This window comes from Temnothorax nylanderi, unplaced genomic scaffold (assembly GCF_030848795.1).
Source record: "Temnothorax nylanderi isolate EJ_2023f unplaced genomic scaffold, tnyl_v1.0 TNYL_tig0184_pilon, whole genome shotgun sequence".
In the NCBI taxonomy this organism is placed as follows: Eukaryota; Metazoa; Arthropoda; class Insecta; order Hymenoptera; family Formicidae; genus Temnothorax; species Temnothorax nylanderi.
Window position 1 is genome coordinate 260,407 of NW_027249246.1, and position 72,089 is coordinate 332,495.

Genomic DNA, 72,089 nt, shown 5'->3' on the forward strand with positions numbered 1-72,089 from the left:
ATTTTTAAATACGTATTATGTATAGTCACTTACCCTTCTAGGGTTAATTATGTAATTGTGCCGTTCTATATTTGTTCAACGAGATGATATTTGGATTCGACAAAAACTTGTTCGTTTCGCGTAGGTCTTAAACCAAAAAACATTTATTTACATATACGATACCATAAGCCAACCTTAAACCAATATTCATAGTCGGATCTTATTTCAAGATTTTCGATAAAAAATTTTCATATATGATCGCATATAAATACCCGGGAAAAAAAACCCTTATAATGTTTTATATATTCATATAAGAAGCGGTCTTATATGCTCATATATGAATTTCTGCCGCATAAGCTCTTATATGGTCATATATGATTATTATAAGATTATATATAAAGACATATATATTTAAATAAGATTTAGAAAATTGTTATATATTTTTAAATGTTATTTTTTAAGCGTTCCACTTTATTATAAGAGTGGACTTCACAATATAACTAATACAAAAATTGTGTCACTCCGAGACAGCGTCGCGCGAGAATAGCGCGAGACAGTATCGTGTCTTTTTGATGCCGTTCTTATAACACTGTTCGTCAAATTTTAAATAGATCGCAAGAAACAGATTACATCGAATGCCATCTACCGGATATTTTGAGATGCAATATTCTGATCTGATCATATGACTACTATATCATTTCATATATGATTAGGGGAGACCGGGGCTAAGCCGACACTATTTTTTCAAAGGCAATTTTTAATATTTAATTAAAATTTTTAGGCAAATTCAATGGTATATATTTAAAGAGTGTTTCTTCAGGTACAAAATTGTTTCAGGAAGTTTTGCTGTACGTCGCTTTGTTTTGCCGCCAGGAAAGGAAAAGTGACGCAAAGACAAATTTTCGAATTGAAAAATGCCGGGGCAAACTCGACACCCCGCCGGGGCAAACTCAACACTTTGTCTGATCGACACAATTTGATCTGGAACTTATTTTTTACTGTCTGAAAATGAAAATACATTGTTTATTGTGTATTTAAAAAGTACAAAAATTCCGAATAAAGTAGCTAGAACAATCATTTGAAATAATGAGAACAAAAATTGTTGAACTTTCAATTATCTTCATCTAAACTCATGTCTGAAAAACAATTAATGCAGGTAAACTCGCGATCGGACGTGCGCATACATTTGTCATGAGCCATACGGCTGCATGACAAGCATCGTTTGTTACTGGGAGCCGACAAAACGGCGTGGTGTTGACTTTGCCCCGGACGTCGTTTTTCACTTTTGTCACTTCAAAAACATGAAAATTTTGAAAATATCCAAAAACGATTATCGGATTCATATAGAGCATCAAATTTCCCATCAAAATCACTTACCGGTAAATTCGCAAGAGTAAAGCTCGATGAAAGAGTAGACATTTTCGAGAGATCAGAAAAATTACTTTTTACTATCAAAAACGCTTATGTCGCGTTAAAAATTACACTATAACTCAGAATGTTACCAAATTCCGTTGATAATATACTATTATATAAAATTCTTACGGGTGGTGTATGTTTCGCTGTTTTTAGTTATTAGAATTTTCCGGGGAGTGCTATAGAGTGTGTAGTTTTTCGTTATCTATTTTCTGGAAACCAATTTTTTCAATTTTTTTTATTTATGTTATGTAACACAGCAAGCAATTACTGCATTAATTTTTTTTTAATTTAACAGTGCAAGACGAGAGATACGACGAATGCTTTACAAACAATGCATTTAGCGTTAAACAATTCAAGAAGCCTCATAAAGCTATACAATTCAAGAAGCCTTATAATTCCTTATAAGCTTTCCAGATCACTGAGGATTGCTAAATTGACAAAAGAATCTCGTGATAGAATCTTTAGCTGGATTTTTCGTAATATTTACGTGCACAGAGTTTTTACTCGTAAGAATTAGAAAAATTAAAAAAATCGGTTTCCAGAAAATCGGTAACGAAAAACTATACATTCTATAACACTCCCCAGAAAATTCTACCCCTATTTTATATGGTGTTGTAATATAATGTCTTATGTTATTATATATGACTTTATATTTAGTCATGTATGGTCATAATAAAATGTTGAAGAAGCAATGTGTAAATTTCTAATTCTGTTATATTCTTCAGTCTTTCTTAGTTTATCTTCAAAAAAAAAGATATTTCAGTAATAGGTTCTGATATATTGTTTGTCCTGCTCGATCCTGAACAGTATCATAAGAAAATGTATATATTAAATAAAATTTCTTTTCAACATTTGTAATTTTTCGTTTCTTTAAATATGCTAAATAAACTATAAAATATACATTGTGCTTTAACTATTTAAAAAAATGAGACAAAAAATTGTATATTTAAAGGTAATTTTTAGAGTTTGAATTTTTGTGACTCATGGTCACATTTCTCTCTTTCTCTCCTTCCCTCACTTATAACAATTCCTTTTTTTCTTTTATTTTTCTCTTTTTCTTTGCGATTCAGCAAGAAAAATATTGCAGTTATTTTGAGTATTAAAAGACACAAACTTAGACTTAAATATAAAGCCTTATATAATAATATACGACATTATATTATAACATATATGATATGATACATTATGAGATATAATTATATATAAGCTTTTCAATATTTAATTGGTGATATCTTGATAATTTGTCTTTGCAATAACACTCTATTTTAAATATTTGTAAACACTTCAAGAAGATGCTTACACAAATATCTGAGTAATCTTTAGATATCATACATACATGTATGAACGAAAGAAAGTCATTTAAAGCAATGAATGGTTAATATATTGAACAATCTTTATGTTAAAGCAGAGAAGAGTTGATATTGTATTTATATATACAATTTTATGTATTAGAAAACATACCTTATTTTCTTTCTCTCTCTCTCTCTCTCTCTCTCTCTCTCTCTCTCTCTCTCTCTCTCTCTCTCTCTCTCTCTCTCTCTCTCTCTCTCTCTCTCTCTCTCTCTCTCTCTCTCTCTCTCTCTCTCTCTCTCTCTCTCTCTCTCTCTCTCTTTCTTTCTTTTTCTCTTTCTCTGTCCCCTTCCTTTACTTATAACAATTCCTTTTTCTATGTTTCTTGGCGATTCAGTAAGTTTTTACGAGCGGACGCGGTTTCCTTTAATTGTTTGCGGTGTATATTATTAACCTTGTACTATTAAATAAAAGTCATGCACATGACACACAAGCGAGATAACCAATCACACTATAACGGCATTGACAAGTTTCGAATAAAGTTTAAAACTTTACGTTAAAATACTACGTTCAACGTGCTTGGCGGGAACTTGAAAAGAGTAGCAATTTCTTCATCGCGGTGAAGCAAGGAATACGTCTTTTAAAATGTCACGTAAGTATTATGTAGGTTATAAATAAATATTACAAATTTCTAACGACAAAACTTTCAATTGACAGTTTTTTTTTATTTTAGAAACAAATAATAACAACTTGCCAACGCTGCAAGAGCTAATGCAGCAATTACAACTGCAGCAGTTGCAAATTGCGGAGCTGCAAAGACTTGCAAGAGCGGGACCAGCCGCAGGAGCAGGCGCAACAGCAGCAGGAGGCCGAGCAGCCACCACTACTGGAGCAGCCGTTAGCGCAGCAGCAGCAGGCAGCAAACGTGCAGCCGCTTGCGCTTCAGCAACAAGAAGCCAATGACCAACCGATGGCGCAAATACAGCAGCAAGGACCAATTAGTATGTATTTAATAAAAATTTTAAAGAATTATATATAAAATAGAGGTAAAAAAAAAACTGAAGAATATAATAGAATTAATAAAAATTGTTAATAATAAAGGGGTTACCGATTTTTATCTAAAAGAATCTACAAGATTGCCCTAATTTCCACAAATTTTGAGATATCGAGCTTAATTTTTTTATTGTTGTATTTATTATTTAGAGTATTTTTATATTATTTCATATTTTCTTGTTACAGGATATCGACGAGGAAGAGGACGCGGTCGGACTCGGCAACGCTGGTATGCTCAGCGGGGCCGCGTTAGGGGTGGGCCACGACAATATCCTATAATAAATCATTATTACGCAAAATAATGATTTATTAGGGGATATTGGCCCATTGTCTCAGACCCAAGTTCAGGACGAGATAATATCCCGTGGGCCATCTAATTAGTGACGCGCATAAATGGATTAATGAGATTTCACTGTCTCTATCTACTAGCGAAATCACTGCCAAGGGAACGGGCTTGGAAAAATTAGCGGGGAAAGAAGATCCTGTTGAGCTTGACTCTAGTCTGACATAGTGTCAAATTTCATTATTCAAATTAATCAAACCGAACACTGTATATTTCATTCGAGTTCTGAATAGAGGCAAGACTATTTGCATTTGACAATGCGATAACGTGCATGCTGAAGACACTAATGTATACAAACTACAGCGAAGGCTGTTCTTGTCTGAGACAATGTAATTTCTATTTTCATCGCGTCACGAGATATAATGCACGTATGTAACTTCATTTTTGCGATTACCTTCATCTTAATCACCTTCATCACACTTAATTGTAATAATTTCCTGCTAAACCTGTTATATAAATACTTATGATATAAGGCGATGATGTATGACGTCCCAATTACACAAATGTTTATTCTTGTTTCTGTTTTTTAACAGAAGATATTTTACCGTCGCGCGATCGTTTTTACACTGTTTATTTAAGTTAATAAATTAATTCCGGATTTTCTTAATATACTCGCCGTTTTATTAAGATAAATATTACTATTAATAAATACGTTGCTAAATAAAAAAATATATTATTTCAGTCAGATGTAAAGCAATTTTTAATATATATTTAAATAAAAAATGCAAAATGTAATATCTATTTCAACAGAAATTGAATCCTCATTCCATAAAAAGATCTTTATTTCAAAAATATATAAATTGAATTTACTTATATAATATCTGATATAAAATGTATATATATAAAAATTGTTAATTAAATAAGAGTCTCTTAATAATATTCATTTTAAAAGGATTAATTAAATTTCACATTGGAAACCTAATCATTACACACGTAAACATTAGATACATATAACTGCCGAGATTATTTTGGAATATTTCAGAATTAATAGAGAAATTCATTCAAGTTTTTATTTAAAAAACATTTCCGTATTCATCCAGACAAAATACAGATTTGGCGGAACTTATCCATGTCAAATTCTTCAAGTCTCATATCCATTGCTATATGTAATCGGTCCTGCTCGATCAAAATTCCATTTCCATTAAAGTTCATCTTTTTGAGATAATTGACAGGATTTTCCAAAAAAAAGTTTATAAAAAAAAGTTTATAAACAATAAAATTTAACAACGACAAGCGTCTTGAACATTTAAAGAAGTGTGATTATATGCGATCAAAATTATGAACCTTTGATCGTGTATAAAGCTGGGTCCTTTGATCGCGTATAAAGCTGGGTCTAATCAACAAAATTTTAAAAAAATTATATATGAAATAGATATTACGTATATAATACTGATTTATTATGAGATATTGAATTCGCGGTACAATATGCAACATTGACAAAAGAAAAGTTGCTTATTAGAGATTTACGCGTGAAAGGAATAATTTGTCAAATGCGCTGTTATGCGATGTGACATTCTTTTTAAGAACTTTTGGTTATTTTACCTATGTTTCTGTTCCATTCAAAAGATACGGCAAATAGTTGCTTTGCAACCACTTTTCACGTCGATTCAATTTTCACGACATTCTTTCTCGCGAGCAAGGTATGAAACCCTTTGTTTCCTCTTTGCTTCTGATGATAGAATATATTTACAGAGTGGGTTTGCTTCTGTTGCTATACAAAACTGCGCATTTAAACTCTCGCGTAGCCAGCGTCATCGAACGTTACATTCTTCATGTTCAAAGCGTACATTTCGACGCGGAATTGGCCGGAGTCGTCACATCTCGTTGAATAAAGCATTCAAAGTTAAATGATTTTTTAAGCAATTAGTGAAAAATCTCGTGATAGAATCTTTAGCTGGATCTTTCGTAATATTTACGTGCACAGAGTTCAATTTATCTAATTAAAGGGTGAGGGGGGAAAAGGAATTACCACCCTCATCGACGTTTTTTTTCTTTCTGCGTCCAACGGCACCGGTCGCGATGCTCCAGCTGCCGTAGTTCCCGACATATTGCATTTTTCGAAAACCCACCCTCCACCCCCAAGTTACTTGGGATGGTGCGGACTCAGTCCTAGGGTTATTTCCCCGCGATTTCCAAGGGGTTACCGAGATCGAGCTGTCGAAATTTACAAATCACCCGGTAGCACTTGGAAATAATTGTGGGAATTTTTTAAAAACCACCCGGTATCGTTAAAAGCGGTAATTTAGAAGCCACCCGGTACAAGTTTGAATTAAGTCCAAGTATTTAGAAGCCACCCGGTATCATTAAAAGCGATTTTGGTAATTTAGAAGCCACCCGGTACGTGTTGGAATTAATTCCAAGTATTTAGAAGCCACCCGGTATCATTAAAAGCAATTTTGGTAATTTAGAAGCCACCCGGTACAAGTTTGAATCAATTCCAAGTATTTAGAAGCCACCCGGTATCATTAAAAGTGATTTTGGTAATTTAAAATCCACACGGGACAAGTTTGAATTAATTCCAAGCATTTAGAAGCCATTTTGATAATTTAGAAGCCACCCGGTATTATTTAAAGTGATTTTGGTAATTTAGAAACCACCCGGTACGTGTTTGAATTAATTTCAAGTATTTAGAAGCCACCCGGTATCGTTAAAAGCGATTTTGGTAATTTAGAAGCCACCCGGTACAAGTTAGAATTAATTTCATGTATTTTGAATTAATTCCAAGTATTTACAAACCACCCGGTATTATTAAAAGCAATTTTGGGAATTTAGAAGCCACCCGGTGGCTTTGGTAATAATTTTGGAATTTTTGGGGCACCCAAGAAACCCCTTGATATATTTTGCTGTACGCTCCTGGCTACCAAGTCGATTTACCAAGTTAACTTATCGCTCTACAATCTCTGTGATCTCTGTTCTTCTTCGTCCACGACGTCCGCTTCGAGAAAACCCGTGTTTGGGCAGTTTCAAGGGGCTTCCCCTTTTCTTATTCGAGTAATTGTGTTGAAACGCTAAACCCTTGCTAGTGTTAGGTCTCGTACGATTATGCAGGCGGCTTCTGCCCCTGTAGAAGAAAACTTGGCGGAAGGGGCGGACCGGCGGCGATGCTTGTCCGTACCTCGTAGCGAGTTTGATAGCTTTTTCGAAAGCTTTATCAAAAGCAAAAGATTCGTCATCGGTTTCGGACACGCGTTCTGTCTCGCGATCGCGCTCGCGTTCACGATCGAGTTTGAGTCGTGCGCTCAATCTTATTCGGATTCTCGATCTCGCTCCCACTCCTCCCTCGATGCGCATAAGGCATCTCGTGCTTCCGAATTTTCTAAATCCGAGCAAGTGATAAATTTGGGGAAGAAGAAGCAAAGGAACCGTAAAGAAAACAGCGGCGGCGAAAACTTGGGCTTCGTCCCTCCCCCCGAGCCGACGGAGATCAACGACGATAGGTCCCTTACAGCAGACGTTTATGTATGTAACGATTGACCCCCCGCGCGGTCAAAAGCGATCGGCGGATTCAAAAGGTATGACCGAGGATAGAGTTAAGATCCCTTGCAAGACTCGCAACGTACCCGCGAAGGAACCCAGCGAGAAGCAGCCCGGCGGGGCTCCCCCCGCGGCGTCGACCCCCCTTCCCTTGGCGCCAAACAAAACAATTAACCGCTATCGTGCCACCGACGAGAAACCCTATGTAGTTCACTTTCAGCATGTACAAACAAGTACTACTTTCCGGAGTCTTGGTCGCACTCGTTAGTTTATCTTATCCCCAAGCCTCATGGCGGTGGAGTTAGACCGATAGCTCTCACCTCCTGTATACTTAAGTTACTCGAAAAACTCATTCTCAATAGGCTACACTGGGTGATGGAATCGAGGGCCCTCTCGGAGTCCCTTGTACCTGATTTCCAGTTTGGATTCCGCAAGTTTAGATCCTGCTCTGACAACCTTACTATACTAACGTCTGAAATTCAGGAAGGGTTCCTCCAAAATAAAATGACTGCGGCTTTATTCATTGATGTGAAAGGCGCATTTGATAATGTCGTTCCCGACATTTTAATACGAGACCTGTTAGAGCTCGGCTTCCCCAAAAGAATCTGCCAGTTCGTCCAAAATCTTATTCACTCCCGTAACGTGCAGTTTGTTGTTGATGGAAAGCTTACCCCCCTTCGCACCTCGCAGAAGGGTACCCCCCAGGGATCGGTTTTAAGTCCGACATTATTCAATATATACTTAAGAAAAATAGCAAAATTACTTCATAGTCGCACCAAACTTCTGCAATTTGCAGATGATATAGTCATATATGCAACGGCAACTAACCTTCGAAAAGCAATTGACTCCTTGCAAAAATCCCTAGAACAAATCCAGAAATATTTTAGAGATAGAGGACTTGAGATCTCTCCCACTAAAACCCAGCTCATGATCTTCTCGCCTTTCAAGCGTAACTATAATCATTGTGTCATTAGAATCGACGACAGGGTCATTGGCCCCTCGGAAACTGTTCGTTTTCTAGGCGTTGTTCTTGACCCCAAGCTCTCGGGCACCGCTCACATGGACTATTTGATTTCCAAAGCCAGGATAACAGCAAATATTATTTCTTCCCTCAGGGGGGTCTGGTGGGGAGCTCATCCCCAGCTCCTCCTCAATGTGTACAGAGCCATTTTAAGAGGTTCTTTAGAGTATGCCTTCCATATATTCTGCCTTCAAAACTCAACCAAGTTTCATAGGCTTGAAATAATACCGAACAAAGCTATAAGAGTCAGTCTGGGATACCGCATTTCCACTCCTATAAACACTATGTTTGCTGAGGCCAAAGAGCCTCCATTAAAGCTAAGACTACAATATTTGGCTGCCAAGTATCTTATTAAGGTACAATCAGTCACGAATCATCCAGTTACGCAGTCGTTGTCGCAGATAGCATACTATGCAATGCAGGACCCGGAGAGGGCTGAATACGTAGCTCGAAATTTCCCTCTTGCGGAAGCATTCAGAGGTGTCGAACAGACAGTCCGCTACATTTACAAATCGACAATTTTGCCCACCTTTCAATACTCCTTCTATTCTTCCTTTTTCTCCCCCCCTCACTACTATCCAGGTCCAGACTTAATGTCTATCTTTAGCAGAATTCCTCGACAACAGGTGCAGACAGCTTTTGAGCAAGCATTTGGTGATGTCATGAGGGATACTTTGGTATTCTACACTGACGGGTCCAAGACTCAGTCGGGAAATTACGTCGGTTCTGCTTGTCACTCTCCTCAGATTCAATTGCAAATCATGCATAAACTACCGTCTCAAACTTCCGTATTTACTGCTGAAGCCTGGGCAATCTATAACGCTGTACTTTTATGTCTTGACCTTCGGCCAACGTGTGCCACTATTGTTACTGATTCGAAAAGCGTGTTGGAGGCTTTTGCGGCCCCATATCTTCGCAAGTGTAATTATCTCATCCCGCTAATTAAAGCTAAATTACTTATGGCCCGAGAAAGAGGCACTCGTATACAGTTTATTTGGATTCCCTCGCACATAGGAATAGCCGGCAACGAAATTGCTGACTCTCTGGCAAAAAGGGCAATTAGAGAAGGTACCCCTCCCCCACAGTTCAAAATCCCATATACCGACCTTTTTGCGGTTTCTAAGGAGAGACTCGACAATCGCTTTAAAGACTATCTTGCCACGCGCGCCCGTGATAAAGGGACTCATTATTATAATAACATATACCGGGAGTCGTCAAAACCTTGGTATTACAAGTCTGGTCTTAGCAGAGGAACAATTGTAACCGTGAACCGTATCAGAGCTAATCATTATAACTTAAACCACAGCTTGTATCGTAAGAATCTCATTGATGATAGCTCATGTCCATGCGGTAACCGGATTCAGGACATCAATCACTTAGTCTTTTATTGTCCAATTACCATTAGACATAGTATTGGGCTCCGTGAATTTATCTGTAAGAGTAAGGGACCTAGTTGTCGCGACATATACGATAATCTCAGAAAACCCACTAGCAAGGTGTGTCGTCTAATCATGGCCTTTTGTAAGGCCATAGAAGTTCAAATTTAAACCACGCGCCACGCTCCCCTCCACCGCCCCTTAAGCTTTCCTCTCTACATTTCGCACACAGTTCATGCCGTCTCACCACTCGAATGGAAACGAACCATATTGTAATAGTAACACAAGCCTCATTGACACTCATTTTTAACAAGATCTTGGCCGTATCACCACTGACAAGAGGCGGGTGCCATTAATCAAAAAAAAAAAGAAGACGTCCGCTTCGAGTAATGTGTGCTTAGCTCTTGACGTAGGGGAGACCGGGGCTAAACAGTCCGTTTTTTTTCGGTGCCGATTTTTAACAACAAAATAAATAATTGTAGTTAAATGTGGTATACCACTGTAAAGAGTGAACCTTTAGCTACAAAATTTATATAGGAAATTTTTGTCTACGTCGCTTTGTTTAACCGGTATAGAGCAAAAACGACAACGGTGGAAAAATTGAAATCTCCAAAATGCCGGGGTATAACAGTCTGCACTGCATTTTCAATACATATACGTACATCTAATCCTAAAAAATAATAGGATACATGCAATAATTGTTTTTTAAGAGAAAAATATAAAAATTTATTTAAAATTTTTATGCGAAACATTATTAAAAAATAGTTACGAGGGTTCCTCTTTCCGCAGAAGTCACTCGCCCGACTTGTTTCACTCCTCGACGTCCGATGACTCTATTCGGTGTCTGAACGGTTGTAATTCCCGTCTCATCCATATTCCATATGCAGTGAGCCCGAAAATGCCTTGGAAATGCACCCGGACTGCTTACTGACCGATTAGCTCCAAACACAAGTTTCAGGTTTGATCGCCCACGAAATATTAGACATCAACGATAATGAAAAAACTACACTGGATTCGTGTTCAGCATGCATTACTCTTTATAATCACGTATCTCGAGATTTGGAGAGCAAATATTATTGCAGATATTACAAAATTTCCACGCGCAGAAAATGTAACTTTCACCTTTCGAAAACACGTTTGCCCTCGTAAAAATCATAACACGGCAGGTAACCTGCCAAAACTCCGTTGGTCACATGGGTACTATAAGCAGCGTTTACAATGTTAATAGCGAGTTCGCACAATATACAGGTTCCGAGATATTTGATTAGACGTATTTACCCCGTAGACGTTTTAGCCCCGGTCTCCCCTACATCGTGCCGTGCATCAGAGTGACAGTGACGTCATCAGGGGGTCTATTACGGTTCTCGGATTGGGTGAAAATGACGGAAGTAAGCGCTCACCTAATCACGGTTGTTTTCACCTCGTGAGAGTGCGAAATGATTCACGTGAGCAGACTCGACACAAAATTTTGCATGAAAAAGTGAAAGTGAGTGAAACGTATTGACTGTTCAACGGCCTGGCTCGCTAAAAATGGATAATTTATTGGTTATACTGTTTATGCGCAATCGAAATAATACAATATTAAGAATACGACGTGGATTATGGTGCGTTCCCACTGTACGCGTCGCGCGTCGCGTCATGACGCCGCGTCATGAGTTATCCAATCAAAACGTTTCATTTTATTACGTCATTTTCGACGCGAGATCTTGCACGACGCGACGTCTGTTTGCTAGACTTTTGGTTAAGTACGTTGTGGCATTCACCAAAGTACGAAATTTCCCAATCTCACGATGTCTCAGCGGTACACGGATACTGAAGCGTCATTCGTAAGTTCAAAATTTATTTATTTATTTACATGATAATGATTATACAATTTTAATATTATTATCCAAATGATATTCGTAATAAATTATTACCGATATATGGTTGCCTAACCTAACAATTCACTTCATTATAGTTGTTATAATACTTTCCATTTGCAACGCCATGTACGGTGCATGACTCTTGGCAGATTATTTATTCACAATCTAGAGAGATTAATAATAAATGACATTGTACTGAAAGTATAATCAAATGCCTTATATAAATATAACCATACAATGATACGCTTTTAGGACACAAAGAATGTATTACACAAAAGAACTTTTGTTCGAGAAATTTATTTTTGGTCTATTTTCTTTATATACAAGTTTATGAATCAATCAATTTTTTTATGCATATGTTTATGTGTTATGCATAAGAAAACTGATTGCTCCATAAACTTGTGCATAAGGAAAATAGACCAATCCATTCTCTTATGCATATGCTTATGCACTTATGCAAGTTCATCTGGATTCCCAGTTACAATGTTAACATCATGCTATGTATATTCACGCGATAGATACAAATATATAGATGGACTTTGCGTTCACTATCCGTTCACCTGTTACAGATTTGCGACAACTGTGATACAGTCATAGAAGGCAGTGCAGCTGCCCAACAGCATTATAGTGTATGTACACTAAACGCGGACAGTGAAGGAGAAAATTCACATTACTCAAGCCAAGCTGCAGATAGTCGGGAACTTCTCATTGGAGAAGTTTTTTGCCGAGAGCCGTTATGGAACACATCAATTCCGTATGCCAGAAGGGGTTTTAAAGTAACTTCAGAATTGTGGCAAGAAGTCGATATAGCTTTAGGTAAGTAAAATTCAGCTCTTTACGCAGTAGATGTACATAAATATCACTTCTTAATCATGTCTTAAGAAATTGATTTCACACTTTCGGCAAATAGAATAGGGGTTGGTTATACATATATACTATCAGTGAATATCGTAATATCATTTTCAGGTGTGCAGACTGGGTGGAGTCAGAAAACATTCAAATCCTTAAGAGATCGTTTCGTAAAATTACTCACAGAGGAAACAAATTCAAAACGCAGTGGCAGTGCCACAATGAACAAAACCAATTGGAAATATTTTACGCAGTTGGAATTCCTCCGTCCCAGTGTAGAATATAGATCGTAAGTCCCTTAATTACCGTATACAATCATAGAAAAGGGTACAATTGTAATTTGTACATTGCTTTTTCGTAATTTTCTTTACTTTACAAAGACCTCAATGTAAAAAATAAATCTGGGAAAATTACAATGTTTGTGTCTGAAAATGCAGTTTTAATGAATTACATTGTCGGATTTGAAAAAATTATATTTTTTAAAATTATGCTATTTTTTTTAAAAGAAAGTATAGTGTCTGAGAGTTATCTATGTGTTATCTTATGTCAAAAACTTATCTTTCTAGATTATTAGTAACGTTTAAATATTTACACAACTTTGACTAACTTCTTAAAAAATCTTTCCTGAGAGAAAGCAAAATAAATGAAAAATGTACGTTCACTATGTATATTTTTTAATTATAGGACCATAAGTAGCCTCTCGAAAAATAAACGTCCCAGTGCTGAAGTAGAAGCATCGGAGGCAAGCGGTTCTTCCAAAGGAAAAAGATTTAAGAGTCCCTAACATACCAAACCTTTATCACAGCAATTTGAAAGTTTCTGTAAGAAACACATGGATCCAACTATACCCGATCGGATTGGGTCTTTTCTTCTTTATTTAGAAAATGAAATGAGAGCACTCCCAAAACAGGTTGCGACAAAGTTCCCTTACGGAAAGAAACTACAGCCAGTAAATATTACACTTGTGTAGTTACTACAGGACCACCTGTAGTTATCACAGAAAGGAACACAATAATCTGTAGTTATTACACGCTGTAATTACTTAGTGCGTGAAATCCCTGTAATATGGAATACACGTCTAATCATGAAGGGTGAAATCCACTACACGTGTAATCCACTATATATGTAATATACTACACGTGTGGTAAGTGACTTGTGTAGTAGACTACACGTGTAATCCATTATATGTGTAATATACTACACGTGTGGTAAGTGACTTGTGTAGTAGACTACACATGTAATCTACAAAATGTGTAATACACTACTACACATGTGTATTAAACGTAATGCTACCAGTAATCCATAAAATTTGAAATAGCGAGTCTTATCATATATGGAGGGGTAAAAACCACAGTGGTGTAAGTCAAATTTTTAAAAATATTTTCTCGTGTGCATAGATGCAATCTGTACAGATTGCATCTATGCACTTTAAAATTTTATTACTCTTTTTAAACTGAATTTGTTTCTTAAGATGATTTTTGAAAAATTATATATTTGTGCTGGTTATGACATATGTAGACTATATATAACACTTACATCAAATTAAGAAGTAGTCTACCACGTAAGGCAGTTGGCTCACGATCCAGAGGTCCCGAGGTCCCGAGTTCGAATCCCACCAAGGTAAGTGCGTTTTTCAAATACAAGAAAATATTTATAATCATAGACTGCATCTTAAGAAACAAATTTAGTTATAAAAAAGTAATAAAACTAAGAAAAAAATAATTTTTTTTTATGCCGGGTGAATATTGGAAATCAGTGTCCTCTAGTATTAAGAGGACTGCAATCTTGTAGTCCTGTAATCCTGTAATATTTTCCTGTAATCCGAGCGTATAGTACGAAAATATTACAGTATATTACAATACTTCAGTCTGTAATTTTGTGTAATACTTTTATGTAGTTCCTGTAATATAATTTTCTGTAATCCGCTGTAGTTTCTTTCCGTAAGGGTTGATACGAAGAATAACGATGTCTCTGATAGAGGCTCAGGATGAGTTAGCTTTATAACGAAAAAGACCTTACCTTACTTTAGTTTATAACAAACAAGCCAAACAAACCTTTTACATATTTTTATATAGCATTTATTCTTTTTTTATTTTTTCTACTTTTTATTTTTTAATTCTTCTACCCTTCTACGACTGTGATCGTGTATTAGGCGGGCTTCACACCTTGGCAGAAAAGCAGAAAGCAGAAAAGCAGAACCCAATCAGAATTCTCACTCATAGTAAGCAGTATGTAATAGTATATACCAATACATACTGCTTACTATGAGTGAGAATTCTGATTTGCTTCTGCTTTTCTGTTTTCTGTTTTTCTGTTAAGGTGTGAAGCCGGCCTTAGAGTACAAACACTTACATAGCATTTTTTTTTATTTTTTTTCTACGATAACCTTACTGTATTAGATATGTTACTCTATAGATTATTAAAAGTTATGTATATTCTATAGTGTACGTGTATATTTTATACTAAATATGTAATTGTTACATTTTTATACTCTTTTACGACTGTGATAATGCATCAGAGTACAAAACAGTTTTGAAAGGAACTGAAATTTAAGACTGTATAAAAATATGTTCAAAATAAACTTTAATACGTATAAATGTTACAAGATTATTGCCCGTATTTACAATTATATAATATATTTTGTTTGCTATATTTGCCATTGCCAGGGTACAGCTCCTTCGGTCATAAAATAGTCGGCAAATCGATCTCTGATCTCAGATGCTTGTCTTGAATAATTAGTTGCACGGGCACCATGATAATCGTCAATTGCACCTGCTAGTGGTATATTTTCTCGCCACGCACCGTTCGCTATGATACCATGACAATCCATATGATCTGCAAAGTTGTTGTTACAGTAGCAATCCCTTGTCATCATAAAATTGTGCAAGCAAACAGTAGCTTGTACAATTGATTCGGTTGTAGCTAGTGACGTGTTCATAGGCTTATGGTAGATTCTCCATCGTGCTGTCATGATACCGAATGCATTCTCAACTACTCTTCGTGCCCTGGACAATCTGCAGTTGAAAATTCGTTTTTCTGGAGTAATGTTTCGTCCTGGGTACGGCCTCATAGTAAATGTGTTCAGCTGAAAAGCTTCATCTCCGACGATTACATATGGAAGTACGTACGAGTGTGCTGGGTCAATAATATTTGGAGAAGGCAAGTTCATTAGGCCTGCACTAAATCGACGACCCATTTCGGAGTTTTTAAAGGTACCTCCATCACTATGACGACCTTGAGCTCCTATATCCACCATCAGAAACTTATAATCTCCCGATACCAAGGCCATAAGAACCCTGCTTAAAAAGTCAGATAGAAAACAAAAAAAAATTCTTTTCATTTTTAATCGTGTTTCTGATTCCTGATTTTTGTAAGTGGGTTAATATATTAACGATAGAAATATAATGTAGTATCATTAGAATATCTCACATACCTTATAAATAAAAACCTATAAGACTGTTACGAATAATAGTATATCATATATTATGAGAATTTCTCGAATAATAAGATATCAGGTCTTATAATAGTGTTCAAATAGAACTCTATGCAATGCTATCCGAAATTAAAGAATTGAAAAACTTGCAGAAAAAATAATTCCTTTCTTTTTTAATCGTATTTCTAATTCCTAATTTTCGTAAGTGGGCTAATATATTAACGATAGAAATTTAATGTAATGTCTCATATACTGTACAAATAAAAACTTATAAGACTGTTACGCATAATTGTATATTACAGTATGTTATGACAATTTTCCAAATTATAAGATATCATATCTTATAATAATGTTCAAATAGAACTCTATGCAATGCTATCCGCAATTCATATAATATTGGATCTATAAAATAAGGTATAAACAAATGCAATGAGTATCAATCGTATTTTATCATAACTTTTGTGTACTTTCAATGTACTTTTGTCATTCCCTATCCAAAATTTCTTTTGTTTTCTATATAGTCACTAATAGAACAAAAACTAGTACGCCATTCTATCACGTTCTATCGTGAGTCAACACTATCATTTTCTATCTATCCTGCTAATGCCGTCCTTATCGTTCTGTATCAAAAATTCCTTTCGGTTTCAATACAGAAATATACTGATTAAAAAATCGTATACGAATCTATCACGTCGAATCATGAACCTACACTATCATTTTCTATCTGTTTTTCCAATGTAGTGCTATCATTCCCTATCCAAAATTTCTTTCGTTTTCTATATAGTTACTAATAGAACGAAAAATGGTACGCCATTCTATCACGTTCTATCGTGAGTCCACACTATCGTTTTCTATCTATTCTGCTAATGCCGTACTTATCGTTCTGTACCAAAATTCCTTTCGGTTTCAATACAGAAATATACTGGTTAAAAAATCATATACAAATCTATCACGTCGAATCATGAACCTACACTATCATTTTCTATCTTTTTTTCAATGTAGTGCTATCGTTCTCTATCCAAAATTTCTTACTTTTCCAATTTAATCACTTACTGAACGAAAAATAGTACGCGATCCTATCATGTGCAATTATCGTATTCTATCTGTCTGTCCAATGTATTCCTATCGTTTTCTATGCGAAATTCCTTTATTTTCCAATGTATCCCATACAGCACAGAATTTGCAATATTGCAGCAATGGAACTGCAACTTCTGTGCTGTATGGGATTTAACTTGTTGCTCCGTAAATAGTTTACGAATCTATCACACCCTGTCGTGTGACTACATTCGTTTTTTATGTATTCTTTCGATATATTCTTCTCATTCTCAATCCAAAATTACTTATAACTTTTAACTAAATATAAAATAAATGTTTATAAAGATAATGGGAACTATTACTAAGAAAGAAGATATTTTTAATTCGAGCATTTTAAAGATGTACACTATTTCAGTAATAGATATAGCTTTATAAAGATAGGACACACATGGAAGCAAATTTTATTTGGATATGAATTGTCATATGGAACTGGCAGGGTGGTATTTATAGATTAAGGGTATTTTGTATAGTCAAGAAAGCAATCAAGGGACGAAGAAAGATATAAATAAATAGAAATGTAGAAAGTATAAATAAAATGAAAATTATGGAAAATTTTTTTTATTTATGATGGACATTAAGTCGAATATGGTTAAGAAATTTTTTATCCACTTAATACGGATATTAACATATATAATAATATATATATAATACATATATATATTAACGTATAATTATAGTTATCAAGAAACATATATAGTTACTAACGGAGATTTTATTGAATGTATTGTAAGTTGGTTACATTGCAAATTAAGAATGGAAGTCGAACTTTAAGGACAAGTTGGTATCGCGACGCTCTAGAGAGAGCGATTAATCGATTAATAGATTAATCACCGCGCGTTGACGGGTACTTGCTCGGTTTCTCACGAGTTCGATTCATCGAACTTGCATTTCGTAGTCCAGTGTTGGGCCCGCATTCTGTTATCGAGACCCGGGACTGCTTCGGGGGCCCATTTGATTGGACGGCGCTACCGCCATGGGGTTTCTCACGGGACGAGGCGTCGAGGCAGGATTGAAAAATTGATATGATGAGACAGATTATCCAATTGAAAATTATATCCCCTTAGTTTGTTTCGTATTTTTAACTAAATTTCACAGCTTTCCAGCATGTGTGCAGTCTTGATTTCCGGTTAACCTGAAAAAGCACATAAAAAATACAGATTAGTCTCTATCGCGTAAATAATACGTTAATTTTAGTCCAAATTAAATATAGCATTATTATTGAGATGTCTGGTTAATATTAGACGCTGCTCCTAGAAAGTCGTCACAGCGAGAATCTGATTACTAATATGATCTAACATGTTTGTGCAATGACAAACACAAATATTATACGGAAGTTATATTCGTGACATCAAAATCTCAACAAGAATTAGCTTTGATAATTCATTATAGTTCTCAACAATATAATTCTAAATTATATATTTTTTTCGAAAACTTACAGTGTGTGTTCCTCTTCTCCACTATTTTCAAAAGATTCCTCCGCGTTTTCATCGTTTATTGCAGTTTCCGAATTGGCTTCATCATTTTCGCTTCTGTTCAACGAATCGTGATCGCGGTCTTTTTCTGCCATATCCAATTGTTCGTGATCGCCATTTTTATCTGCCAATAGGTCAGTTTCACAGTAGTTGATGGCAACGCTACCGTCAGTAACACCTACTGATAATTAAAAATATAAGTAAAATGTTAACATTATTAAATTATTTCATAAGAATTTGGTATATATTACCTTCTGTTACGTCTGGATGATCATGCACTGCCTTTTTATTACCACATATTCTATTTTATTCGTATATTTTATGGCTTATGTGCGTGCCAACTTGTTGCAATTCGAATTCAATGGCTACCTCGTCATAACCCTTTTCATTGGTTAGCCAATACCGAAGAGTGTCTAATATGCAAATATATTTATTTTGTATATTTGTATAATATATAAGTAAATGGATCATAATAAAAATATACAAATAAATAAAACGCAGGTTGCACCTTTTTTACTTATAGTTGTAACAAGAATTTTTAGGACTGCATTTTATATTTATGATCTTATTAATAAGCGTATTAATATTATGTACAATATGTATACTAAAAAAATTATGAAAAAGATTATATTACCTCTTACAGCCAATAATTTAGCTGAATCAAGTTTTGGTCGGGGTTCTTTCTTCGTTTTGTTTTTTATTCTATTGGACTGTGTCCCTGTCACCGAACTGCATTTTAACACGGCTGTTCCAAAAACAGCAATTGCCATGTTTTTTACGAACATTGCACTTGACTTACTGATTGCAGCAATGCTATCATATTGACAGTTTGTTATCCAAACGTCGTGACCGAGATACATCTAAACAAATACAATAAACATAAAAATATTGTAATGTATTGGCGTGGGATAGGTAATAGACTGAAGCTCAGGTACGCACAAATCTTGTACTTTATTCTGCACACAGGCACGCGTGGTGCCATTAACACAGGCAGGCAGAGGACTGACTGCAAAGCAAGAGAGTGGGGGGGCGCTCCCACTCTTATGGCGGGTTCTCAGTACATATTCATTAGTTTAATACACAACATTTCCTCCTTCACATGAGAGAAAGTAAGAAAAGTAAAAAAACGAGAGAAATCATTAGGACTCTAAGTGACTTTAAATGATGAGTTTAACTTGGTGTATATCGCTGTGTTGGTCGCCGTTGTCGTTGGGAACGACGTGGTGTCGGCGCAGGAGTAGACATAGGCGGGGTTGCTCCTTGCGGAGCATTGACCGGGGGTACCGCTGGTGCAGCGGCAGGAGGGCGCACTGGTGTAATGGCTGGTGAGCGCGCTGGTGTCCCTCCCGTTTTCTTGTAAAATTGGATACGCCGTGACCGTTCTGGAGTAGTTGCACTCCGGCCGGTTGGTGGAGCAGGCTGTAGCTGTTTGGCAGTTTTGAGACCTTCTTGACGACTCCTAATCTGATCGACATGCCTCTTGAAGCGTCGACCATCGAACTCGATTTTGTAATGGAGGTCTCCTAGACGGGCGGCGATAACTCCGGAAATCCACCTGTCCATACGGGGATTACCTGAAAGAAAGTATACTGTCTGTGAGGTTTGGAACGTTCTAAAAGGCAAGACCACTTGACTCTCAGGCCTCACTGCCCTTGTGGGCTTCTTAACATCGGGCCGCACCAGGTCGAGGCGGGTACGCAAGCTTCGTCCTAGGAACAACTGTGAGGGTGGTCGTCCAGTGGTTGAATGCGGAGCTTTGCGATATTGCCGCAGGAACTCATTAAGATTTCGTTGCAGAGTGTCCTTGGTAGTTGCCATCGTCTTAAGCGCGTCTTTGACTGTCTGTACGTAGCGCTCGGCTTGACCGTTCGTCGCTGGGTGGTACGGGGCCGTAAATTTGTGGTACTTGACTCCACTTACTCGTAGAAATTCTTTGAATTCCGCTGACGTAAACTGTGTGCCATTATCTGAGACCACAGTGATTGGAACGCCGTAAGTTGCAAACAGTTCGTCCAAGATTCCGATTGTTGCTGTTGATGTAGTGGAACTCGTAACTTTGACTTCTAACCATTTGCTAAAGGCGTCCACAACAATGAGTATCATCATGCCTGCGACTGGACCCGCGTAGTCGATATGAATCCGCTCCCAAGGTCCTTTAGGATATTCCCAGTAGTGCTCGCGATATTTAGGCGGTGCATGCGCATGCTTTCCACATTCTGAGCATGCTTTGGCGACATCCTCGATATCAGCATCTATGCCTGGCCAAAAGACAAAAGAGCGAGCTAGGCCCTTCATCTTGACGATGCCTATGTGCGCTGCATGCAGATCGGCGAGAATGGCTGGTCGCAATGATGGCGGTATGATGACTCGATGTTCCAAGAGTAAACAGTCTCTCGATAGTGTGTAGTTCATCTCTGGGGCTTTGTATCCGAAGCGAGTAAGGCATTGGCCTGTCTCCAAAATCTGGATTATCTTGCTTAAGTGTGGATTCTTACGTGTTTCACTTGCGATGTGCTCCGCTCGCACCGGTAACTGCTTGATCTGGTGCGTAACAAAATGGTCGAATCCATCACCGTGCTGTATCTCTTCCTCTTCCCGGACAGACAATTTGTGAATTGTATCTGTTGTTGAAGGTAAAGGCATTCTGGAACAATAATCAGCATTTATGTTGGCTTTCGTAGGCTTATATATAATATCGAAGTCAAAATGGGAAAGATAATCCGCATAGTTCGCCATTCTGCTAATACATAATACAGGAAGGGACTTCTCCGGATGAAGAATCTGCGTGAGAGGCTTGTGGTCCGTTATCAGTGTGAAGTGGCGGGCGTATACGTAGTAGAAAAATTTCTTGATAGCCCATACTATGGCAAGTGCTTCCTTGTCAATTTGTGGATAACGTTGCTCCGTAGGCGTCATCGTGCGGCTTGCATAAGCGATAGGACGCTCGGAACCATTATTAAGCCGGTGAGATAATACAGCTCCCAAACCTGTTTTGCTGGCATCTGTAGCCAGTACCAGTGGCAATTGCGGGTCGTAAGGCATCAAAACCTGAGGCGATATCAACGCATTCTTGATGTCTATATATGCTTCCTCCGCTGCTCTTGTCCATTGAAAAAGATGTCTGTTTAGCATGTCCCGTAGTGGACGACTCCTGCTGGACAGGTCCGGAATGAAAGACCCGTAATATGTTGCTTTTCCCAGAAATAATTGAAGTTCTGCTTGCGTGGATGGCTTAGGTGCATCCCTAATCGCTTTGATGTGCTTATCAGACTTGTGCACTCCTTGAGCGTTGATTTTATGGCCTAAAAATTCCACCGATGGAGTAGCAAAGACGCATTTGTCACGGTTTAATTTAAGACCGTTGGCTCTCAATCGTTGCAGAACCGTATCTAGTGTTGATAGAAGACTGTCAAAGCTATCTGCAGATATTGTTACGTCATCAAAAAATACTGTTACATTTTCTAGATCTTTTAGGACTGTTTCAATACGGCGTTGCCACTCTGCCGGGATATTGGATGCTCCATATACTGCCCGTTTTGGACGAATTAGTCCGTGTGTTGGAGTGTTCAGTGTTAATGCATGACTAAACTCTGCGTCAACTGGAAGGTGCGTGTAAGCGTCCGTAATATCTAAATGACAGAAAAGCTTTGCACCCTTCATTCGGTTAAACAAGTGCTCTGCCTTAGGGATAGGGTGTTCATTAATGACAATGCGTGGATTTAACGTAGGCTTGTAATTACCTGTAATTCTTAATTTACCGTTTTTCTTCATAACTATATGTGTTGTAGAAGCCCATTCCGAATGTTCTACTCTTTCGTAGAATCCTGAAGCTATTTTAGCGTCAATCTCCTTGGCGTAAGCATCACGTAATGCTAGAGGGACTTCTCGTGCACGGGCGAAAACGGGTGTTGCTCCTGGTTTGAAGTGGACTGAGACTGGCGGTCCTGTCAGCTTGCCCGCTACCGTGCTAAATAAATCTTGATAATTCATTAAGAATTGATCTAGACGAGTCTTCTGCTCTTCGAGGAGGTTAGGTGTCTCCGTAATTATCGTATGAATGCTATCCGGCGCGTCAAAAAGTTCGTGAAACTTTATCTCGTGAGTAAATTGGGAGATCCATTCTCTGCCAAATAGTGAATCAAAATTACCGTCAACGACATAAAGATCGAGTTTTCGAGTAGTCATGCCTAACGTAACTGTCACGGGTGTACGTCCGATGCAATTAATTTGATGCCCTGTATAACTAGCAAAACGTCTATCAGTTTTGAACAACTTGCAATTGGGTTTAATTGAAAGCAAAGTTTCCTTACTCACAATACCGCAGGGCGCACCCGTATCTAACTCCATTTCTAAATTTCGACCATCGATGTTTACCGTAAGCGTGCGCTTAGATGAAATATCATATCTGTCAGTTTCACTGAGTTTGTCCAAACGTTGCACAGTGTCGACCCGTGACGCCGGTTGTGTGTCAGTTGCAACCTGATCCATTGTTTCTGCAGGGGCTTGAATTTGCTTCGGTGATTTACAAATTTTGACGATGTGTCCTTTCTTGCCACAATTATGACATATAGCCTCGCGAAACCTACACTTGTCACGTGCGTGCGGTCCACCGCAGCTTGCGCAGGTACGCTCCTTCTTCTCGGAACTCCGTTTGAAACGCGGATTCTTTTGCTCGTTACGCTCATGTGGTTGAGATTTCTGCTGTGTGCCCTTCTTCTGTCGCTTGAATTGCGATGGCGCATATCCCAGCTTGTGCACGGCTTCGGATGCGGTTCCTATTCCGGCAACTTTAACCTCGTTACTGACGTTGCGCGTGGCTTCGAGGGTATTCGCGATCTCGTACGCTTCCGCGAAGGTGGATGGCTTCTTAGCGATAATCTCGTCGCATATCTCACGTGTTGAGAGTCCATGTAGAAATTGCTCAATAAGCATCCTGTCAAGGAACTCGTCGTATTGGCAATGTGCAGAGCCCTGTCTGAGGCGCAGTGCGAAAGCAGCGATAGTTTCACCCTTTTGTTGCACAATGAGACGAAATTTAATACTCTCTACGTATTTATTCTTTGGGCGGTCGAAATGCCTGATGAGTATCGTACGTAATTCATCGTAGGTTAAGTCCTCTGGTAGCCGCGGGCTGATTAAGAACTTGAGTGCATTGTTAAGTTCTGCGCCCATATATACGCGAGCGTAATTCGCGTGCTGCTCTTCCGGTATCTTACTTAATTGGAGAGCCCAATCAAATCTCTTGAAATAATCCTCAACTAAGGATCCTTCCGACGATCGGTATTCGTTTACCGTGAGCGACGGCGGCTTTGGCGACTGCAATGTCGCGGGTGTTCTGCCTGTGGTACCTGCATTCGCCGTAGCTTGTGTCGCGGACGACTGGATGGCGCTAACCATCATGCTTGTAAGCGCCTGTAATAATTCTGGGGGAACCTCCATCTTGGAATTCCGGTTCTCGATTCACGTAGCAATCGAAGATTTGATAACTGATTTTACGGCGAGTATATTCGTATCCCTCTTGAGGTGTGAATGTTATCACTTCTGACACCAGTTGTAATGTATTGGCGTGGGATAGGTAATAGACTGAAGCTCAGGTACGCACAAATCTTGTACTTTATTCTGCACACAGGCACGCGTGGTGCCATTAACACAGGCAGGCAGAGGACTGACTGCAAAGCAAGAGAGTGGGGGGGCGCTCCCACTCTTATGGCGGGTTCTCAGTACATATTCATTAGTTTAATACACAACAAATATGTTAATGGATTACCAGATAAAGTTTACTGAATATAGATGTTGACAAAAAGGCATTGTTAAAGTACCAAATTTTTTTCTGCACTTCTGTACCCTACGGGTAGTTCACCGGGATTCGTATGTCCCTTCTCAGCATTTTTTTTTTTGCATAAATCTGCTACGATAGCTGCAATGTATACATATATACAAATAGAACATGAAAGGCATAAATTCTTTTTATTATCACTAAAATAATAAACAATCTAGTATATGAATTTACCTTTTAGTTCGCCAAAATTGTCTATTACATGTTTCTGCAAGGACACATTTAATTGCATTACGTCATTTAAGACGTTTTCCTTATCTTTAATGTTTTTCTTCAATTTATTGTTTTCCGAGCGCAGTAAATCATTTTGGGATTTGAAATCGCGTATCTAAATATTTGAAACGGTAAATGATCCAACTTCGCAATAGTCATGATTAAGTCGTAAATAAAATATTTAATAATTTACCTGTTTCTTTAAATCTTCGACATGCAATTGATTTTCCTTTATTGTATTATTCTTATCAATCACTTTAGAACCCGTTACTTTCGTAGTCTCGTTACATTTGTTTGTCTGTCACAAAAAAACATACAAACATAAGAATATAAACGTACATGTACGCGATATCTCTCATTTTAAATAATACACGCAGATATCTCAAGAACTATGCAAGTAGTCTAATCGGCAAAAGATTTAAGCTGGAATAAATTGTTATCTGACCATTTTTTCTGTCAACCTCTTAATCTTGACACTACAAGTAACATACTTTTTTACCTCAAGCAAGGTGTGCTAGAAGTAGGAAAAATATTTAAATGTGCGACTTTTTAGATTATTCTAATATATCGCATCGTATCGCTCGGATCAGAAAATATATCAAATAAAAGTTGTGCATAATTGCATTGTCATTTTGCAAACTTGTATTGCATATTTTAGAGAAAAATTGAGCCGATTTTCAACTTTATCATCAGTTTTTAATGATTTTACTCGTTTTTTTACATTTTACAATATCAAATATTTGTGTTTGTTTTTAATTTTGTAAGTTAACTATTCGATGTAAAATTAAGTTGCAACTTAAGTAAGTTACAAATCAACTTTTGTAGACAATGCAATTATGCACAATTTTTATTTGACACATTCTTCGACCCGAGCGATATGATATATGCGATATATTAATTATAAAGTAAAAAGTCGAACCTTTAAACAATTTTCCTATCTCTAGCATACGTAGCTTGAGGTAAAAACCTTAATATATAGTTTTTTAGTGCTAAAATAGTTAGCAAAAAGAGGAGATTAAGACATGCAGGACTCCTGATGACCTTAATAATCACACAATAGTCCTGTATAAGGTTATCTTCAAGGAGCTTAAAAAATTTCGAATTGTAAAATATAGTCACCAAATAATCTAAAAAAAAAAAAAACATTTTTTACTCGAAAGAGAAATTATACTGGTAATGACACTTGCTATCGGAATAAAGCCAAATCCGATCTAAAGAATGACACATGGGGTCTAAAAGACCCCAGCATGAAAAATGTCTCCTTACTTATTCATTTTTTGATATTTAGTTATGAAAATTATTTTCAATGTTGTTCAAGGCTTAGAAAAGAGAATAAAATGCTTATATTGTTAAAATTTCAATTTCAACATAGTATAAAAAATTAAGATCGCCAACAGTTAAAATATTGGCTCCAAAATCAAAAAAATAAAAAATAATAAATAAATAAATATAAGCTCCATTTTTGGCGGGAACATTTGAAAATACCCAGATAGCCAAACCTGAGCAGCAGATTCCAAGCAGAATCTGCATTAAATTTTTGGTATCAGAAAGGCAACAAATTGCACGCGAAAACTGCTCTATCAGACGATGTTGTCAAACTGTAACCAGAAATGCGACAGAGCCTGCTGACAGGCAATGTGAGCAGATTGGCAGCAGAAACCGCGCAGAGCCTGCACACATACTTGGCAGCAGATTGACAACAAAGATCGAGCAGAGCCTGCGCGCGTGACTTGAGAACAGAGTGGCAGCAAAAACTGAACAGATCCTGTCGATAATCAGCTGTTGAAGTGACGCGCATTTAGCTCTTAATTCAAAAATTATCTCTGATCTGTACTGTATATTTAAACGTTTCTTTTTATGAGAAAAGAATGCAAATGTGGAATAATATACATATAATTTCAAAAATAGAACATACATATATTTTATTTTATATACTACAATACATAAAATGTATAAAACAAATATTTTACAACTCAATAATATATTAAATTATTAGAATGGCGCTCTATAATTATATTACATACATTAGTTTCAATGTATATATGCGTGTGGTGTAGAACACTATCATATTTAAAATTTTACAGGTAAGAAATTTAGCAGGCCAGAAATAATTATTATCATAAATCAAATTATCTTGTTAGAAACAAAATAATAAAAAGATAAGAAAAAAATTAAATTATTCCAGTATATGTAGGTCAGTAAAGGATATTATAGAGAACAATTGTAATAACAACCAATTAATGAGAGGTAATTAATTAAAAATATTATTTAAAAATCAGTAAAATTTTCTTATTATATTCTCCACTAATTGGTTTTTAGTACAATATCTTTTTTATATATATAGTATCTTTTATAATATTCTTTACTAATAAGCTGTACATCTTGACATACACACAACCATTTTAATTTTTTCATTTTTTAATTCTCTATTTGTTTCTAACGAGATAACAATTACCACCATAATATGTAATATCACAATCACATCTGTTACACGCTGTCTCGACATACGCTGGCTTTCCTCCTCACACCGACGTTGTCTTCGCATGGAAAGATGAAGACTGCTGCTCCTCTTCAGATGTCCCTTTGGCACAGGTTTACTTATAAACACAGAAAATTACAATATAAAACTAGAAATCGGAAGGACGTGCATATTATAATTGGAATGGCGCTAAAAAGGGCCGATTATTTATTGCGAACACGAGAAATTTCCATGTCTTATCGATTTAAAAAATGGGCGCTGAAAAGTGCCGTTTCGTCTGTTAACACAGACAGAGACCACACTGGTCTCTCTCCTCCTCCCCTCAACTCCTCCTTCATCCCTCAACTTCTTCTGCCCTTCTCTCCTACTCCTTCTGCTCTCCTCCTCTCCTTCTTTTTCTTCTTCCTTTCCTCGCTCTTAGGATCCATTTGCCTTGGTTCTTCACAGATTCTCCTGCAGAGAAAAGGTACTTATAAAAACAATGTATAAGTAAATTATACATATAAGATTAAAAACTGTTAGAGTCATTGTGCAATACGTCGCAAACATCCCGTCGTCAGGATTGCAAAGGATGGCAACACGCTAGTTGAAAAGTGTAATTTCTGATTGCCGATTGCCAGTTGCTATTGCCAAAAAGTTCAAAAGTTCAACTTTCTTAACAACCGTAACTGTCAATAAGCGCAATCGGAATTAATAATTTTCAACTAACTGTTGCCATTCTTCGCGGTTGGCGACGAGGCGTTTGCGACGTATTGTAGAATAACTCTAAATGTTTCATATCTCAACGCGTAGTTAAACCTGGACATTCTAATTGATTTCGTTATTAATTAAAAATATTTTAACTTCCTTCATAGAATATACGTTATATATTACATTGTTGTATACAATTTTATGTAAAATTTTATGTAAAAGTTTAAATATTACTATTTAAAAGCAAAAACAACACGAATGTCCAGTTTTAGGTACTCGACCGGACTTTGACATTTTTACCTGAAACAAATAATGTAATTCTTATTTGTTTAACGTTTCTTCTTCAGGGTTGTCTTCCTCTCCTGTCCTTTCGTCGCTCCAAAAGTCGTGGTTGACCCCTCTCGCCTCGACTGTCCGTGTGTGTGGACCACGCATCTTGCTGCGATTTCTCTCCTTCGCAACGCGAACAGCCTCCCGCATCTGAGCCTGGAATTCAGATCGCGTTGGTTTTGGAAAGTGCCGGTTCCTGCATACAGCATCTGGAAAAAAGTATAAGATATATCAGAAACATAATATTAAAAATCTTTGTTAGTAAAAGTGGAAAAATTTGTACCGTATATTGCTGTAATCAGACGAGCTTTATACAAGGGTCGCTGTCCTTCTTGTCGGCCCCACCAGGTGAATGACCGCGTCAGTGAGTCGGTTAAGCTTTCCTTCAAGCATAGATTTACAGCTTCCTTTAAATGAAAGCCACCGACATATTCGAAATAATTTACCTGAAAAAATTAAGATTAATTAAAATGCATAATAAATACATATTTGAGTTAATGAGAGCAAAAGTGTTCTTAACTTACAGCATCGGAATAACCGTTCTGGTCAATGTTTTCGAATACGTCCATCTGCTGTAATGTTGATATAGGAAATCCAGCAGGTTTTACTGTTGCGGAATGGCGATCCTGTACGCATTTTAATATATTTTCTAATAGTCCTTTTATTTTTCTGAAAACATGAACATTACACAAAGTTAGACTTTGAAAAAGAGAACGTTTTATATTAAAATATATATATTTCATACTTACTTCAGCTCTGCCTCCATGCGATCGAGTCGCTCCTCTTGCCTGTAATTTATATATGTAATTATTTACAAATATACATCCTTTTGAGAAACTCATTTTTTTCTTATAAATCTTTGTACAAATAAGTATAAAAGTACCTTTTGTCTGTACTTTTTTCTTGCATCGGAACTTCCTGTGAACGAACATCAGTCACCTTTTGAGAATACCGTCTCTCATTTTCACCATAACGTTGATGGCAACGTGTGTCTTGAAACGACCTGGATCTTGCAACGGTATCCTGCAACTGAGGCAAAGTGTTATTAGTATAATATATTTTATCAGTACCTGCGGAAAGTGTAAAATTTTGTGCATTATTGTATGTGTGTTCTTGTGTGACAGGCGGTGTGTACGGGTGTGGTGCATTATTGTATGTGTGTTCTTGTATGGCAGGCGGTGTGTACGGGTGTGGTGCATTATTGTATGTGTGTTCTTGTATGACAGGCGGTGTGTACGCGTGTGGTGTATTTCCGTATGTCTGTATTTGTGGAGCGCATCTTGTGTATGATAAAATGTTTGTGTGCGGTTGTGTGTTTGTGTGCGGTTGTGTGTTTGTGTGCGGTTGTATGTTTGTGTGCGGTTGTGTGTTCGTGTGCGGTTGTGTGTTTGTGTGCGTGTATTGAGGTGTATGTTGTGTATATGACTGTATCATGTCTGTATTAATAATGTCATCAGTAGGCGTAGGGCTCCTGCTCTCCAGCTGTTTGTTGATGTCCTCAAAGTCATCGTCGATCGTTCCTGATGCGTTAGTCTCAGTTCCTGCTGCTGCTGTTTTCTTCCTTTTCAGAGGACTTGTTTCCGAAGACGTCGTTTGATATCGTAAAGGCTTGTTAATGACGCGCTTTAACCGCTGCATATCTATAATATCTGTAAGTATATATAAGAATGTATGTTAATATGTTTCGTAATTACAAGTACATCTATGACTCTAGTTAACAATATAGTTAGAAATGCATGAAGCTTTTGAGAGACTTTTAACAATTTCTGTTTTAAGATTAAAGTGAATATAATTCTTCTGGTTTGACATAATTAATTATATACATATAACACAATATTGTGGTGTATTTAAAAGAATATTCTAACATTTGCATGACATATCTTTGTGGGCCAATTTAGAGAAACAAGTATGTGTTTTTAGAACCGATGCAACATACTACTGTTATATTGGAAATATACGTTAAATTATTGTCTATAAATAAGTAAGAGGTTAAATCATGTTCATGAAAGGATGATTCTGATAAAGAAGTACAAAATAAAAAAAATGTATACACGAAAAACGTAAAAAAGTGGAAGAAAAGCAAAAGATCTTATTATCATTCTCTATTTTACACAACACGTGTGATAAATGTCTCAACGTTAAAGATATATTTAATATTAATTATACTCGAAGAACTACATCTTGCAACCAATGAAGCAGAAATATCTTGCAATGCGGAATTATTCGATTTTATATGTCATGCAAACATTTACAGTTACACGTGAAAGAATTTTGCAAGTGCAATTTTCCCCTTACTTTAATTATATAATCCTTACTTCGTTCTCTCGTGTACAATTTATGTAGCGACGTGAGGTGTAAAATAAAAATTAGGTTTTATATTTACGCACCTTCCCTATTGTACGGGCAAAATGTGATATCCTCGCAGCACAAATCACAAATTCGTCGAGTGTAACTTTATTGCTACCGCCACTGGTCACAGTTGAACTCGGAACAAGCGCCATAAGCAGTAACACGCCACACGCCACGTGTAACACACCGTGGAACTCAATATCCAATCACGAGGTCTTCCAATATGGCTCCACCAATCTGAGATCTCTCTTTTGGCGCCTAACCGAACTAATGGCAATCGCGATGTATCGGTTAGGCGCGAAAAGGGAGATCTCAGATTGGTGGCGCCATATTGGAGGACCTCGTGATTGGATATTGAGTTCCACGGTGTGTTACACGTGGCGTGTGGCGTGTTACTGCTTATGGCGCTTATTCCGAGTTCAACTGTGACCAGTGGCGGTAGCAATAAGTTACACTCGACGAATTTGTGATTTGTGCTGCGAGGATATCACATTTTGCCCGTACAATAGGGAAGGTGCGTAAATATAAAACCTAATTTTTATTTTACACCTCACGTCGCTACATAAATTGTACACGAGAGAACGAAGTAAAGATTATATAATTAAAGTAAGGGGAAAATTGCACTTGCAAAATTCTTTCACGTGTAACTATAAATGTTTGCATAACATATAAAATTGAATAATTCCGCATTGCAAGATATTTCTGCTTCATTGGTTGCAAGATGTAGTTCTTCGAGTGTAATTAATATTAAATATACCTTTAACGTTGATATTGAGACATTTATCACACGTGTTGTGTAAAATAGAGAATGATAATAAAAGATCTTTTGCTTTTCTTCCACTTCTTTACGTTTTTTGTGTATACATTTCCTTTATTTTGTATTTCTTTATCAGAATCATCCTTTCACGAACATGATTTAACTTCTTACTTTATAGACAATAATTTAACGTGCATGCTGCACGTAGCCATTCGGAGTTCAACTGTTATTTCCTACCAAGAAGAAGAAGAAGAAGGATCAGTTCAACATCAGTGACTGCAGTGAGTTACACTCAACGAATTTGTGACTTGTGATTCGAGGCTACTATACATCTTTCGCGTTTCTGCAACAGGAAATATACGTAAATATGAAACCTCATTTTAAATTATCCACCTCGCGAAAGTTGCTGCATAAGTTGTCTATGAGACAACGAAGTAGGATTATGATTCAAGTAAGAAAGAATTTACGTTCGCAAAAATCTCAAACAATATGTAACGTTGCACGCATACAGTCAAGTAATAATTCCACATCGCAAGATATTATTCCTGCTTCACCCGTTGAAATAAGAGGTTATAGTTTTTCGAGTAATATTAATGTCTTACATAATAATAATATTGATCTTGAAGAAAATTGCGTTAACGTAGAAGATGATACGGTATCTTGCTCTTCTTCCACCTCTTTACATGATTCTCGTGCATGCTCTTTACTTTTTACTAGTTCATCAAAATCATCCTTTTCCGAACATTTAGCGTCTTGCTTTGTTGACAATAATCTGACACATTCCCAAGGTAACAGTGTATTGTCGGTTTTGAGAACACATTCCTGCTTGTCTACTTTGCCCAAAGATGTTAGAACTCTTCTAAATACACCACGACATCGTGTTGTTGTATGTAATGTCGAACCAGGAGAATACATTCACTTTAACCTTGATACTGCAATTGTTGAAAATCTCTCAAATTCCTTATTTGTAGGTGCAGTTGTTAGAGAATTGGAACTCGATTTTAATACAGATGGATGTACGTTAGATAAATCGGCTAGTATTCATATCTGGCCGATTCAATGCAGAGTGTCAAATGTACAAAATATGAAACCAATAGTTGTAGGAATTTATAAAGGCGCACAAAAGCCACATGATCCCAATATTTTCTTCGAAAAATTCGTTGCCGATGTAAAAGCAATTATGTCCAATGGAGGTATACATTTTCGTGGAAATAAAATACCAATAAAGTTAAGGTGTTTCATAGCTGATGCACCAGCTCGAGCTTTTATTTTAAATCATCGTGGTCATATGTCTTTTCATCCCTGTTCAAAGTGCAAAGTTTCTGGCACACAAAGCGATGGTCGCTGTGTCTTTAATGGTGTCGATCATCCTCTTCGCACTGATGAAGAATATGCATTATGCATAGATGAAGATCATCACAAAGAGGGCAGAAGCCCGTTATCAGCACTGCCAATGGGAATGGTTTCGCAAGTCCCTTTCGAATATATGCATTCTGTGAATATAGGTGTTATGAAGAAACTGTGCACTGCGTGGGTGCATGGAAAATACTCACGGGAGGCGAAGCTTTCGAGAAGATCTATTTCTAGAATTTCTAATCGTTTAAATATTTTAAAAAAATATTGTCCCACAGAATTTGCAAGACAACCTAGACCTCTAGATGTATATTCGAAATATAAAGCAACAGAGTTTCGCCAATTTCTTCTCTATACAGGGCCAGTTGTATTGTATGGTATATTGGATGAACAATTGTACAAGCACTTCTTACTCTTACACTGTGCTATAAGAGTCTTGGTCTCAAAGTGTCCATCGAGAAAGGATCTCAAGTTTGCAGAACTTGCGTTGCAAAAATTTGTTCTTCGTTGTAACTCTCTTTATGGTCCAAATTTTAATAGCTATAATGTCCATTGTCTTGTGCATCTCGTCAATGACGTTAGACGTCTTGGCAATTTAGATTCTTTTTCCGCTTTTCCGTACGAAAATAATATGTCAATTTTTAGGAAGTATTGTAGAAAACCAGATCTACCTCTTCAACAATTCTTTAATAGAATGACAGAGCAACAACTTCACGGGTCTAAACCTAATCTCAATATTGAGTCATCCATTCGTGTATCAATGCCACGTAATAATGGTCTTCATTATTGTAAAATACAATTTAATGGACTATACCTAAGTACTGACGTACGAGACAATTGTTGTATTTTGTTTGATGGATCAATCTGTATCGTTTCAAATATTGTCGCAGACAACAGGTCATATCGTTTGGCTGTTAAACGATTTTTAGAGGTGGATAATTTTTATAACATAGGCGACATAGTATCCTCAGCCTTTGGAATATATAAATGTGGCAATATCAGTAGTGAGATCGTTCTTGTTAAATTAAACGAAGTCAAAGCGAAATGTTATAGAATGCCTTTGTGGGAAAATACATTACTGGATGACAGGGACAGTGATGGAGACGACGATGTGGAGTCGTCTAAATACATTGTTGCAACCATGATACACATGGAATCAACATAAAACATAAAACGTGAGATTATTCTTTTATCATATAATTATAAGATTGAATATTTTGACAAATTATTAATGTGCACTCAGTGAAAACAGCCTAATCGAAATGACGTCAAAACATCGTCGTTTATCTTCACTTCCTCTGTTCTACCTGGGAGTCGATTGTGTACTTCAAAACAATGTAAATTACAAAAGTAAGCGAATTTACATAATCTTTTTAAAGGTTTTTGGGATCCGGAATTTCCTGAGACATCAGGCACTTATTGACAGAATAAAAGGTGAAATGTGATAAGCCAAATGATGGCTCGTATCATTTTGATTAGGTTGTTTTCACTGGGTATATACACATATTATAGAACGCAAACAACATTACTATACTTCTAATGTACAAAATATATTAACATATATTCTTATACTTACAAATATAGATATAGATTGGCCAAAACGCATCATTAGCAAGTCATCGAGGTACCAAACGACGTTTTTGGATGAAAATCTAGTAAAGTAGAGGAGGAGCACAGCAACAGCTACTATCGTATCAGGGATGATCGACGTCGACATCGAGGACATCAACAGGATGCTGGATGAGAACCTTACGCCTACTAATATTAATATACACACATGACACATCCATATACACAACACGCACATAACACACACACACACACACACACACACACAACCGCACGTAACACACAACACTTCACCTTGCATCGGGTACGCTTCACAAATACAGACATACACAAATACACACGTATACACATCATCGTCTATCATACAAACACACACACACACACACACACACACACACACACACACACACACACACACACAATGCACAAAATTTAACACTTTCTGCAGTTGCTGATAAAATATATTAATATACTTTTCTCAAGTTACAGAATGCCGCAAGATCCAGATCTATTAACAAGAAAACACGTTGCCATTACCGTGTGGTAAAAACGAGGGACATGGTATCCATTATTCACAGGAAGTTCCGAAATGAAATACAGACAAAAGCTACTTTTATACTTGTATCTACAAAGATTTATAAAAAACAGATAAGTTTGTCAAAAGGATGTATACTTGTAAATAATGTATACATATATATAAATTACAGAAAATTAGAGGAGCCACTCGATCGCGTGAAGGCAGAGCTGAAGTAAGAATGAAATGTATATTAATAGATATGAATAAAAATGAATAGACTATTAAAACAGACGGATGCATTCGAAAATATGATACATATTTAAGAATTAATGAGGGCAAAATTGTTCTTACAGCATCGGCGAATAATGTTGTGGTCGATATTTTTGAATGCGTCCGTCTGTTTTAATTATGATCATTTCGAATATCCAGCAGGTTTTTGCGGCGCGGAATGGCGATCCTGTTCGCATTTCAATATTTTTTCTAATAGTCTTTTTATTTTTATGAAAACAAAAAGATTACACAAAGTTAGAAAAAGAGGAGTTTCATATTAATATACATTTTATTCTTACTTCAGCTCTGCCTTCACGCGATCGAGTAGCTCCTTTAATTTCCTGTAATTTATATATATGTATATATTGTTTACAAGTATACATCTTTTTGACAAACTTATCTGTTTTTTATAAATCTTATATATATAAATATAAAAGTAGCTTTTACTACGCATTTTAATTATTCTTTTTTTTTTAGGTAATTTATTTCAAATACATCGATGGCTTCTATTTAAAGGAAGCCGTAAATCTTTTTGAAGGAAAGGATTGACTGATGCTGTCGTTTACCTGGTAGGGCCGAGAGGAAGGGCAGCGATCCTTGTACAATAATGCTCGTCTGATGAGGGCAATATACGGTACGAATTTTTCCATTTTTACTGACACAGATTTTAAATATTACGTTTCTGATGTATTTCACACTTTCTTCTAGAAACTGTATGCAGGAACCGGCACTTTCAGAAGCCAACGCGATCTGAATTCCAAGTTTAAATGTGGGAAGCTGTGCGCATTGCAAAGGAAAGACATCGCAGCAAGATGCGTGATCCACGCACACGGACAGTCGTAAGAAGAGTCAGCTGCAACTTTTGGAGCGACGAGAGGACAAGAGAGAAAGACGACTCTGAAGAAACAATAAACGACTAAGAATTATATTATTTTAAGGTAAAAATATCAATGCCCGGCCGAGTACCTAAAACTGGACATTTGTATTGTTTTTGCTTTTAAATACTAATATTTCAACTTTCAACATAAACCCAGATAACATCATGTTGCATAAGACGTCGTAAAGATATCTTAAAGATATCTTAAGATATCTTAGTTGTCTTAAAGATATCTTTACGATGTCTTATGCAACATGCATGTTATCTGGAAAAATATATATACACAAATTTAATGTATTTTATGTAGAAAGTTGAAAGTTATTCTTAATTAAAAACGAAATCGATTAGAATGTCTAGGTTTAGCTACGCGTTAACGACATGAGACACTTAGATCCATTCTACAACATATCGCAAACGGCCCGTTGCCAATCACGAAGAATGGCAGCGATTAGTTAAAAAGTATTATTTTTGGTTGCTCTTGACAGTAATCATTGCTAAGAGAAAGTTGCCCAACTCTCGTTTGGTAACCGTAATTGTTAGCGCAACCGGAAATAACATTTTTTAACTAGCAGTTGCCATATCCTTCGCGACTGGTGACGGGGTGTTTGTGACGTATTGTAGAATGACCCCGATATATAATTTTTATCTTTTTGGGGAATTTTTATTTCTAGCTATAAGCAACACAAATCGACACAAGTATCATACTGCTTTTATTGCGCATTGAATATTGAACAAGAACAGAATGATACCTGTGTCGATTGATGTCGCTAGCTGGAAAGCTCGTTCTTTGTATAATTTACTTATATATTGTTTTCATGTGTATATTTTCTCCGCAGAAGCACGATTATATGGAAAACCAAAGAGCGAGGAGAGGAAAAGTAGGAGGAGAGAAAGAGGAGGAGGAGAGGAAGAGAGGAGGAGTTGAGGGGAGAAGGAGGAGAGAGACCAGTGTGGTCTCTGTCTGTGTTAACAGACGAAACGGCACTTTTCAGCGCCCATTTTTTAAATCGATAAGACATGGAAATTTCTCGTGTTTGCAATAAATAATCGGTCTTTTTAGCGCCATTCCAACTATAATATGCACGTCCTTCCGATTTCTAGTTTTATATTGTAATTTTGTGTGTTTAGGTAAACCTGTGCCAAAGCCAAAGGGACATCGGAGAAGAGGAGCAGCAATCCTCATCTCTCCATACGAAGACGACGTCGGGATGAAGATATCGAGATAACATATGTAACAGATGTCATTGTAATATATTACATATTACGGTGGTAATTGTTATCTTGTTAGAAGTAAACAAAAAAATAATGTGAAAAGATAAAAAAAATGAAAATGTTTGTCAAGTAAGTATAGGTTGTGATAAAGGATTTCATAAAAAACAATTGTAGAACTCAATTAGTGAGGAATAATTTATAAAGGATAATTTTATTGTTCTTTTAAATTATCTTTTATTAATTGAGTGTTAATACAATTTTTTTTTTGTGGTATCCTTTACTGACTTATATATACTTGAGTAATATTATAATTTTTTCTCATTTTTTCATTATTTCATTTCTGACAAAATAACAATTTCATTTATGATAATTTATTTCTGGTCTTTAAATTTCTTATCTGTACAATTTTAATTATAATAGCGTTCGACACACACACACACACACACACACACACACACACACACACACACACATTGAAACTTTGTAATATTAGCTCTTGAGTTGTAATGTTTTATATGTATTTCATGTATTATAATATATAATATATTTTCCATTTTTAAAATTATTGTATTTTACATTTGTATTCCTTTTTCATAAAAAAAACGCTTAATTAACAGTATAGGTCAGGAATCATTTAAAGAGCTAATGACAGCTGATTATGGACAAAGTCTGCTCGGTTTTTGTTGCCAATCTGTTCTCAGGTCGAGCGCGCAGGCTCTGCTCGGTTTTTGCTGCCAATCTGCTGCCAGGTTATGTATGCAGGCTCTGCGCGGTTTCTGTTGGCAATCTGCTTACATTGCCTGTCAGCAGGCTCTGTCGACAGAACACGAGCTTAATGCGGACACAGATGGCTATGGTTTTGATGTGGGATTTTGATCAAATTTGCTGCCAATCTGCGCGCATTCTGCTAACATTTTGCTATCTGGGGTGTTACTTTTTTGGCTTAAGCGAAACCACTGCCAAGGGAACGGGCTTGGAAAAATTAGCGGGGAAAGAAGACCCTGTTGAGCTTGACTCTAGTCTGGCACTGTAACATAGTGGCTTATAACTTTGGCTTATAACATAGTCATAATTCAAATAACAAATAAGATACTTGTTAGAATGTAAATCAGCTATAGCGTTCTCTGGAAAAATAGTACTGATAATATTTTTTATTAATAATCAAATATTTTTGAATTTTTTTACTTTAATTTTCTTTGTAAGTAACTGACTCTTATATTCCTTTTAATTTATTTATAGTATCTATGAGAGATATCTAGTTTTTTGCTGTGCCATCATATTGTGCAATAAATTATACTTTATATACAATACATATAATTATATGTTTAGAAGAACCATCTGTAGATGCAGGAAACGTATGCGCGCTTCCTACTTCCCAAGATAATACTAACCCAGAAATTGTTGATGTTTCAGTATCTAATGGTATGTATGATTTTCATTACTTTTTATAAATAATTTTCGAAATTCATTTTTAATAAACAAATTGCATTACATTTGTGTATGTTTATATTAATGGATAGTTCTAGAAGGCCTCTAGATACGAGGGGCGCAAACTGATTGACTTGAAATTGCTGCACAAAAGAATAAAGCATGCAACATGGCGATCAATACCCAGTAAACACAAAGTAACAATAATATAATTGTTATATTATAATTTTCCACTCAATAATATAACTGTAATATAACATGCCTTGTACATAACAGTTATATTGTTGAGTAAGAAATTATAACAAAACAGTTATATTATTGTTACTTTGTGTTTACTGGGTAGTTATATTAAAATTATATTATTTTATAATATAATATATTTTATAATATAATTTATTTTAATAAATAAAATATATATAATATATATAATAATAATATTTATTTATTTATTTATACATATATTTATTTATTTATTTATTTATACATATATTTATTTACTTATACATACCATATATTTGCACTTACCTTGTTAACTTTTTTTTACTTACCTTAATTATTGCTTAACTTAAATTATAGCAAATTCATTAAATATATTAATTATATATACTATATATTATATATTTATATATAAATATAGATTATATATTTATATTTAATTACTTATTATTTTACACACAATATTATATTTATTTCAATATTTATATACAATATTTATGTATGTAAATATCTAATTTATTTATTTTTCCTTAAATTTAATTTATTAATTATATTAATTATATATATATTATATATTATATATTTATATAAATATATATTGAACAATATGTAAACATTGTATTTAAAAAAAAATTTTTTTAAGTCTTTTTAACATTTTAATTTTTTTAATAATGTAGCAATTATTTTTTTATAATGTGACAACTATTTTTCTAAAGAAAGGATCATAAATATCAATAGATCAAAGATCACAGTTGATTAGAGGAAACAATTATGGCTGTTGAACTTTCTTAAGGCAACTATTTACTTTTTTTGGGAAGGATGGAACTTACTGGCTAAATATCTGGATCCCATGCTCATACTGGAAAGCTGTGATGACGCAGCTTTGGAAGCATGACATTCAGTTGGCTTTTCACTCATCAACTTAACTCTCATTTTAATGTACCGATGAATGATTTCTTGAGAAATGTTGTGACATTGAAGATTTAAAGGAGAAGTGGGAGAAATTGTTACAGTACATACTTTATCTTCTAAAAATTTCAGCAAGTTACACTTTAAGGTATGCAAAGAGGTCTCAATAGCCATAATTTTTTCCTCAACGCTCAAAAGTAACTCGAATACATCATTGAATACCTCAAAAAGAGCACCATCTTTAAAATTGGTCATACGATTAAATTTCCCATATCTATGTGGTTCAGAGGAGTTGTGTCTACAAGCCTGAAGACATGCATTGCAGTCTCTGAATGATGGCTTCTCTTCTCGCAGTTTATTTACAATATATCCACAAACTCTATAAAATACATATTTATCATTTTCTGGAATGTTCTCAAGACCATAAAAAACTTGAGCTGAGAGACATGCAAGAATGATTTCTTCCTCTTCATCAAGAGATGGAGAATTAAGTGACCGAATATCTTCGGATATTTTCATGTTTTCTGCATCTAATAAATTCAGCAATTCAGATCGATCATCAAGATCATAGGAGGACTTAGAATTGTGCTTCATGAATTGACTAATACTGCAAGTTTTCAAACGTTGCTTGAACTGTAGTGCGGATGGATTGGGGCGCTTGTAACAAATGGCTGAAAGCAAGTTCTCACAAATATCACTTGTGAAACGGCCAGGCAAGAAAAAGTCCAAACCAACTTCGTCCAAGTAAAAAGTGCTTAGGTCTAAAATACAGAGTGTAGCAGCTTTGACTCCTGTTTGACAGGGTTTCCACTCATGACCAACTTTCATTGTTTGGAATACATCCATAGTTAAATTTAAATTACAAACTGTAGCTGCAAATGCCTCAGGATTTTTCCTCCCAAGTCCTTGAATTGGAATGCGAGCTGTCATATTTTTAAACCACGTGTATACTATCTTAATGAACCATGCCGTTGTCCTCATCTCAGACTCACCATTTGGTAGGTATGACAAGAAATTAAGTGCTGCAGCAACACGTGGATTAAAGATTCTGGAAGCATTTCCGACCTTCATCTTTCCAAAATGATTCATTAATAAATAATCTTCTGAAAGACCAGGTGCTAACTTCCATCGCATATTTTCTTGAAATTTGCAAAGCGTTTTCAAATGATCTAATTTAACCCAGTTAGAAGGAAGCTGGAATTCAGTAACGAATTGCTGAGCAATAAAAATTTCTTTATTGCTTCGCAGCATTTCTGCAATATTTTTATAGATGTGTACGGGATCTGGCATAATGTAAAGTTTCATATTTGGATCTATTGGATGAGGTACCCAAACTTTATTAGAATGCGGACCTACATTAATACCAAAAGCTGTCCAGACGCTGCGATTTCCCATGTCAGACACAATTGCTTGTACCACTAAACCAACATCATGGCACTTTTTAATAATTCCAATCAGTATTTTTTTTACTGTTTCAGCACAAAAACTATTTCCTGTCAACTCATAACAAACTGTCTGTTTCCACCTCTTAGCGACACCTCCTAAGATAAATGTCATTGCTTTTGTAGCTTTGCTGCTAAAAGCGGTCTTGGAGATTTTTTCGCGTTCTTTCTCAATTAATATGGGATCATTATTAAATCGAGCTTTGTATTCTTTTTTCATTCTGGGCTTTGCTGCTGGAACAGTGCAGTATCCTATATAAGTATTAGTCGATGTGTCAAATTCAAGAGCCTCTTTTATGGATATCTCGTCAAATGATAACATGCAATGTTTATGAAGGGATGCCATGTTATTAATTTTTGCAGGCAATACTTGAAAAATTTCTTGTAATATGCCAGGAGAAAATTTTAGATGCTGCATTCTGTTTTGCAATACTCTAATGCATGGAAGAGGCATCTGAGTGTTAGAAATTAATTCATAGCCAACTGTGCTTGATGCAAAATGGATTCTCAGAGCCTTTAGGACTGTTTTATCGCTCCATTTCACACCTCTCAGATGACCACCTTTACTGAGAGCGTCTAATTGATCATTTTCAAATCTTTTTGAAGTATGGAAGCATAGATTTTTGTACCTTTTCTGCGTTCTATGTAGCTTATTTTTCAAATTGTCTCTGTCACGTTTAATACAGTTCAAGGCATGTCTAAGCTCAGAATTTTCTTTCATAATTTTGTTAAACTTGTCTAAATTGCAAGGGTCTTCGAGATCAAGATGATTGTAAGACGGCAATTCTACCAAAGAATCAGGTATAGGAATAGTTTCTATGCTGGATATTTGATCATCTCTTGCTTCAAGACAAACTGCTAATGACGATTCAGTGTTTGTGTTTGGAGGTGAAAATAATTGTTCATCTCTTGCTTCAAGACAAACTGCTGATAACGATTCAGTGTTTGTGTTTGGAGGTGAAAATAATTGTTCATCTCTTGCTTCAAGACAAACTGCTAATGACGATTCAGTGTTTGTGTTTGGAGGTGAAAATAATTGTTCATCTTTTGCTTCAATACTAGTTTTTGCTAATGATGATTCAAAGTTTGAGTCTGGAGGTAAACTTGCTACTTGATCAAATGCATTAGATCTGCTATAATAATCATGCTCTACAAATACTTTTTTCATTGGACAAAAATCAGTGTGGTCCACATTGGATTCTTTTGATGGACGGCCTCTTTTTCGTTGCAGTCTATTTGTGGGGACACTGTTCTCCTTATCGAGGGTAGGGCAACGGCAAAACACTGTTGGAACAGCATTTTTCTTAAGTTTTGTCCTGTCGTTATTCACCCATTCGTCTGATGTAAAATGCACCTGTGAAAGGGAAACATTCGAGAGGGCTCGTTTTACCTATATTGTCTAGAGTCCCTCTAATAAGAGTCTGGTCAAGAGATAATCTTAGCCAAATTCTGCGAGAGAGACAGCAATATTACAGAGGGAGAGAGGGAAACTTTGTACTATCACGCATGCGCAGTTGGCTAAGATGCGTGTACACAGCCAATCATATGAGCGGAAAGTGCGGACCAATCAAAAGTGGCTATCTCTTGGCCAGACTCTTATTAGAGGGACTTTAATATTACCGATTGCCAACTGCTTCGTTTGCGATCTCTTATTTTGCGAAAGAACACATATGATATTAATGCACGCATATACACATTGCACAAATGACATTATCACGCACACATAACTTTATTGCACATACACATTATACACATAAAATAAAAAAATTATATTAACACTTGTTAGCACAAAATACACTTGAACATATTGCACATATACACATTGTACACATAAAATAAGAAAATTATATTAACACTTAGCACAAAATACACTTGAACATATTGCACACATACACATTGTACATAACTATATACTCTTTGATTAAAAGTACAGATTTGTATTTGATTTCTTTGAATTCCATGATGGAATCTTTAATCAATCTAATATAAATATAAATACATGCATCCGAAGCACCGGGCAATATGGGTTGGATCTCGCTTTGCATAAAAAAATTATTATTAATAATTAATTAATAATAATAAAAATAAAGATAAATAATAAGAGTAATAATATTAATAATAATAATAATTATTATTATTAATATTATTATTATTATATTAATATTTTATATTCATTGATTTATTAATTATAACATATTTATATTTATATTTATATTTTTTTATATATTTACATTTATTTTTATATTTATATTTTTTTATATATTAGTTTTTTATATATTATATATTATATATTTTATATTATATATATATTATATATATATATTATATATTTTATATATTAGTTTTTTATATATTATATTAGTTGTTGTTTTACTATTTATTTATTTACTTATATTTATTTAAAATATTTATTTATTTAGTAAAAGCAAAGGAGATAGTTTACCTGACAGAGATAGGAATTAATAGAAAATTTGTAGTTTGATCTATTGATGTTCAAAATCCATAATTTTTGAGTTTCAGTGTTAGAAGGAAACCTTTTCATAACATAACTGTCTGATCTATTTGAGCAGTTTAATGCACAACACAATGCCATGATCAGGAATAGTAGGAATTACTAATAAGCAAGGAGTATAGAAATAGATTACGGAAATGTTAAAATTAGAGAATAAATTTAGATTACGGAATGTAAGATTAGAGGTAGATATAGGATAGATATATACTTTTTAAAAAGTTTTTAAACTCCAATGAATAACGAAGACAGAATATGTTTGTATCGATTTGTGTTGCTTGCTGAAAAAAATAAGATATGTATATATGTAAGATATAAATAAAGACAAAATTGACAAAATATATATATTTATTACAAAATAAAATATTACAAACATTAGAAAATGTTTATATTGCACCTTTTCAGGAGATTACTTTCTAACAATAAATCAGATGATTTATAATTCACTGCTTGACCATTTAATTTGTTCGTGGTATTCTTGATTTTTCGTTCAGACTTTCTATGTCCCTATTAATATAAAATAATGATATTATTTAAAAATATTTTCAAAAATACATAAATAGATATTAAACAAGTTCAAATCATGTTAGACAAAATCTAATACAAACAAAAATTTACCTCTTCCTTTTTCCTCAATCTTTTTTGTCGTATCGTTTTCAATTTATATAGCAAAAAATATATTTTTCTCGTAAACTTGCGGTTATGCCTGTCATACTGTCATCTTTTTATGGGCTGACGTTATGCAAGTATGTGCTTATGAAAAGAATAAAGCATGCAATTCACGCGAGCCAATCAGCACTTAGATCAACTATTGCGCCCCTCGTATCTAGAGGCCCTCTAGATAGTTCCCATAACGTTGATCTTGCTGCATATTTTTAAGAAATAATGCTAATTTTAAACTTAAGTAATATATGTTCTATATGATGTTTTAAATATATTTGTTGAAATATGATAATAAATTTTTCACTACTTTGATATATTATTTTCTTTTGTCGTCTTTTATGTATCTATTGCGTATATAGCTAACGTGTATACATTGATATACAAATTTATATTGTATTGTATGTTACTTCTTTAACGACATATAGGGGCTGTGTCCCTTGATTCACATAGTTATCTAATTTCTTTGTTCTTATTTTACACTAGATAATGATAATGATGAAGATGCAGATTATATACCTTCAGAACAAAGTTCTTTAGACAGTGAATCTCCACAAAACCACGCGCCGGTTGTTAACCAGACTAAATCTTCTATTTCAAGTTTTGATACTTCAAATACGAATGTTGTTGGTACATCAGCATGTAACGATGAGGTCATGTATGTGGAAAACTCCAACACGAAATCAAGGAAACGATACTATTGCACTTTTTGTATGAAGCCACAATCACAGCTTCCACGACATTTAGAGACAGTACACCGTGACGAGCCGGAAGTGAAAAAGTTTGCCGTTCTGTCTAAAAAAGACCCAGAAAGGAAGAAAATAATAGATGACATTTGAAAGGCTGGTACCTTCAAATTTAACACGAACCCAAAATTTAATACTGGGCAATTAATTGTGTGTGGACGTCCAAATAAAAAAGCCAATAAGGCTGCTACAGATTTCATTGCCTGTGTAAAATGTAAAGACTTTTTTGCAAAAAGCAGTATCCGACATCATTCACGAGTTTGCATTAAAAAGGATTTTCGAAGAAATAAGACTATTATGATTATGGGCAGGCAAATTACAGGCAGAATACATCCACTTGCAAATGAGACTTTAAGAAAAACTGTGTTTCACGTTATGCGAGATGATCTAGTAACACGTATTATAAGATATGACAAATTACTGATCTTATATGGTAACAAGTTGTATGTAAAATATAAGGCGCAACACCAGCACGACATGATTCGTGCACGTCTACGTCTTCTTGGCCGTTTTCTATTAGTACTGAAAGAGATAAATAAAAAGATAGAAGATTTTCAATCGATATATTATCCCCAAATATACGACGACTGCATTTCTGCGATTAACGAAGTTGCAGGATATGATAATGAGAAACAACTTTATGCAACTCCTGCAGTAGAGGCTAACTTGTCAACTCTCATTAAACATAGGAAATCTTCTTGTAATGGAATGCATCAAAAAACAAGATGAAGAGAAAAAGAAATTAGTTAAAGACTTCTTAAAATTATTAGTAGTAGATATTGGTACCAGCGTAAATAGGACTGTTTTCGAAACGCAATCGGCGCATAAAAGGCATAAGAAAGTAAATCTGCCGTCACTGGAAGATATTAAAAAATTGCACACATATTTGGTAAAAAGAAGGACTGAAGCTTATGCGGCATTAAAAGAATTTTTTACATATGAGAAATGGATCTCTTTAGCAGAAGTGACATTGACTTCGATTCATGTTTTTAATAGACGACGTGCAGGAGAAATCGAACGAGCATACATAGAAGATTTTGAAAATTATGAAAAAGTAAATAAAAATATGTACAGTGACATATACAAGTCATTATCCGTAGAAGACAGAAAAATTGCTGAGAAATATGTCCGATTTTGTATCAGAGGGAGGTTGGGACGTAAAGTGCCCGTACTATTGTCAAACGATCTCCTTGACTGTATTATTTTAATATTGAAATATCGCCAGGAAGCTAAAATACCAAAAAAGAATCCATATATTTTTGGACTACCTTCTATCAACAAAACTAGATACCGATATTTAAGGGCTTGTATCTTAATGCGTAAAGGACCTCGCACAAAAAAGCTGCGAAATGGCTCCCAGTCGATTTGGCTGAAATTTGAATATGATGTAGTTAATGTTGTCCTGATCAAATGTCTCATAGGGCTGGAAGACCAATAATGGCTAGTTTTTGAGATATTCGACTCCAAACATTGAGAAAATAGATGTTTTAGCGTATGTATATAGCTTTAATATATACGAATTGCATGTGTATTCGTGTGCGCTCGCGCGCATGCAGGTGTGTGCGTATGTGTGTGGGTCGGTGGTTGTGTGTGTGTGTGTGTGTGTGTGTGTGTGTGTGTGTGTATGTGTGTGCCCTGCTCTCGGCGTAACCCAGGATCAACGACGTGGACGTAGCAGGAAGCTGATCCCTTCGGGGTGTTGGTTTAAAGTGAGTAATCCCCTAACCTTTCACGTGTGTGTGTGTGTGTGTGTGTGTGTGTATGGGTGTGTGTGTGTGCGTATGCGCGCCCGCGCGGGCGCGCGTGTGGAACTTCTAATTAAGGCACGTGTCTATTCCTTGGAAGTGGTCGGTTGCCTGCATCAGCGACGGTTTGAATTAGTGTAGTTGACGGATATTTTATGTGCTCTTTGTTTCTAGCATAACCCAAATACCACAAAACGCTACATATGTGAGCACAAGTACCCAGTGTACGAGTACCAGACTTGCAGGTACAATAATATCCTAATATTGGTGACAGCTCCTCGTCTATGTTTTCGTCCATACCATCGTCTATCTCATTATCATCGATGGATTTATATGAAATCCAAAGTTGATATTTCGTCGCATTACGAAACCTAGAATAAACTCTCACTCTCAGTAATCCTGGCTGTGGAAGACGGTTTGCATCACGTAACATGTCGATTTGGAATTGCTCATCGTTGTTTCGTTGTACGTTGTCCTGAATGTATGAGGGTGCTAGTTTTATTTGATAAACACCAACCGTTAAATTCTTAAGGTATTCAATGTCTAGCATTGGAAAGTCTATTAACTGCCCCTCATTTATTGGTACCCATCGTTGAGCATTTTTGGTTCTCAGATTTTGAACCTCAACAAGAGCTTGTACAACGTTCGGTTCTCTCGCTTTTTCGAACATACGATTAGCTCTTTCTACGTCAGCTCCTTCCATATGGATAGTGGGATGATATCTATTTATGATAGCACCTGCTATTTTACAAAAATCACCAATATTAGGAACATGATGCATCGGTACTGTTTGCTGTAGGAATTTGAATATTAGCTTTAAGTGTCCGTTTCTGGCTTCTACAATCCACCTTTGTTTTGTGACAAGACGGGAGTCATTTGCATCTTCTGTCGTGAGTTGGGCTTCATTTCGTGGAAGAAGTGCTGGCATCTTCCATGTGATGCCCAAACGCCTCAGAAGTTCAATTGCATCCCTATAACCTCTATCAAGTATGACAATAGGAGCTTTCCAGCAAGCGACACAAGTCGACACGAGCATTGTTCTATCTTTCTTTTTTGGTAATGAGTAACAAAGATAAAACGATACTTGTGTCGACTTGTGTCGCTTGCTGGAAAGCTCCCAATATCATCTTCTTGGAACCATCTTAACATCCTTTCGGCGTCTCTATCAAATTCATTTTGCAGTATCGCAGCGTCATTATTGCGACTGTCAGAGAAGTACGGCCCCTGTATATCTAAAATATAACCATCAGGAGCAACTATCAATACTGGTTTGATTAAGTGTCGACCTTTGTGAACGCAATATGACTGTCGAAGAGCTCTGAAATAACTACTTTTCTGTATATATATGTACGTACCATCAATGCATGTAATTACTCTAGGAGTTTGTGGTTCCGAATTATACAACTGATTGGCAAAATCGGTTACATGTCTATCGATATAATCTTGTCTCGTTATAGCGTCAAATCCTATATTCTGTGGTACAAAACGAATCATTAAAGATTTTCGCACTGTCTCAACAGCCATACTTGTTGCCTGCCTACTCGAGTAATGAAACATAACTTTGAGAAACTCATCTGACAAACCATGACGAATTTTACATAAGAACATAAGAAGGTCCTTTTTATATACATATCTATTACCACCAGGACAAGAAACTGCATCACAAAACGTGAACAATTCTTGGAATTGTTGTTTGTTTATAGGATACAGACATTGAAATTCATTATCCGAAAGATTATTTTCATCCAATATTTTTGTTTGATTTGCCACGTCACGAAGTTCTTGCAAAAAAGCTTGAAGATAATAACCTCTGATTACATAGGGCCTGTTGATGAAATGTAAACCTTGTACAAGCGGCCCGAGAAGCACACCATCGTCGTTCAAATGATGTTGACAAGATCTTACGTTTTCTGGGATAAAAATATTGTGTGAAATGAAAACATCTACTTTACATTTAACTGATAATCTATTCAAATTATCAGTTCTATCACATATAATACAAGTGCTACTTCGTGTCTGTGTTAACACATTTAATCTTAAACAGGCAGGATCTTTCTCCATAGCAACAATCTCGTCACAAATCGATTGATTGCAGTTGGTACATATTTTTGTCATACAAGTTACTTCTAACGCTGGTCTTTGGAAACCATCTCGTCGAATGATAGCAATTTCTCTTTTGGCAGCATTATTATCTCCATCAATTCGAGTCATCATACGGGGCACGAATCTTCCATCGCAAACGTAACAACGTAGAAGATTTCTAAATGCCATTATTGTAAAAGATGTACAATATTACAGTAGGATACGAGTTTTACGAAGCTGTTATGTGTTTCACAATGTACACACTGAAGACTGACAAGAAAATATGCAGAATAAAAGTTTTAAAGACTTAATGTTACATACGTATTAATGTACTTACCAAAATAAACTATATAATAAGACAGAAAGCCAATATCGATTCCAGTCTGAATTTTGCCGTCGTTTAGTATCTTTTATAGTGCTATTCCGCTTCGGGAAACTGTAAAACATGAGACCTGAAAGAAAATCTGGGAGAGCGAATTCGCATCCTTCAAAATGACATACGCGATATAAAAAACATACAGCTGAGCCGCGTTCATCATCATTGGTTTATAAGCTCCGGATTTGAAAATAATTAAGCAGCATGAAAGTCGAACCGAAACACTCGAAGTGTGAAGAAGTTCCACTTACTTCAAGTAGCCCAGAGAGCGCTAGTACTTGAAGTAAGTAGTACTTGAAGTAAGTGGAACTTCTTCACACTTCGAGTGTTTCGGTTCGACTTTCTTGCTGCTTAATTATTTTCAAATCCGGAGCTTATAAACCAATGATGATGAACGCGGCTCAGCTGTATGTTTTTTATATCGCGTATGTCATTTTGAAGGATGCGAATTCGCTCTCCCAGATTTTCTTTCAGGTCTCATGTTTTACAGTTTCCCGAAGCGGAATAGCACTATAAAAGATACTAAACGACGGCAAAATTCAGACTGGAATCGATATTGGCTTTCTGTCTTATTATATAGTTTATTTTGGTAAGTACATTAATACGTATGTAACATTAAGTCTTTAAAACTTTTATTCTGCATATTTTCTTGTCAGTCTTCAGTGTGTACATTGTGAAACACATAACAGCTTCGTAAAACTCGTATCCTACTGTAATATTGTACATCTTTTACAATAATGGCATTTAGAAATCTTCTACGTTGTTACGTTTGCGATGGAAGATTCGTGCCCCGTATGATGACTCGAATTGATGGAGATAATAATGCTGCCAAAAGAGAAATTGCTATCATTCGACGAGATGGTTTCCAAAGACCAGCGTTAGAAGTAACTTGTATGACAAAAATATGTACCAACTGCAATCAATCGATTTGTGACGAGATTGTTGCTATGGAGAAAGATCCTGCCTGTTTAAGATTAAATGTGTTAACACAGACACGAAGTAGCACTTGTATTATATGTGATAGAACTGATAATTTGAATAGATTATCAGTTAAATGTAAAGTAGATGTTTTCATTTCACACAATATTTTTATCCCAGAAAACGTAAGATCTTGTCAACATCATTTGAACGACGATGGTGTGCTTCTCGGGCCGCTTGTACAAGGTTTACATTTCATCAACAGGCCCTATGTAATCAGAGGTTATTATCTTCAAGCTTTTTTGCAAGAACTTCGTGACGTGGCAAATCAAACAAAAATATTGGATGAAAATAATCTTTCGGATAATGAATTTCAATGTCTGTATCCTATAAACAAACAACAATTCCAAGAATTGTTCACGTTTTGTGATGCAGTTTCTTGTCCTGGTGGTAATAGATATGTATATAAAAAGGACCTTCTTATGTTCTTATGTAAAATTCGTCATGGTTTGTCAGATGAGTTTCTCAAAGTTATGTTTCATTACTCGAGTAGGCAGGCAACAAGTATGGCTGTTGAGACAGTGCGAAAATCTTTAATGATTCGTTTTGTACCACAGAATATAGGATTTGACGCTATAACGAGACAAGATTATATCGATAGACATGTAACCGATTTTGCCAATCAGTTGTATAATTCGGAACCACAAACTCCTAGAGTAATTACATGCATTGATGGTACGTACATATATATACAGAAAAGTAGTTATTTCAGAGCTCTTCGACAGTCATATTGCGTTCACAAAGGTCGACACTTAATCAAACCAGTATTGATAGTTGCTCCTGATGGTTATATTTTAGATATACAGGGGCCGTACTTCTCTGACAGTCGCAATAATGACGCTGCGATACTGCAAAATGAATTTGATAGAGACGCCGAAAGGATGTTAAGATGGTTCCAAGAAGATGATATTGGGAGCTTTCCAGCAAGCGACACAAGTCGACACAAGTATCGTTTTATCTTTGTTACTCATTACCAAAAAAGAAAGATAGAACAATGCTCGTGTCGACTTGTGTCGCTTGCTGGAAAGCTCCTATTGTCATACTTGATAGAGGTTATAGGGATGCAATTGAACTTCTGAGGCGTTTGGGCATCACATGGAAGATGCCAGCACTTCTTCCACGAAATGAAGCCCAACTCACGACAGAAGATGCAAATGACTCCCGTCTTGTCACAAAACAAAGGTGGATTGTAGAAGCCAGAAACGGACACTTAAAGCTAATATTCAAATTCCTACAGCAAACAGTACCGATGCATCATGTTCCTAATATTGGTGATTTTTGTAAAATAGCAGGTGCTATCATAAATAGATATCATCCCACTATCCATATGGAAGGAGCTGACGTAGAAAGAGCTAATCGTATGTTCGAAAAAGCGAGAGAACCGAACGTTGTACAAGCTCTTGTTGAGGTTCAAAATCTGAGAACCAAAAACGCTCAACGATGGGTACCAATAAATGAGGGGCAGTTAATAGACTTTCCAATGCTAGACATTGAATACCTTAAGAATTTAACGGTTGGTGTTTATCAAATAAAACTAGCACCCTCATACATTCAGGACAACGTACAACGAAACAACGATGAGCAATTCCAAATCGACATGTTACGTGATGCAAACCGTCTTCCACAGCCAGGATTACTGAGAGTGAGAGTTTATTCTAGGTTTCGTAATGCGACGAAATATCAACTTTGGATTTCATATAAATCCATCGATGATAATGAGATAGACGATGGTATGGACGAAAACATAGACGAGGAGCTGTCACCAATATTAGGATATTATTGTACCTGCAAGTCTGGTACTCGTACACTGGGTACTTGTGCTCACATATGTAGCGTTTTGTGGTATTTGGGTTATGCTAGAAACAAAGAGCACATAAAATATCCGTCAACTACACTAATTCAAACCGTCGCTGATGCAGGCAACCGACCACTTCCAAGGAATAGACACGTGCCTTAATTAGAAGTTCCACACGCGCGCCCGCGCGGGCGCGCATACGCACACACACACACCCATACACACACACACACACACACACACACACACACACACACACACACACACACACACACACACACACACACACACACACACACGTGAAAGGTTAGGGGAATACTCACTTTAAACCAACACCCCGAAGGGATCAGCTTCCTGCTACGTCCACGTCGTTGATCCTGGGTTACGCCGAGAGCAGGGCACACACATACACACACACACACACACACACACACACACACAACCACCGACCCACACACATACGCACACACCTGCATGCGCGCGAGCGCACACGAATACACATGCAATTCGTATATATTAAAGCTATATACATACGCTAAAACATCTATTTTCTCAATGTTGGAGTCGAATATCTCAAAAACTAGCCATTATTGGTCTTCCAGCCCTATGAGACATTTGATCAGGACAACATTAACTACATCATATTCAAATTTCAGCCAAATCGACTGGGAGCCATTTCGCAGCCTTTTTGTGCGAGGTCCTTTGCAAGAGAGTGCAATGCAAGCCAGTCAACAACTTTACGCGGAACAACATTACGAAAACATATAGCTACACATTGCATTCAACTCAATCTCAATGACATTGATGTTTCGGATCTAGCCAACTTTATGGGCCATGCTGATAAAATCCATAGAGAACACTATCGACAGCCACAGGCAAGTAGAGATATACTCAAAATCTCTCAATATTTAGAAGCTGTGCAAGGAGATGAACAGGATGCGAGTAATGATTCTGCATCGGACAACGAGTCTGAAAAGGAAAATAACTCAAAAGAAAAGATTAATATTAATACCAGTGATGAAGCAGGTATTATTATCTATATGATGTTTAAGTCGTTATATAGGACATTGAAATTATAATTAATAAATATTAATATAATTAACATTTACATGTTTTACATCGTTTTTGTAAGGTAGTCCGTACGATGACAAACCGATCTAGATACAATTATCTCTATGTTTATATTGGTCACGCGAGAAGTAACACGAAGTTTAGTTATAAGGCGTTGGTACTCATGTAAGGCGTAGGGCTCCGAGACGCTCACCACTTATACCACAGACAGAGGGTTCTCGTCCTTGGTACCGCACGCGAAAGGTTTACTCTATCACATATATATATATATACTAGCTGATTACCCGGGCTTCGCCCCGGAGAACATATGTAATAAGACACACAAATAGTCTCTCTCTCTCTCTCTCTCTCTCTCTCTCTCTCTCTCTCTCTCTCATCTCTCTCTCTCTCTCATCTCTCTCTCTCTCTCTCTCCTCTCTCTCTCTCTCTCTCTCTCTCTCTCTCCTCTCTCTCCTCTCTCTCTCTCTCTCTCTCTCTCTCCTCTCTCTCCTCTCTCTCTCCTCTCTCTCTCCTCTCTCTCCTCTCTCTCTCTCTCTCTCTCCTCTCTCTCTCTCTCTCTCTCTCCTCTCTCTCTCTCTCCTCTCTCTCGTCTCTTATCTCTCTCCCTCTCTCTCTCATAATCTCTCTCTCTCTCCTCCCTCTCTCCCTTCCTCCTCCTCCTCTCCCCTCTCCCCCTCCATCCACCCTCGTCTCTCTCTCTCTCTCTCTCTCCCTCTCCCCCTCCCTCTCTCCTCCCTCTCCCTCCTTCCTCTCCCTCTCCCTCTCCCTCTCCCTCCTCCCTATCGCCTCTCCCTCCTCCCTCTCCCCTCTACTCCCTCTCTACTCTCCGCTCTCGCCCTCCCTCTCCTCTTTCCTCATCCTCTCTCTCTCTCGCCTTCCCCTCTCTCTTCTCCCTCTCTCCCTCTCCTAACTCCTCCTCTCCTCTCCTCTTCTCTCTCTCTCCCTTTCTCTTTCTCATCCCTCTCTCTCTCCTTCTCTCTCCTCCTCTCTCTCTCCCCTTCTCTCTCTCCTCTCTCTCTCCCCTCTCCCCTCCTCTCTCCCTCCTCTCTTCTCTCCCTCTTCTTCTCTCCTCTCTCTCTCCCTCTCTCTCTCCCCTCTACCCCTACTTCATGTATAATTCTTTGAAATTCAATCAATTATTTCCCAAAAAATTGGAAAAATTGTAAAAACCGGTTTCCAAAAAGATCAATAACAAAAATAGTACACTTTATAACACTTCCCGGGAAATTCTACCCCTACTTCATATACAATTCTTTAAAATTCGGTCAATTAATTCCCGAAAAATTGAAAAAATTTTGGTACCGGCTTCCAAAAAGATCGGTAACGAAAAATTATACACTTTATAGCACTCCCCGGAAAATTCTACCCCTGTTTAATCTATAATTCTTTGAGATTCGGTCAATTATTTCCCGAAAAATTAGAAGAATTGGAAAAAACCGGTTTCCAGAAAATCGGTAACAAAAAACTATACACATAGTGGCACTCCCCGGAAAATTCTACCCCTATTTCATATAATTTTGGTAGAAATTTGATCTATAATTCTTTGAGATTCGGCAATTATTTCTCAAAAAATTAGAAAAATTAAAAAAACCGGTTTCCAGGAAATCGGTAACGAAAAACTATACACTCTATAACACTCCCCGGGAAATTCTACCCCTATTTCATATACTTTTGGTAAAAATTCGGTCGAATAGTTCAAGAGTGTATAAAGGACATACATACATACATACATACATACATTCATTTTTATATATATATAGATTATACTCACACATTATACTCGTTCTACGTTTGCAATTAAATAATAATTAATAGTAGCCGCAAGTTTATTTCGTCCTCCAACAATTAATTGGTAGCAGAACGTGGTTGCAAAAAACAATCCCAGTTTATCGAAACGAGGCTAAGAAAAGGCAACGTACGAGGAACGTGAGTGAAGGAGCAATGGCGGACAAAACAGCCTTGCCCACAATCCCGTTACTGAGGGGAGATAATTATTTTCACTGGCGAGTTAAAATGGAATCCGTCTTGCAGTTAAAAAGACTGCTGAGTGCCATAAACATTGATAGGCCAGTGGGAGACGATAAGAAGAGAGAGCAGGCGGAATGGGACGAGAAAAATGCTGACGCCGTAGCGTGCATACGGCTATCGTTGAGTGACGAACAAGTATTGCAGTTCGCTACCGTATGGAATGCAATACTCGACGCGTACACGGGACCAGCGGAAGACCGAGCGATTGATGCTGGAGAGGAACTCCGGAACATCAGAATGACGGATGACGAAACGGTCAGCGAGTACATAAGCCGTGCACGAGGACTAGCGGTAAAATGCAATGCAGCCGGTTTACGCGTATCCGATCGTCAGCTCGTTTACAACGTCGTCAGGAGACTTCACCAAAGATTCAGCCAAACCCGTGAGATCCTAAAAACTCAGAGGGAAAAGAAGTTAGACGAAGTCCAGGAAATCCTCAAGGAGAAAGAAAGGGACATGCAGAAGAAGAATGTAGGAGAAAGTCAGGAGAAAGCGTACACGGCACGTGATCGCAAGAAGAAATACAACAATAAGAAGACATGCTTTGTTTGCGGGAAGCTGGGTCACGTGGCGAAAGACTGTTACCATCGGAAGGACAGACAAGGACAAACCCCCGAAAATCGTGGTAAACACACGAACGATAATAAGGGTAACAACTGTAAGAGAGCGGAATACGTGTCCGACCAAAAGGTAGATGCCGTTAATTTTCAAACTTTTAACGTTAATACATGTCCGATACTTAAAGATAACGATTGGATTATAGACAGTGGTTGTACGTCGCATATGACTAATGATAAGAAGAATTTTGTAACGTTTAAATCGATTAATGGTAAAGTTTATTTAGCCGGTCGACAAAATGTCATAAAGTTAAAAAGAATAGGCTCTATAAAACTTAAAGTGCGAAATGATATGGATATACCAAATTATGTAATAATGCACGATGTTATATACGTTCCTAATTTGCGTAATAATTTGCTGTCTGTAATGAAATTAATGGACCATGAATTAAAGGTTAACTTTGTAGATCACGAAGTAAAAATTAGTAAAAAGGATAGTAGTGAAATCATCGCCATAGGAGAACGAGTGAATGATCATTTTGTAATTAACATGAGTCCATGGTCAGGTGCTAATGATGATTATGAATGTTACAGTGCTGGAGCGGATAATAGTATTGTTAATGCGATGGCTCATGAAAAATTTTCGGGAAATGTCGACTATTTGTGGCATCGTAGACTGGGTCACATAAACAACGAATACATGCAGAGACTAGTAAAGAAAAATATTGCGATTGGAGTAAGTAACAACATAAAAAATGTTATATGCGATGCGTGCAAAACTTGCAAGCTATCTAGGAAACCCCATAAATCAGTGCCGTACGATCAAAGCGCTCAACCGTTAGAACTATTACATATGGACATTTGTGGGCCTATGCCAGTAGAATCACTGGGGAGTGCGCGGTATATATTATTAATAATCGATGACTATAGTAGTATGTACTTTACTTATTTTTTGAAACACAAAAATGAAGCGTTTGCTAAGTTTAAAATCTTTAAAGAGAGATATGAGAATATGCTAGGTAAGAAAATAAAACATATTCGTACTGATAATGGTACTGAATTTATCAACAACGAATTTAAAGAGTACACTAATAGAGAAGGTATAGAACACCAAAAAACGGTTCCATATAACCCAGAAAGTAATGGGAAGGTAGAGAGAGGGAATCGAGTATTACTTGAACGCGCGCGTACGTTATTATTGAAGCTAATCTACCGTTGTATTTTTGGGCCGAAGCAGTCGCATACGTTACCCAAACGGCTAATTTAACTCCTAGAAAAAATAAGGACGTGACTCCATATGAGCTATGGAAAGGCAAAGTGCCTAACCTTAAATATTTGAGAACTTTTGGGTGCACTGCGTATTATCATATTCTAAAGAATGCGCGTAATAAATTACAACCTAGTGGTAGAAAAGCTATAATGGTAGGGTATTCGCGAGAACGTATCGGGTACCGATTGTACGATGTCGAGTATAGAAAGGTCGTCGAGGAGAGAGATGTAACCTTTAATGAGAATCTGAAAGGTAGTTATTACATAAATAATCGCGAAATAAAGGATAATTATGAAAGTTGGGATATCGAAGACCTTGTAAATGATATTAACACGGTTGATAATAATGACGCAGAGGAAGATACAGACTTCGACGGACAAAACGCGGACGGCGACGAAAATATTACAGAAGAGCCTGATGTAATAAACCAAGATAATTTACAACCGAACGCGGATAAAGATCGCGATATAAATGAGCGTAAATTAGGTAGACCGAAGGGTAGCACGCGAGAGGAAACTCTAAGACGAAAACAGGATTATATAAAGGAAAATGAAGAACGTCTGGTAAAAGAAGGCGTAAGGCACTCTCAAAGATTACAGGATAAACATCAAGCTCTACTAACGGAAAACATACATATAAATATACCACGTAATCATCACGAAGCATGTAAAGATAAAAATTCAAAATATTGGCTAGAGGCAATGGAAGATGAAATCAAGTCGTTAGAAGATAATCAGGTGTGGGAAATAATTAAGCGCCCCAATAACGTAAAGATTGTTAAAAGTAAATGGGTCTTTAGTACTAAGAAAAATAAAGAGAACGACGGTGTAAAGTTTAAAGCGAGACTAGTTGCGGCGGGATACAACCAGATAAAAAATGTTGATTATAAAGAGTCATACTCGCCAGTGATAAGCATAGAAGCGTGGAGAACATTAATAGCGATAGCAGCTAAGAAAGGTCTGAATGTGAGATTCTTCGACGTAAAAACGGTCTATTTAAATAGCGAACTAGATAAAACCGTGTACATGGAAATACCTCCTGCATTTGAAAATAGATTTGGGGCAGGAAAGGTTTGCAGACTTAAAAGAAGTTTGTATGGACTGCCACAATCGGGAAGAAATTGGTATTTCACATTGAAAGAAGAATTGTCAAAAAATGAATTTATACCATTAGCATCAGAGAGTTGCATTTTTTATAAACCAGATGAAGAGTGTTTCTTTGTACTCGGTGCATATGTCGATGATTTCACTACCCTTGACAATAACAGTAAGACCTGCGATAGAATATTAAGTTCACTTCGGAAAAGTTTTCATGTTAATGAGACAACTTCATCAAAAATGTTTCTCGGTATACAAGTAGAAAGCGATGACGTAGGGATACACTTAAACCAAAGAGAGTATATTAAGAATTTATTAGGTAAACATGGAATGCTAGAATGTAAGCCTGTAAATACGCCAATTGTACAGGGAAAAGATAGGATATCCGATGAGTTAAAAGAAGAATGTGATATTAACACATATCAAGAATTAATAGGAGAACTATTGTATTTAGCTAACCGAACAAGGCCAGATATAGCTTATGTAACGTCTTACCTATCGCAATACAACCATTGTCTTGAAAAACGACATTATAGTATAGGTAAAAGAGTTTTGCGTTATTTGAGTGGAACTATAGATAAACGACTATCATATGATAAAGAGTTCGGAACACTAAAAGCATATTCGGATGCAAGCTGGGGCAACGGTGAAAAAGGAAAGTCTTTTTCAGGAGGAGCTATTTTCATAGGTAATTCGCTTATATCGTGGCGATGTAACAAACAGCGAACCGTAGGGAACTCTACATGCGAAGTAGAATTATGCGCAATAGCGAAAGTAGTTAAGGACACGATGTGGATACGGAATATACTAAAAGAATTGAAATGCGAGGAATACCTTAGTACGCCGATTAATGTACATAGCGATAACCAAGCTGCGATTCAATGGTTAAATAATGCCAGTTCATCTAAGAGAACTCGACATGTTAACTTAAAATACCACTTTGTACGCGATGAAATAGAGAGAGGCGATTTTAAAGTATTATACCTAAACACAGACAAAATGATTGCCGATTGCTTTACGAAAGCGGTGTCTAGAGAGAAACTTGATTGGAGCTGTAAACAAATGTCTATTATATAATATTGATTAATGCGTTAAACATGTAAGATCGATTTGTAGGTGGAGAATGTAAGGTAGTCCGTACGATGACAAACCGATCTAGATACAATTATCTCTATGTTTATATTGGTCACGCGAGAGGTAACACGAAGTTTAGTTATAAGGTGTTGGTACTCATGTAAGGCGTAGGGCTCCGAGACGCTCACCGCTTATACCACAGACAGAGGGTTTTCGTCCTTGGTACCGCACGCGGAAGGTTTACTCTATCACATATATATATTATACTCACACATTATACTCGTTCTACGTTTGCAATTAAATAATAATTAATAGTAGCCGCAAGTTCATTTCGACCTCCAACAGTTTTTAATGCTTATGAGTAATTTATATAGAAGTATTCTTACTACATTCTTACTACATTATTCATAATAGTTATAATACATCGTTTATTATAGATATGCCATTCCCTGCTGAAAATGACCGATTAAATCCGATTGGTTCCGTATTAAATTTGGTGAAATTGAATCGGAATGAATGCGTTTTCAATCCGGTTAATCGGATGCCCGATTGGAAGTGAATCGGTTCTAATAACAAATCAATCGGAATCGTTTTCAATTCGGCATTTCCGGATTGATCTGAATCCATCGCTATCGGTTTCAATCGTATAACTACCAATCCATTTTAATCGGGTGAATAAGTGACCACCTGAATCGTGTATTGAATCCACATCAATCGTGAAATTTTAATACAACACCGGAATCGGATTTAATGCGATATTTCCGGATTTATCTGAATCCGACTGAATCGGTTTCAGTCGTATCTGCGCTTAATCCATTTCAATCGGGTAATGAATGTAACTATGTAAATCGGATTGAATCCGCATCAATCGTGAAATTTTAATACAACACCGGAATCGGATTTAATGAGATATTTCTGGATTTATCTGAATCCGACTGAATCGGTTTCAGTCGTATCTACGGTTAATCCATTTCAATCGGGTAATGAATAATGAAAGTATAGCTATGTGAATCGGATTAAATCCGCATCAATCGTGAAATTTTAATACAACACCGGAATCAGTTTTAATGAGATATTTCCGGATTCATCTAAATCCGACTGAATCGGTTTCAATCGTATTAATGTCAATCCATTTTAATCGGGTAATGAAAGTAGCTATGTGAATCAGTATTTCATTTACAATAGCAGTAACAATGATAAGCAATATTAAGTACATACATTTTAAATAAAAAATTCAATTTATTTACACATATTTTATTTACATTTTTTTACAAAACATGGATATCTGGCGTAGCACGGCGTAGCACTTAAAAGTTACATATATATATGTATACATACAATAATCTTATGAAAGTGATTTCCATTGGCTTATTGCGTTTCAAAGTCATTCGCTAATTCACATAAGTATCTACTGTTGCGCACATTTACAAGCATAACTTTTGATTTTATATCTGTAATAGGAATAATTTTACATCTTTCGAAATTTTCTGACTTAATTTTTTTTATATGCAGTACCTTAAAAGGGTCGTCTTCAAATAAGTCAATATTTGAAATTTTCAAATAACATTTGTTGTCAATACTAATTATGTCTACTATTTGTCCAAAAATAGAAGATTCCAATTTTACTACAGAATCTTTCGTGCGTTTGGGTCGTATGTATTTAATACTATGCAAAACTTTATTTTTATATATACATTTTTTGTACACTCTATAAACCTTTCCGTCAATTATTTCAGTAGATCTTTTCCCAACAAACAGTACATCATTTTCTCCATAATCGAAATATGTCGACAACCTCCTAAATGTAAATAAATTCGAACAAAAATCTTGAATCTCAGCGGAAGAATATTCAACGTTCCCTGTTTTGAAATGAAACATTTGTAAGTGTTTCCTCGATATTTGTTTATCCATCCCATTTGACCCATTGACAAACTGCTTTAATTGGTAAATATTGCTCTCAAAAGAGAACGTTGAATTTGACCAAAGGGGACCAGTTTTCTTTACTGAATGAACAACATGTAACAAACTGTGAATGTTAAAAGTCATATTTTTAGTTCCATACATTATTTCGTAGAGTCCTGTAAATTTCAACAGGTCACGTTCACATTCCACTAATTCTCTTCGACTAATTTTTGTTTTTAACAATGTATGAAAGCTTTTAACTAGCAGAGAATAATGCTCTAAAGCTTCATCTTTGATAATTCCATCCAAACACGGTAAACTATAATACAGAACCCAAGATTTAATCTCAGAAGCCTTCCACTTGGCACGATTTAATGATCGTGGAAGTCTGTGTATATCATGAGTGGGAGTAATGGATAATAAACGTTTTTCAATAGCTTTTATGTCGAAATTACTGAGCTTGAAATTATTTTGCGTTTTCGTTGATGTCCATTGTTTATAAATTTGTTGATCTACACCAGCTAAGAGTCCATGTAAATAATCGAAACTAAAGGACCAAATCATGTCTATTTGTGGAATTATTGATACAGAAGTATTACCTTTTACTCCTCTCTCTGAAATTTTATTTGTTGAAGTTACGACTTCCAAATCTTTTACGTAACTTTCTTGACTTCTTAAGTCTGGATCAGTTATTTGCATTGGATATCTTATTCCTGAAACATCCTTAATGTAAACACCAATGTGGTAGCACCATGAACAGCCGTAATAGCCATTAAACTGTATTCTATTTTGTAAAATTGGCCGGCAAACGGAATCTACGCAGAAAGCTAGTGGACAAAATTTGACGACAATTTTTCTGTTATTCAAATTTGTTGTTACAATGCCTTCTTCATATAAACGCAATGCTTCTTCGTTGAATTTTGAAAAATATAAGCTACCTAAATCACAGTTGGGTTCTTTTATTGTTGTTAACATTCCAGCAAGAAGAATAAACCTAGACCTACTATTAGGCGGTAGAAAATTTGGAAGTATTTGAAGTGGCCAAAATCCTCTTTTTCCACTTTTTGTTAATGGCGCCCCATCGGTACTAACATTGTACGTTAAGTACATCTTTTCATTATTAATTTTTTGATACTGCTCGCTATCATAAATATCTCCAACTGATTCTTTTGATTTGTTTCCATTAATTGAATCTTGAAACTGTAGAATTTCTTTTTTTATATCTTGGTTTTTAAATAACATTTTCAACTGATATGTTAGATCTATTGACATAAAGTAATTCTTTGAATTAATATTTATTTCAGTTTGTGTTGAACAGTTCAAACAAGTTACTTTTTTTTCATTATATTTCCATGAGATCCAGAGTATATAATCTTTTTATTACAAATATCGCAATAATAATGATATATTATTTTATCTTCTGGAGGATCAAATGTTTGCTGGAACCTATATTTAGATATATTAATTTTTTTTTATGCAGGCCCTGCTAATAATTTAATCATATCGATTAAATATTCTCTGCCAATATCTGATAACTTGAACCGTAATGAGAATGCCATAATTAATGTCATAACATCTCGCACGGTCAGTTGAGATGTTTCAAACATAATGATGTCATCAAATGCCTCATTATCATTGCATGTGTTTTCTGAGTTATCATCACTGTCATTATCATAACATCCATCATCAGTATCATGATTGTTTGAACTGCATAAAAAAAATCATAATACTTTAATATTTTGAAGGAATATTTAAATGTTATTTTGATGTTAAATTACTAAGAAAAGTAAATTACAAACATTATAAAGCAAAATTATTATACAGCTTTTAAAAACAGTGGTAAAACTAAAAGAAAAATTATTTTTCAAGTACCTTATACAATCGCTGTCACTAATTTCATTTTCATCACTGTTTGAATTTAAATTTTGATCATCATCAAAGCTGTGATTGATTTCGTCACATATATCACCTAAAAAGTATGCAATGTACTTATTAAAAATATTAAATTAATTTTATGTAAAATTAATTATTCTATTGAGCGATTTCAGTATCAGGGATATAGGCCAGTCAAATTAGACATTCTGGTATGAAAGTGATCCGAACTTTTTTATTTCTTTTTAGGCGTGTTGGGAGTGTTTAGAAAAGCTTATTTTTGAGTTGTCGTATCATGAGACCCAGAGCTTTTTGAGGGGGGGAGGGGGAACCAATTTTTGACGAATCGGAACGAGTCACCGCTCATTTTCTTCGTTTTTTCAAGCCCTACAACTTTCTCAGGAGCGAAAAAGTGCTATCTATTAATCGAAACAAGATAAATGCAAAAAACCGCGAAAATTTTATTTTTCGGGGGAACCAAAATTTTCGTTTTTTCGCAATAACTCGGCGAATGTTGATAAAAAATGAATGACTAACCCCTCATTTTGTAGCTGAGGGGTTAGTCATTCATTTTTTATCAACATTCGCCGAGTTATTGCGAAAAAACGAAAATTTTGGTTCCCCCGAAAAATAAAATTTTCGCAGTTTGCATTTATCTCGTTTCGATTAATAGATAGCACTTTTTCGCTCCTGAGAAAGTTGTAGGGCTTGAAAAAAACGAAGAAAATGAGCGGTGACTCCGTTACAATTCGTCAAAAATTAGTTCCCCCTCCCCCCCTCAAAAAGCTCTGGGTCTCATGAGACAACTCAAAAATAAGCTTTTCTAAACACCCCCAACACGCCTAAAAAGAAATAAAAAAGTTCGGATTACTTTCATACCAGAAGCCTTTTTTGGTCTAATTTGACTGGCCTAATACGTATAAATGCTTCATAAAATGTTTCAACAGTAACACATAAAATAATCCATAAAATATGCTTTATATACTTCAAGACTAGTAGAACAAAGTGTAAATTATTTAGAATATTATATTCGTCTTTACATAGCAATTATTATTATTAATGAAAATTGTTATAAATGATTATTAATCAATATTTCATAATATACTAAAAAATTGCCTACTATTTTAAATGTTGGACAACGACACTTTTTAATATAACCAAAATTGTTACAATATCCATCCTCAGTCCTATTACTCGTGACCGAGCGTGGTGATTTCTCTTCATATACATGTGTTGCGCACGTAGATTAGACACATTGTATATGGACCAGTTTAATGCCGATTCCGAACGGCTAGATTTTTTAAAAGAAGTTCTCTTAGCAAGACATACTCTCGGTGGTTTGCCATTGCCTTCCGTTACAATATACAATATATACTCACTTATATTTTCAAGATTACTACAATCATGTTCTGAATATTCCAATTGCATATGATTTACGCCATCATAATTACAGCTGTTTTGACTCTCAACTATCTCTCCATTTTTTGCAGTACTTTGATTATCATATGTACTATTATGTTGCAGTTCAGTTTCATCATTTACTTTTTCTGTAAAACACAGACATAAAAGAGGTAATTAAAAGAACTCCAATTTTTGTATTATTGGGATGAAACATGGTTACAAAATCACATATATGCATATATAATAATTAATTAATCGATGAATTGAAATATGTTTATACACAAATAATACCGAATTTTGCTTGTATTCCAGAGGGTCGATTGTGTATTTCAAAACTTAGTGAAAAATTACAAAAGTGAGCGAATTCACCAGGTGTTAACCAATGAAATTATAAACATTCTTATAAATTCGCTCACTTTTGTAATTTTCACTAAGTTTGGAAGTACACAAAATCGATCCCCAGGTAGAACAGGGAAAGTGAAGATAAACGACGGTTTTCGAATGTCATATTGACATCATTTTGACTATATATAACTGGATTATACCAGATTATATCTTTTTTATATTTTAATCGAAATTTTTTACAGAATTATTGTTTATAATAATTGCGTCTGATCACTTATATATAACCAGAGTGACATTATGAAAATGTATTTTTTCTTACCTGCTGTTATATGTTGTCTCTGACCCAAAGTGTCCCACTTTGATATTGTACGAAAACATTGTTTATCTCTATAATTAGTCTTGTAATTTTTATACAGTCCTGTATTATATCGTTTAACTTTCTTTGGTTGTACTTCTGGGTATAGCTTAATCCCATCACTATCAGTTTCTGATGAATCATTCATTGGATTAAATACACTATTTTTACTAAAAAATACCTGAATAAAAAACATACATTTAGTATTGAAACTAGAAGAACTACTTGAAATTTATACAAATAAAAATTCTATTCTATACTCTGTTCAACGAGAGAACGAGCACGAATCGGATGAAAACTCGTCCGTTTCGCGCCGGTCTCCGTGCCCACAGAATTCCTATAGAAAGCCGTATACGACACTTACAATTAGTAGCGCGTCACGCTATCTCCACTTTGCCCGCTTATGCGCAGACCGTAGTCGTTCTCTCACTGTGGACAAAGTAACTTTAATAAAAATATTGCACTTATACCTATATTTATGTTTGTTTAATACAAAACTCGCATTTTCATATAAAATTTTACAAAGGTTAAGAAAGTTAGAGTTACTTTTGCTCATTTTTTATTTTATTATTTTTAGTTTACCAAAATATTTATTATTTTATATACGCACTTTTATATATATATTTTTTAGAATACTTTTTTTAACACCTAACATAATTTATATACATGCATTGATTTGAAAGCCACTAAAACATATAAAAAGTTTTATACAAACCTTGCTCGAACAATTAAATAATATAAATACGATGATAAAATAAATTCCGTATATGTCACACGTCTGCGTCTGCAGCTCTCTCTTCTTTTTGCGGGTATATATATACCTTCATGTGATCCGCACTATTTTCTAATTTTTCTCGAAAATACAAGTTTATTGCGCTGAAAAATGTTGTGGTCAAAGGTCCCTGTGTTTGCGGTTAGGTTAACTGTGTTGATACTGGGTGCGTTCGGGATACTGGTGCGTTCGGGCGGGAGACACTTTAGCGCTGATAGCGTGCTCCCGAACGCAGCCACTGGATTGGAGAGCCTCGATCACGTGATCCATTGCTGCTCGGCGAACTTCGTTCGGCTGCGACGGCAGAAGGTGATCATTACGGCGCGCGTTTTTTCTTCACTTTTTCATGGAATAATTGCGATTGCATATTGCATTACCGCCCCGTGTCTCGGTATACCCGTGTGTATCAGAACAAAACTTGTGCGTGATAGTTTTTCATTACTTAGGATTTCACGTTGCTTTATTAGTACAACACAAAATGCATCATGCTTATGTGAAATTTGTATCGGGTCCATTAAAAGAAAAGAAAAAAGTAGTTTCAACTTTTTGTATCCAAAATTTTAAGAAAGATACACATAGAAGAATAATGAAATATCTAGTGACACAGGGTGAAAATGTATTTCCAGCAACAGTTTTGTTATTAGCAGGTACGTATATGTACATAATATTATTGTTTTTTTTATGTTAATAAAAATACATTAACAGTATTAAGTTTTAAAAGTTTCATATACAATATACACATATGTCCCAGCTAGATATAGTACAAGTCGTCCTCAAGTCATCCTTGATACATACATCCAGGATATGCATGATATATCTGAAGAAAAATTAAAATCGTTTTTTTTTACAAAAAGTCTTATGTCATAATAGAGCATGCAGCTTCTCTCTTACTAAATATTATAATAAATCAAATATCATTTTTTTAAATCTATACTTTTACTATAATTAATAATGTATAATACATTATAGTACTTGTTTTTATGCGTAAGAATAGAACATTATCAAAATATTTATATATAAATTGTGCGAGAGTGCGCGGATGCGCGTTTAATGGCGCGAGGAAGACGACCACGAGGAAAGCGGTTCACACAAATCAAATACGTATAAGTCCAATAAAATAAGTATATTACAATAAAGTCTCAATATGTACAATGGATACAGTGTTCCTTTACTTTTAGCAAAGCAAGAAGCCGTAAACGCGCGCACAGATGTTAGTACGGCATGCAGCGGTGGTGAAAGCGTGTTCGCGAAGCGCGATAGCGAAGAGCGAACTCAAAGCGGTGTATACGGCGGTGTTAGCTAGCGTAGTTAAGCGGTTTAGCGAGCGGAGATTCTGGGCGATGGACTTTCGACAAAGAGCCCGGTGCGCGACGAAGCAAGCTCTTTTATACGGGAGCTTCTTCTCGCAATAACCAATTGTTTCGAAGCGTTGTCGGTGACCTCCGATTTTCCCTTGTGATTGGCGGCAAAGGGCTATGGCACGCATTGAGTCGCACCTGATTGGCAATCGGCTGCCTACGTCACCGCATCGCGTCGACGCGAGCCGAAACATTGCTAACCGGCCGTTAGCAATGTTGTTGTTTGTCACACCGGTGACTGTTTATAGCGTGGGTTTCTCCATCGCGCAAGGACATGAAAACAGCGTTTTGGAAACGTCTTGAAAGGTATCGATTGCGAAATGCCTTTAGAGAAGCCCACGTTATAATGCAAAGTATTCAGAACTTACATATTCGGATTAGGATTTTTATTGAAACGATGAACTTACAATATAGAGAAGGCACGCGCATTGTGCCCTTTTATTTGACGAGACCGATGCACGCTATGATGCACTCGTGATCTCAAACATTCCCGCCCGCCTAGGCCTTACGTGACGAGACGGACAGGAAACGGAAGCCTATCAGGTGTCGCGGTAACTGCATTGATTTATTATCGATGGGCGCGATGGATCGCGGCGCGCGCGAGCGACGGCACGACGGCGCTGCGCGACGACACGCGGAGCATGCAATGATCACGTGTTTCGCCGCGAGCGTGATTTCGGGCGCATCGTAAGCAGCGAAAACGCGAGTAAGTACGCGAGTGAATTACCGTGTGACGCGTGGGTGCAGTGATCGGTGAAGTGAACATTTTAGTGCACCGTGATCGTAGGACGTGGTGGCAGAAGGCCATGAGCAATTAAGCGTTGGCTACGCACCTGACAAAGTGCAACCGGTAAGTCGATAAATGCGAATCGACACGACGTGAAACGCGATAAGTGAGTAATATCGCGAAAAGACGGACAGAAATATACGTACGAAGATGAACAGCGATAAACGCGCGAGAAAGCGGACAGTAATAACGCGAGAAAAGATACGCGAGAAACCGGGTGGTTTTCTGTGGCTCACGTATCCTCAACGGTGGTGGTGGTGTCGGTGGTCCCAGGAAGCCGCCCAGGAGTTGGCTGCGGGGTGACACAGTGCGGTCGGCCGTGATGGCATAGATCTCCTCCAAGTAGTGGATTGAGTGCCTGGTCTTGTTCTGCCGGTGTGAGTGTCCGCGCCTGATCGTCCGGACAGTGATCGTCGGTGCGGCAGGTGGTGCGTCGCCATCGCAGACACCGCGCGGTGTAGCGTGGAAGACGGTGTAGCGAGGAGCCTCGAGGGAGGGTGTCGGTCTCCGGTTCGATCTTCCCGACGGCGGATTGAACGACGCCTGTCTTCCGCCGGGATGCGTGACCCTGTGGTCCAGAGGATTGGAGCTGTGGACAGGCTCAAAGTGTTGCGAGCGTGTCGCGTTAAGTTGGTGACCAAAGCGGCCGCGGACAGTTCACGTGGGAGCCCGCCCGCCGTGCAGGGTTCGCGCAGGTCGGGTTGTACGGCGATCGCGTCGTCGACCGGGTCTTCTCCGGGCACGACATCGTCAACGGACTTGCGGGTTTCGGCGAGGTTCTTCGGCGGTGATGAGACCGGCCGTCGGACGACGTACCGGCCAGCGGATGTGCGCTCGTGGATGTGCACGGAGTGTCGCTCGCACTCCTCTTCCTCGGGAGTGAGCGTGACGAAAGCGGAGTGAGCTTGGCGTGAGCTACGGTGACCAAGGAGGGTGGTCGCGCCGCAGCCCCCTGACAGAATCCATCCCAGGATTGTTTTCTGCGCGACCGGCGTTTGCGGTTTGCCTCGGCGGAGACCATCCTCCAGGATGGTCGAGCACACCTCAGCGCCTAAAAGCAGCTCGACTGGATCGTTGTCGGCGAAACGAGGATCGGCTAGCGGAAGTCCCTGCAGATGAGGCCACGTGGTGCTGCACTTGATCGCGGAGCCCTGGTACAGGGAGAGACGCGGAAGCACAAACGCGACGGCGGTGAGCGCGGCTCCGGTGGTCGAAGACGTGAGACTCAACGACACTTTGCCCCGAGTGGATCCGGATTGTGAGCCGCCAATACCGAAGATCGACATTCGGGTGCGCGATCGCGGCAGGCGCAGCCGCTGCACCAGGGACTCCGACACGATCGACACTTCGGAGCCTTGGTCGATGAGAGCTCGAACCTCGTGTGGATTTCCGTGACGGTCGGCAACGATCACGCGCGCGGTCGCGAGGAGGATCGCTTTGCGGTCGTCGGCCTTTCCGACGGCGGAAAGCGCGCTGACTTCAGCGGCGGGTTGCGGCTCGGAGACGTATGCGTCGTGGAGCATCGAGTGGTGACGCGAATTACACGTCATGCAGTTCCTGGTGGACTGACACCGTGCCACCAAATGGTTGCCGAGACAATTAAAGCACAGCTTGTTGGTCTCGGCCACTGACAGTCGTTCACTGGCTGACTTGGCCTTGAATTCGGGGCACCCCATGAGTGAGTGCCTTTCGGTGCAGAGTGGACACTGTGAAGGCTCAGTGCGCTGCGCGGCGTGCGCTTTTGCGAAACGTGATGGCTCACTTGAGTTTGTGACAGTGTTCTTCGGGTTCGCGGCGTTCAACGTGAGAATACGTCTTGTGATGAAGTTCATCAGAGTGTCGTGACTCGGCGGTTCGAAGGAGTCTCCCGAGGAGGATTCCCACTCCAGACGCGTTCGCGAGTCGAACAGTTCAACGACGAGGTGGTTGAACAGATCCATGCCGTGCGAGTCGATGGGTCTTCCTATGCTCTCCTGAGCGTTGACGGCGGAAATGACAGCGTTATGGACGCGGCTGAGCTCATCGGCGGTGGCAGCTTTCATTTTCGCCACGGCGGTAAACGTGGCGAAGTTGGAGCGTATCAGCTCCCTCTTATTTTCGTAGTGTTTGCAGAGGATCGCCCACGCGCGATTGTAATTTTCGCCAGTGATTGTTAACGACCGTATCAAATTTTCAGCTGACCCTTGGAGGCACGAGCGAAGGTAATGCAGCCGTTCAACGTGCGAGATGGACGAATTGTCGCCGATGACCGACCGAAAGAGATCGCGGAAGGACGGCCAATCCTCGTAGGCACCCGAAAATTTCGGCAAGTTTATACGGGGCAGCGAGGTTCTCGACGTGCGGTCGCCCCCCTGCTCTGGCAGCGTGGAAGACGTGGACGATGACGCGATTTTGTAGCGGTTTGCCAGTTCGGACAGGACGCTACGCTGAAGCACGTAAGCACTCTCGGCTTGGTCGAGTGAGTCTAATTTGGCGTACTCACTCTCAGCGTAGCGGTCCTTGTAGCAGGCTCGAACGAGGTCATGCTGACTCTCGAACTTGGCCCAATGGTCGTCGAGGAGGCGAATGCGAGTCTCGATGGCAGAGAGGGTGATGTTCGCCTGACCCATCTTCTTCAGGTTGTCGACGGCTTTGGAGATGCGTACGAAGAGTTCGTGTTGGCTGTTCAGCATGGCGCTCTGGTCAAGACTCATGGTGTCTTCTGTTTTAGGCACTCCCGATCGCGGTTGCCGGCGATGATCCGGCTCGAAGGACCAGAAAATGTGCGAGAGTGCGCGGATGCGCGTTTAATGGCGCGAGGAAGACGACCACGAGGAAAGCGGTTCACACAAATCAAATACGTATAAGTCCAATAAAATAAGTATATTACAATAAAGTCTCAATATGTACAATGGATACAGTGTTCCTTTACTTTTAGCAAAGCAAGAAGCCGTAAACGCGCGCACAGATGTTAGTACGGCATGCAGCGGTGGTGAAAACGTGTTCGCGAAGCGCGATAGCGAAGAGCGAACTCAAAGCGGTGTATACGGCGGTGTTAGCTAGCGTAGTTAAGCGGTTTAGCGAGTGGAGATTCTGGGCGATGGACTTTCGACAAAGAGCCCGGTGCGCGACGAAGCAAGCTCTTTTATACGGGAGCTTCTTCTCGCAATAACCAATTGTTTCGAAGCGTTGTCGGTGACCTCCGATTTTCCCTTGTGATTGGCGGCAAAGGGCTATGGCACGCATTGAGTCGCACCTGATTGGCAATCGGCTGCCTACGTCACCGCATCGCGTCGACGCGAGCCGAAACATTGCTAACCGGCCGTTAGCAATGTTGTTGTTTGTCACACCGGTGACTGTTTATAGCGTGGGTTTCTCCATCGCGCAAGGACATGAAAACAGCGTTTTGGAAACGTCTTGAAAGGTATCGATTGCGAAATGCCTTTAGAGAAGCCCACGTTATAATGCAAAGTATTCAGAACTTACATATTCGGATTAGGATTTTTATTGAAACGATGAACTTACAATACAGAGAAGGCACGCGCATTGTGCCCTTTCATTTGACGAGACCGATGCACGCTATGATGCACTCGTGATCTCAAACATAAATACTAATGCTTCTGATTTTTAGATTCCAAGAAGGAGATGGAAGAAATGATTGCCAAAAAAAGAACATGTAGTGTACCTTCACATCTGTTACAGTCAGCGCCAGAAGATGAGAATTCAGACAATGGAAGAAATAATTTGAAGAGATCAAAAAGCTCGTTAATTAATCAGGATGTAAGCCCATATATATTTTTTTCAATTTTAACACAATTTAGTATACATATTTTTAAATTCAAACAAGAGGAATAAGACCTTTTCGACAGATCTTTCCTTCTATATATATAATATATATTACGACAGATATTGTATGGCAATCATACAATAAAATTTGTTTCATTAAAGTAACTTTTTTGTACCTACGGAAGATCTGTTGTAAATACCTTATTTATCTTGTTTAATTTTAAAAATATTATTGATAAATTCGTATTTTGTAGTTAAGTAATGTTTATACAACTTCAATTCACGTAATGTTATGGTGCAATATAAATAAATAATTGTAGAACTCGAATTTGGAGAAACTACTTACTAAAAAGCTGAAGAAGTATAATTATAATGAGACAAATATAATTTTGACGGAAAATCATACAGAGGTAAAATATATAATATATCCTTAT

At 37.1% G+C, this 72,089-nt stretch overlaps 6 protein-coding genes and 1 long non-coding RNA gene across 8 annotated transcripts in view; 5 read left to right on the plus strand and 2 right to left on the minus strand.

Annotated features, from left to right (window-relative positions):
• The first annotated feature begins 2,687 nt into the window (after window positions 1-2,687).
• LOC139778472 (uncharacterized) lies at window positions 2,688-10,123 on the plus strand. The gene is made up of 3 exons (XM_071716404.1): window positions 2,688-2,707; window positions 3,481-3,686; window positions 7,776-10,123. The coding sequence occupies exons 1-3, from the start codon at window positions 2,688-2,690 to the stop codon at window positions 10,121-10,123; spliced, it is 2,574 nt and encodes an 857-aa protein (XP_071572505.1).
• A 1,463-nt stretch (window positions 10,124-11,586) lies between these two features.
• On the plus strand, window positions 11,587-15,260 carry LOC139778448 (uncharacterized). The gene is made up of 4 exons (XM_071716381.1): window positions 11,587-11,778; window positions 12,384-12,630; window positions 12,781-12,952; window positions 13,348-15,260. The coding sequence occupies exons 1-4, from the start codon at window positions 11,743-11,745 to the stop codon at window positions 13,445-13,447; spliced, it is 555 nt and encodes a 184-aa protein (XP_071572482.1). The 5' UTR covers window positions 11,587-11,742; the 3' UTR covers window positions 13,448-15,260.
• On the minus strand, window positions 15,230-15,984 carry LOC139778449 (uncharacterized). The gene is made up of 2 exons (XR_011719568.1): window positions 15,792-15,984; window positions 15,230-15,677 (listed from the first exon to the last, which is right to left on the minus strand). It is a non-coding gene; the product is annotated as an uncharacterized lncRNA (long non-coding RNA).
• Window positions 15,985-31,499: 15,515 nt separating this feature from the next.
• Window positions 31,500-34,884, plus strand: LOC139778452 (uncharacterized). Its single transcript, XM_071716384.1, has 2 exons — window positions 31,500-33,845; window positions 34,255-34,884. Exon 1 carries the CDS (start codon window positions 31,685-31,687, stop codon window positions 33,833-33,835), a length of 2,151 nt encoding a protein of 716 aa, XP_071572485.1. The 5' UTR covers window positions 31,500-31,684; the 3' UTR covers window positions 33,836-33,845; window positions 34,255-34,884.
• Window positions 34,885-46,091: 11,207 nt separating this feature from the next.
• LOC139778473 (uncharacterized) lies at window positions 46,092-53,162 on the plus strand. Its single transcript, XM_071716405.1, has 3 exons — window positions 46,092-46,347; window positions 52,701-53,027; window positions 53,134-53,162. Exons 1-3 carry the CDS (start codon window positions 46,092-46,094, stop codon window positions 53,160-53,162), a joined length of 612 nt encoding a protein of 203 aa, XP_071572506.1.
• A 7,155-nt stretch (window positions 53,163-60,317) lies between these two features.
• On the minus strand, window positions 60,318-66,032 carry LOC139778457 (uncharacterized). Its single transcript, XM_071716389.1, has 6 exons — window positions 65,689-66,032; window positions 65,338-65,402; window positions 64,938-65,154; window positions 64,252-64,419; window positions 62,873-62,969; window positions 60,318-62,707 (listed from the first exon to the last, which is right to left on the minus strand). The coding sequence occupies exons 3-6, from the start codon at window positions 65,119-65,121 to the stop codon at window positions 62,473-62,475; spliced, it is 684 nt and encodes a 227-aa protein (XP_071572490.1). The 5' UTR covers window positions 65,122-65,154; window positions 65,338-65,402; window positions 65,689-66,032; the 3' UTR covers window positions 60,318-62,472.
• Window positions 66,033-66,069: 37 nt separating this feature from the next.
• LOC139778456 (uncharacterized) overlaps window positions 66,070-72,089 on the plus strand; it is an 8,701-nt gene continuing 2,681 nt past the window's right edge. The window contains exons 1-3 of one of the 2 annotated variants that reach the window (XM_071716387.1): window positions 66,070-66,392; window positions 71,501-71,649; window positions 71,976-72,065. In XM_071716387.1, coding sequence (XP_071572488.1) covers window positions 66,224-66,392; window positions 71,501-71,649; window positions 71,976-72,065 — 408 coding nt within the window. In that variant the 5' untranslated portion in view covers window positions 66,070-66,223. The remainder of the gene's footprint in view (window positions 66,393-71,500; window positions 71,650-71,975; window positions 72,066-72,089) is intronic. The other variant, XM_071716388.1, reaches the window with a different exon arrangement.

What these genes read in the sequence shown, in the direction of transcription:
- LOC139778472 (XM_071716404.1), top strand. Translation starts at nt 2,688, where the DNA reads ATGCTTACACAAATATCTGA. An exon ending in ATGCTTACACAAATATCTGA is followed by an intron (nt 2,708 to 3,480) that starts GTAATCTTTAGA and finishes CAACTGCAGCAG; the next exon opens with TTGCAAATTGCGGAGCTGCA. An exon ending in ACAGCAGCAAGGACCAATTA is followed by an intron (nt 3,687 to 7,775) that starts GTATGTATTTAA and finishes GTTCACTTTCAG; the next exon opens with CATGTACAAACAAGTACTAC.
- LOC139778448 (XM_071716381.1), top strand. Translation starts at nt 11,743, where the DNA reads ATGTCTCAGCGGTACACGGATACTGAAGCGTCATTC. An exon ending in CGGATACTGAAGCGTCATTC is followed by an intron (nt 11,779 to 12,383) that starts GTAAGTTCAAAA and finishes CACCTGTTACAG; the next exon opens with ATTTGCGACAACTGTGATAC. An exon ending in AGAAGTCGATATAGCTTTAG is followed by an intron (nt 12,631 to 12,780) that starts GTAAGTAAAATT and finishes TATCATTTTCAG; the next exon opens with GTGTGCAGACTGGGTGGAGT.
- LOC139778452 (XM_071716384.1), top strand. Translation starts at nt 31,685, where the DNA reads ATGAAACCTCATTTTAAATTATCCACCTCGCGAAAGTTGCTGCATAAG.
- LOC139778473 (XM_071716405.1), top strand. Translation starts at nt 46,092, where the DNA reads ATGTACAGTGACATATACAAGTCATTATCCGTAGAAGACAGAAAAATT. An exon ending in GGCTTGTATCTTAATGCGTA is followed by an intron (nt 46,348 to 52,700) that starts AAGGACCTCGCA and finishes TTTGTGCGAGGT; the next exon opens with CCTTTGCAAGAGAGTGCAAT. An exon ending in TAATACCAGTGATGAAGCAG is followed by an intron (nt 53,028 to 53,133) that starts GTATTATTATCT and finishes CGTTTTTGTAAG; the next exon opens with GTAGTCCGTACGATGACAAA.
- LOC139778457 (XM_071716389.1), bottom strand. Translation starts at nt 65,121, where the DNA reads ATGAATGATTCATCAGAAACTGATAGTGATGGGATTAAGCTATACCCA. An exon ending in GAGACAACATATAACAGCAG is followed by an intron (nt 64,420 to 64,937) that starts GTAAGAAAAAAT and finishes TGTGTTTTACAG; the next exon opens with AAAAAGTAAATGATGAAACT. An exon ending in AGTGACAGCGATTGTATAAG is followed by an intron (nt 62,708 to 62,872) that starts GTACTTGAAAAA and finishes TTTTTTATGCAG; the next exon opens with TTCAAACAATCATGATACTG.